At 47.9% G+C, this 71273-nt stretch overlaps 2 protein-coding genes across 2 annotated transcripts in view; both read left to right on the top strand.

The window, feature by feature from the left end:
• Nucleotides 1-2450: 2450 nt before the first annotated feature.
• FAM3B (FAM3 metabolism regulating signaling molecule B) lies at nucleotides 2451-56435 on the top strand. The gene is made up of 8 exons (XM_079923323.1): nucleotides 2451-2627; nucleotides 27578-27721; nucleotides 41612-41735; nucleotides 51690-51748; nucleotides 52646-52696; nucleotides 53751-53838; nucleotides 54990-55122; nucleotides 56319-56435. Exons 1-8 carry the CDS (start codon nucleotides 2537-2539, stop codon nucleotides 56406-56408), a joined length of 780 nt encoding a protein of 259 aa, XP_079779449.1. The 5' UTR covers nucleotides 2451-2536; the 3' UTR covers nucleotides 56409-56435.
• Nucleotides 56436-68483: 12048 nt separating this feature from the next.
• Nucleotides 68484-71273, top strand: part of MX2 (MX dynamin like GTPase 2) — a gene marked incomplete at both ends in the record, with an annotated part of 15939 nt that continues 13149 nt past the window's right edge. The window contains 5 exon segments of the mRNA XM_079921466.1: nucleotides 68484-68596; nucleotides 68859-69069; nucleotides 69670-69834; nucleotides 69838-69862; nucleotides 71213-71273. The exon segment at nucleotides 71213-71273 is cut by the window's right edge and continues 45 nt beyond it. Coding sequence (XP_079777592.1) covers nucleotides 68484-68596; nucleotides 68859-69069; nucleotides 69670-69834; nucleotides 69838-69862; nucleotides 71213-71273 — 575 coding nt within the window.

Below are 71273 nucleotides of genomic sequence, written 5' to 3' on the forward strand. Positions count from 1 at the left end.
AAGAACAAACTGTGAGAATGATTTTTATGTTTTTATTTCTCTCAGAAAACCTCTCTTCTCCAGCCAGATCCTGTGTTGATCAAACAGCTTATCTGTCAACACTGATGATGGTGATCACTGGAGATGCACTCCTCTCCCTGATCCGGTGGCCTGAACTCCAATTACAGTTACTGCTAGGAGCCAAAAGCATTGTTTTATGGAATAAATGTCCATAAGTACAAGCTTATTATCACTCCCAGCTGAATCCAGTTCGAGGCCCTTGAAGATCAGGCCTTCAAAGAGATAAGATTTGTACGTAACACATAGGTATGGAGACATGGCCATGGGCAAGCCACTGAACCCATGAGTATCAATTTCCTTATCGGCAAGAGAAGGGTTTGGAGAAGACTCCCCATAAGAGGTCTCCTTCCAGCTCCTGGAAGGCCATGTAACCCCAGGTTTGGATTATCACTGCTTTGTCCCCCCACCCCCTGTTCATATGTGGAAGCCCTAACCTACAGCATGATGGTATTTGGACATGAGATCCCTGGGGGTAATTGGGTCTAGATGAGGTCATGAGGGTGAAGCCTCCTGATGGGATCAGTGTTCTGATAAGAAGAGGAAGAGACACCACAGGGCTCTCTCTCTCTCAGACACACACACACACACACTCTCGGTCATGTGAGAGGTCAGCTGTCTGCAAGCCTAGAAGAGAGAACTCACCAGGAACCTCATCTGCAGGAACCTTGATCTTGGGCTTTCAGCCTTCAGACCTGAAGAAAATAAATTTCTGTGACTGAAGCCCCCCAGCCTGTGCTATTTTGTTACAGCCGCCCCAGATGACTAACACAACTGCACTGGGATTAAAATGCTCGGAGGGAGTTGAACTAAGCAAAGCCCGGACTTTTCACCTGCTCTGCATTTTCGGAGGCATCCATCCGTTCAACACATATTTTATTCCTGAGCGTTTGCTGGGTGCCCCACCTGTGCTGGGCGCTGGGGACGTATAGAATAAACACAGTCCCAGCCTGCCAGGGCCCTACAGGCCAGCAGGTGCGACAGCCATGGAAAGGAGCCATTAACCCGGCTTTATAACAAATAGAGAACTGTGAGGGGCACGGGTCAGGCGAACGAAGGGGAGGTGGGGAGCATTTTCACAGAAACATTTTAATATGGAAGTTAATTCTACAGCACTTCATCCGGGGCTTCTCATACTTTTTTTTTTTTAAATGAAGCATGATTATAAAAGGACAGAGGACTTTGGCAGTGGGGAAGCCAAGCCCTGACCTGAAGAAGTGGCGAGGATTGTGCTGGTGGACAGAGCACTGAATGGGGGCTTCCTGGCTGAGGGAGCTCATACACTGCACCTGAAGTGGGCCATTTCCAACATCCAGCCCTTTTTTTTTTATTGAAGTGTAGTTGACTCAGTGTGGTGGCAGTCTCTGCTGTACAGCAGTGACTCAGTTATGCACATATAGACATTCTTTTTTTAATATTCTTTTCCATTATGTTTATCACAGGATATTGAGTATAGTTCCCTGTCCTATAGATTAGGACCTTGTTTATCCACGCTCAATGTAATAGTCTGCATCTACCAACCCCAGACCCCCAGTCCATCCATCTCCCTCCCCCCTTCCCCCTTGGCAACCACAAGTTCATAGCAACACGGCCTTCATCAAAAAACAAGAAAAATCTCAACTAAACAACCTAACCTAGCACCTCAAAGAATTAGAAAAAGAAGAACAAACAAAATGTAGAGTCAGCAGAAGAAGGAAGTAATAACGATCAGGGAGGAAATAAATAAAATAGATATTAAAAAAACAACAGAAAAAAATCAACAAAACCAAGAGCTGGTTCTTTGAAAAGGTAAACAAAATTGACAAACCTCTGGCTAGGCTCACCAAGAAGAGAGAGAACCCAAATAAACAAAATAAGAAATGAAAAAAGGAGAAATCTCAACTGATACTGCAGAAATACAAAAAAAAACATAAAAGAATACTATGAACAATTACATGCCAACAAATTTGACAACCTAGAAGAAATGCACAACTTTCTAGAAACACACAGCCCACCCTTTTTGAATGCACTCCCCTTAGCCTCGGGAACTTGGCTGTGGGCATCGCACAGAGCAGCCTCATACAGGGAGAAGGCTCATTTGGTCGAGCAATTTCAGTAAACACAGCCCCAGGCAAGGCTAAGGGAGTGCAGGGGCCACCAGGCAGGGCCGCCTTAGGAAGGTCGCTGCGGGCTCCTGCTTCTCCCGGGGGTCCACCCGGCAGGGAAAATGGTGTGGGCCCAAGGGAGCACGTGGAGGGGAGAGGAAAGGCGGTGACGGAACCCGGGGAACACGTGGGGAGGTGCGTGGGGGCAGGAAAGGCGGTGATGGACGCAAAGGCCACACCCACACCCGGCATCTGCGACGCGGGAGAGGCTGTAGAGATGAGTTGCTTCACCTGCCGTCCGGCGGGAGGGGAAGCCCGTGCGGATTCGACGTGCGGTCCCAGAGCGGCGGGAGAGCCTGTGTAGACCCGGCCAGGCGTACGCGGCGGTGGCGGGGATGGCGTGGACGGCGTGGGCGCGGCGCCGACTGCTCCCAGCGCGCGGAGACCAGAAGTGGCCAAGCGGCGAGACAGGAGGCGCAGCTCCGGGTCTGAAGGGGCCGGGGGCGGGGTGGGACGGAGGCGGGGGCGGGGTCAGGGCCGAAAGGAGACCCGGGCGGGATGCTGGGCGGGAAGGGACCGCGGGCCCCGGGCCGGGGTCGGCTGGGAAGCTGGCCGCCGAGCAGGCCGCCGAGGGTGGGAGCGGCACGCCAGGGGCTCTCAGGGACGAGCCCGAGGGTAGCGGCGCGGCTGATTTCCGGGGACGGAGAGCCTCACGTCGGGGATGCCCTGCAGGGGTCGGACTCCAGTCCCCCGTCCTCCTCAGCGCGTGGGACACCTGCGCCCGCCTCCGTCCTCGTCCCCCGAGGGGGCCTGAGGACGAACACCACTTGACCCAGGACCTCCCGGCTGGCTGCCATCTGCGCCCCCGACCCCACCTGAGCGGCCAGCGACCGCGCCCCCCGCAGTGACTTCCAGAAGCTGCAGCGGGGGAGGGCGAGCCTCTGCTGTTCCCCGAAAGCATCGGCAGGCATGGCGATTCCCGGGGGCGGGGGGGCGTGGCAAAGAGGAAAGGAGGGGTGGCAGCAGGTAGGGGGACCAGTGAGGGCTGTCAGAGTGACGTCATGAGAACCGCGTGGCTCGGGGACCCCAGGGGATTCTGCGCTCGTGACTTCTGCAAGGTCTCGTCCCTCCCTTTTTTCACTCCGTAATCTTCAGTTCTCCAACACCTCCCCGAGGAAAAGTGTTCAAAACGTTGCGATTCCAAGCTTCAACCGCCTCATTCTGAGGCGACTCCTGGAAGCGCCCCGGGCCGGGTGGATGTCTGGAGGGCTGCGATCTTCACAGGAAGAAGGAAGAGAATAGGGGGTGCTGTGATCCATGCGGGGGTCCAGGCAGTATGCTCTTGGCCTGATAAGGGGTGCTTTGCGTTCAGGAAAGGAGAAAGGCGGTCCTACACAGCTGAGAGCTGTGAACATGTTGCAGCTCAGTCCATCTCACCAATCTCTGAGTTTCAGAAATGTTTTCCGTGTCGTTCCATTTAGCGGTTTTGGACTATTTCGTACCTATGCTGTTGAGATTTTTTGTTTAGTTTTCTTTCCCGAAGGATTTACATTTTTTCTCTTTGGAATATCCTAGGACAGGTGTCATACAGTGTTTCTTTGGTAGTCCCTTACGTTACTTTTTTCTAAATCAAAACTGAAATGCAGCTAGATTTTCTCTTGATCGCTTATGATAGTGAGAGACGAAATGACCCATGAAGATGATAATATCAACCATTTGTGGGGTGCCTCTCCTGCATCCGGCATCGTTCTAGGTTCCCTCTCTATTCTGTCCTCTGAGGTGTTGTGCCCCTCCCCCCACCCCCGCCATTGGCTCACACCCCAGACCACACAGCTGCTAAGGGAAAGAACTAGGAGAACCGAGTCAGTCTGATCCAGTTTCCATGCTCTTCCTCCTAAAGATTTCAGCCACTGAAGCCAACAAAAATAGTTTCATAAAGAGTGGAAACCAGCAACAAAGGAAAGGAACTTGGGCGTTGGGTTTTTGTTATTGTTTCTCGCGCGGCTTGTGCTCCAGGTGGGGTGTGTATAAGCAGAGAACTGATGCTCAGGTGACAGAAGGTCGAGGAGGGAGAGGCATGGCGTGTGGTCCCCACGGCCTCTGTGTGGTCAGTGTGTATTTCCCCTCGACCCTCGAGGACCTGGTGACCTCGGTATAGATACATCTTTATGAAAGGGGGCGCGACGCTCCGGGAAGGCAGGAGCCCCGACTGCAGGGTCCCAGGTTCTAGCTGAGTGGCTCTGGACGACTATCGTCCGCCTTGCGCACTCCAACTGCCTCACCCTACAAGGGGGGTGGCCGGGCACCTGGCGTCGAGCATAGGGTTTCACACTGCTCAGGGGGGCTTACAACACCACCCACGCCAAGCACTAGACAGTTAGATGCCCCTGTAAATTATAGTACTGGTTTATATTACACTTTCGGCCAAAACTTCTTTTCCAGTCTCCAAATGGACCCTCCCTTCAGCAAATGGGCAACAGTCACTCCAGCCTCCCCTAGGAGCTCGTCACTCACTTCTGTATCTATCACTCGAGCTCATGAAAATCGGGTGCCTTTTCTCCCCACAAATGAGTCACCTGTGAAGCCTAACTTCCGCTTCAGTTTCTCACCGTCTCGCTGTGTCAACCACGGCAGCGTGATGGTGCCGGAAATATATAGGAAACATTTTAAACCGTGGGATAAAAACACCCCCAGTCACAATTACAGGGATCAAAACAGTCGAAAAATTTGGACTTTTCCCAATACCTTACGTGTTTCAAAGTGGATTTCTGCAGCGAAGGGCGGGACCCAGCTCTTGGTTTCTGCAGGCAAAATCTTTCCCAATGAAAACCCCAAGGTCACCACGGATTATCTGCACAAACACACTGGGGCCTTTAGGAGACTGTCAGAGAAACAGTCTGCAAGTAACAACTTGACAACAAAAACAAACAAGACCTGTTCCAAGTGTCCAGATGCACTGCTCTGGACACACCCACCAGTCCTTCCCAGGAGCAGCGGCTGTTCATAAGGAAACCCCGGGTACAGTCAGCGTGGGACCTTCAAGTGTGCGTTACCGTCTGGCCCATCCAGGTTGCAACCCAGAACACGGAAGCAGCCCAGAATGGTGACGGAAAGGAGGTCAGAGAGGTGTCTTTACACTCTCAGCTCACTGGTCCCGGCTTCGTGTGGCCCCATTCAGACTCAGAGGTCTACACCTTCTGCCAAGCCAGAGTCCACAGACCCTGGATGGCTCTCTTCCTCCCTACCCATTGCAGACCAGGAAGCTGCTGACGGAGTTGTGATTAGGAAAAGCGTTGAAAGTTTTCACCCAAGAGGTGCCTTCCCCAGTCTCGGGCTTCTTCCCTCTCCCTCCCTCATCTTGCTCCAGGGCAGCCCGATGTCCCACTTGTCATCACCCCCAGCATCCCTGGCTCCAGCGTCCCGACATCACCAGTGCCTCCCCACAGTGCACTGCATGACCCCTGCGCGAGAGGCTTTACGGGTCACTGTACACATACTCGGCCCCTCTCCCTTGCCGAGAGTTTTCCTTTCTGCAGGTGGGTCCTCCCTAGGACCCTGTGTTGCTGCTTCACTTTTCATAACTTTGCACTAAAAGGTGAGCTGCCTAAGACCCAGGTCTTTGTCAGTTTTGTCCCCTGATGCATTTGGGGGGCTTAAATAGTGCCTGCCGTCTAGTAGATGCTTCATAAACATTTGGCGAATTGAATTGGATTGAACTGCGACCTCTAACTCCGCAGAGCTGCTCTGTCTGGGTTTCTGGCCCCTCAACGCAAGGTTGGAAGAGCTCTGAAGGGTCAGCCCTTCCACCCTCCTATGGCCTTACAGGATGTGTTCCAGGACATGAAGAGCCTTTGCTTTTCTCGTAGTTGATCAGCTTGCCAGGGTCCTGAACTTCGCTCCCAACTCAGCCGAGTTTCTGGCTGCCTCAAAGCCTTATAGGACCAAGTGCAACATGCATAAATAATGAAATGTCCGGGTGCCTACTAGCTGCAGGTGGTCTGCGCTGGTACAGTCCATGCCTTAGCTCACTTAATCTCAGCAGCTCTGAAAATGGTGTTATTCTTACCATTTCACAGATTAAAAATAAAACCCCGAGGGACTTTCCTGGTGGTCCAATGGTTAAGACTCCACACTCTCAATGCAGGGGGCCTGGGTTTGATCCCTGGTCAGGGACCTAGATCCCGCATGCCACAACTGAAGATCCCGCGTGCTGCAACTAAGACCTGGTGCAAACAAATTAATTAATTAATTTAAAAAACCCAAACCCTGAGGTTTAAGGATATTAAATTAGTTGCTCCAAATCCATTAGTACCGTGTGGGACACTGGTGGAAACCCAGGTCTGTCTGACTCCAGATCCAGTATCTCTGGCCCTTTCATTTCTAAAGGGTCTGCTCAGTATTTTAGTCAGACAGCCTAAAGCAGCCATCCTCAAACTTTTTCATCTCAGGGCCCCTCTGCACACTTAAAAGTGACTGAAGACCCAGAAAAGTTTTTGTTTCTGTAGGTTACTCATTTGAAACTAAAAGTGAGGACATTTAAAAATATTTGTTAACTGATTTAAAAATAACACTAGAGTATTGCATGTTAACATAAATGTTTTTATGAAAAATAATTTTACTTTCCCAAACAAAATATCTAGTGAAAAGAGTGGCATTGTTTTACACTTTTGCAAATCTCTTTAATGTCCTTAGCAGAAGACAGCTGGGTTCCCACAGCGCCTTTTGTATTCAGTCTGTTGCAATATGTTGTTTTGGTTGAAGGATTAGCAAAACTCTGGCCTCACATAGATGTGTAGTCGGAACAGTGTGGAGTATCTTAATATCCTTCTCACATAATTGTGGACATCCTTCTTTGATACTATGCCAAAATCCAACAAATGGTAGTTTCTTAAAGATGAATTGCAACGTAGAATCTAAAAATGAATGTTTCTTACTCTGTTACGTGAAAATGTACTGGTCTGTTTGGCGCTTGGAACGGGTCCTTTGTCCTTGCATGATTTTGTATCATTCTGCATCCATCATTTGGAAAATGCTGGTTCACTGAGTCATGTAGACCTTCTCAGTATACGGTGGAAAGCTCTACCATACACTCCTGGGAGGATGAGAGTGGGAAAGGCAATTAATGTTATAGTGTATAAGTTTCGACCTTGCAAATTCCCTGAATGGTCTCATGGACCCTCCAGAGGTCCTCTGACCATACTTTGAGAACTGCTGGTCTGTAGTATAAACTGAATGGTCATTGACCACAAAGCCCTGTGAGAGGACACAAAAGAAATAAAAAATTAAATCCAGTGATCCTAACACTTAAAAAGAAAAGTATGTTTAATTCAGTATGTGAAATTAAGGAAAGGCAAAAAAAAAAAAAAAAAAAGCAGTGAGCACTTAATTTTACAAAGCAGTAAGAAAACCCAAAACACTTTGGGTCTCATCCTCTGTTTGTGTACATATGCATGAGTGATGATGTCCAATCTGTGCAGCTACTCGTGACCCCAAGTCACATCCATGCCATGGCTCCTAGACCAGCCTCCTGTGAGCGGAGGGTAGCTGGAGAGTCTGGGATGATGAGAAGCATGTGGGGAAGAGAGGCAGCAGCGAGAAAGAGAGGCTTGGTGGAAGCCTTGAAGGAAGAGCAGGATACAGTGTAGTGGGGGAGTGTGTCCAGGTTGAGACAGGACCACAGACTGTTCCCTCCAATCTCCCTGAAGAAGGGTGAACACAGCTTGCAGTGTGGGCAGCCAGTCAGAGCCCAGGGAGGGCTTCAAAGGGGCCACTCCAGGTCTGAAATGGCACTTGACCAGGGTGGCTTGTGTGCTGCGTTGGCCAGACTGAGCTGTAAATGTGCTTCTGTGGCACCGTCCAGCTCTGTCATCTGTCCCCTACAATAAACCTACTTCAGTGAAGTATACTTTATATGCGTAAAATACACATATAGCCCTATAACTTCCACCCAAATAAAGAACTTCTCCATCGCACCAGTAAGTTTTCCCCGTGCCCTTTCCCATTGAATATCTTTCCAACCCTGTGCTCAGAGGAAACCACTATTCTATCTTTTTTCACCACAGATTCGTTTTATCCACTCTTGAACTTCATCTAAATGTGATCAGTCATTCAGTAGGTATGCATATTGTTTTTGAGAGTTATCCATGTTGTTGCACTTATCAGCAGTGCATTCTTTTTTTTTTTTTAAATCAGTGAGTATTTTACCCTAAGTATACCACAATTTGTTTATCTGTTTTCCTGTTGATGGACTTTTGGGTTATATCTGGGTTTTGACTATAATCTTCTGTGGATACTATGAACATAAATGCATGCAGTTTGTTTTCTAGGGGATAGCCTTGGGGTGGGGTTGCTGCATTGTATGCTAAGTGTATGTTTAACCTTATTGGAAACAACAGCAGAATACACATTCTTCTCAAGCTCACATGGAATGATCACCAAGATAGAGCACATTCTGGACCATAAAACACACTTTAACAACTATAAAGTAATAGAAATTATACAACATCTGTTGTCAGACTATGATGGAATTAAACTAAAATTCAATAACAGAAATATATCTGGAAAATCCAAAAATACATGGAGATTAAACAACACACTTCTAAATAACACATGGGTCAAAGAAGAATTCTCAAGAGAAATTTTAGAATATTTTGGACCAAATGAAAATGAAAACACAACTTATCAAAATTTGTGGAATGCGGCCAAAGCAGTACTTAGACAACATTTATAGCATTGAATGCATGTATTAGAAAAGAAGAAAGATCTAAAGTTAGTAACCTAAGTTTCTACCTTAGGAAACTAGAAAATGAAAAGCAAATCAAATCCAAAGTAAGTACAAGAAAACAAATAATAAGAATTAGGGCAGTAAAATAGAAAATAGGAAATCAATTAAACCAAACACTAGTTCTTTGAAAAGATCAATAAAATTGATAAGCCTCTAATCAGACTAACCAAGATAAAACAAGAGGGAACATAAATTACCAATATCAGAAATTAAATTGAAACCATCAGTACAGATCCTATGGACATTAAAAGGATAATAAAGGAATACTGTGAACAACTTCTATGCCCACAAATTTCATACTCTAGATGAAATGGGCGAATTCCTTAAAAGACACAATTTGCCAAAACTCACACCAGAAGAAATAGCCAATTTGAATCAGCCTATATTCATTAAAGAAATTGAATCAATAATTAATAACATTCCAAAACAGAAAGTACCAGGCCCAAATGGGTTCACTGGTGAATTCTGACAAACATTCAAGGAATAAATTGTAATAATTCTCTACACTCTCTTTCAGAAGATAGAGGGAATGCTTCCAACTCATTCTGGGAGGCTATCATTACCCTATTATCAAAACCAGATAAAGACATTACAAGAAAAGAAAACTATAGACCAGTATCTCTCGTGAACATAAAGGCAAAATTTCTCAACAAAATATTAGCAAATAAAATCCAACAATGTATAAACAGAATTTTACACCACAACCAAGCAGGCTTTATCTTAGCTCTGCAGGAGTGAATCAATATTCAAAAATCAATTCGTGTAATCCATCACATGAACAGGCTGAAAAAGACAGATCACATGATCGTATTAATAGATGCAGAAAAAGCATTTGACAAAATCCACCACACCCACAACACAGAGTTCATGATTAAAACTCCCAGGCAACTAGAAACACAGAGGAGCTGCCTCAACTTGATAAAGAATATCTACAAAATAATCTACAGCTAACATCGTATTTAATGGTGAGAAACTCGAGGCTTTCCCACGGAGATCAGGTACAAGGCAAGGACGTCCCCTCTCACTACTCCAGTACTGGACATTCTATCTATTCATTAAGACTAATAAGAAAAAGAAAGAAAAGGTATACACATTGGGGAGGAAGAACTAAAACTGTCTTTGTTCACAGATGACATGATCATCTATGTAGAAATTCCAAAGAATCAACAAAAAAACTTTGGGAACTAAGTGATTATAGCAAGGTTGCAGGATACAAAGTTTATCAATTTGACATAAAAGTCCATCTTTTTCTATATATCAACAATGAACAAGTGGAATTTGAAATTAAGAACACAATACCTTTGAATTAGCACCCCCCAAAATGAAATACTTAGGTATAAATCTAACAAAAGGTGTACAAAATCTATATGAGGAAAACTACAGAACTCTGATGGACAAAATCAAAGAAAAACTGAATAAATGGAGAGATATTCTATGTTTGCAGACAGACTCAATATTTTGAAGATGTCAGTTCTTCCCAACTTGATCTATAGATTCAGTGCCATCCCAATCAAAGCCCTTATTTTGTGCATGTTGGCAAACTGATTCTAAAGTTTATTTGTAGAGGCAAAAGACCCAGAATAGCCAACACAAAATTGAAGGAAAAGAACAAAGTCAGAAGATTGTCACTACCCGACTCCAATACTTACTGTAAAGCTACGATAATCAAGGCAGTGTGATATGGGTGAAAGAAAAGGCAAATAGATCAAGGGAACAGAATAGAGAGCTCAGAAATAGACCTGCATTAAGTATAATTAACTGATCTTTGACAAAGGAGCAAAGGCAATACAGTGGAAAAAAGATAATCTCTTTAACAAATGGTGCTGAAACAACTGGACATTCACGTGCAAAAAATGAATCTAGACACAAATCTTATACCCTTTACAAAAATTAATTCAAAACTATAAAATTCCTAGAAGTTAGCTTGGGAGAAAACCTACATGGTCTTGGGTATGGTGATCAGCCTTTTTAGATGCAATGCCAAAGGTACCTTCCATGAAAGAAATCATTGATAAGCTGGACTTATTAAAATTGGATCCTACTACCCTGAAAAAGACAATGTCTAGAGAATTGTAAGACAAACTGCAGACCTTTAACAATCTGATGAAGGACTGTTATCCAAAAGATACAAAGAACTCAAAACTCAACAACAAGAATACAGACAACCTGTTAAAGTGGGCCAAAGACCTTACCAGACACCTCACCAAAGAAGATACACAGATGGCAAATAAGCATAGGAAAAGATGCTCCACATCATATGTCATCAGGGAAATGCAAATTAGAACAAAAATAAGTTACCAAAACACACCTATCTGAATGGCCAAAATCTTGAACACTGACAACACCAAATGCTGACAGGGATGTGGAGCAACAGGAACTCTCGTGCATTGTTGGTGGGAATGCAAAATGGTCCAGTCACTTTGGAAAATAGTTTGGCAGGTTCTTACAAAACTAAACATATGCTAACCATACGATCTAGCATTTGTACTCCTTTGTACTCACCCAAAGGGCTTGAAAATTTATGTTCATAGGAAGACCTGCACCCAGAGGTTTATAGCAGCTTTATTAATAATTGCCCATCCTTGGAAGTAACCAAGATTTCCTTTAGTACGTGAGTGGATAAAGAAACTGGTATGTTTAGACAATGGAATATTTCAGTGCTGAAAGGAAGTGAGCTATTAAGTCATAAAAAGATACGGAGGAACCTTAAATGTATAGTACTAAGTGACAAAAGCCAATCTGAGAAGACTATGCACTGTATGGTTCCAACTACATGACATTCTGGAAAAGACAAAATTACGGAGACAATAAAATAATCAGTGATTGGCAGGGAGTGGGTTGGAAGGATGACTAGGCAGGGCAGAGGGGTTTTAAGGCAGGGAAATCACTCTGTATGAGTCCATAATGATGAATATATGTCATTATACATTTGTGCAAACGTGTGCAAAACCGAGAGTGAGGTCTAATGTAAACTAGACTTTTGGTGTTCATGATGTGTCAGTTCATTATAATGATGTGTAGGTTCATCAATTCTTACAAATATACACTCTGGTGGGGATGTTGATAATGCAGGACAGGAGATATATAGGAAATTCTGTATCTTCCCCTCAATTTTGCTGTGAACCTAAAACGGCTCTAAAATTTTTGTGTTAATTAAAAAAAAAAAAGACGTCTAGTATGTTTAGGTCCCAAGACATTAAGGTGTGGTCGAGACCATCCTCTGCTCCGAATGCCTTTCATTTGTAACCCTTGTTGGAAGAAGGAAACCAAGGTTGGTGAGGTTGGTCTTTATTACCTTTAATTGGATGATTCCTTCCCTGTTTCTGATCTTCCCCCTTCCCAGGGTCCTGTAGATCCTCCTGTCTCCTGGGCTCTGCCCCTTGAGCAGCCTTCTGGGTCCTCATCTCAGATCAGCTCCATAACCCCACTCTCTTCGCAGGGTACTGCCGCCTCCTGACTTGCCGTCTCTTACCGCGGAAATCAGTGGTTTGCGCGTTATCCACGTGTTCACCAGAGACCTGTGAAGAAGCCCCTCTGTGTCAGGCTCTGTTCCAGGCCCTGGGGTCCCAGAGATGCTCACAATGAGGCCCTGCCTTTGTGGAGCTTATATCCTGCCGAAGGAGACAGACAGTAAACAGCCCCCCAAACAAGGAAAAAAATTCGGATGGGGATAAGAGCAGTGAAGATGAGCCATGGGGAGTGACGGGTGGGTCCAGGGAAGCCCTCTCGCAGGAGCCCCCTTTGTGTGCAGATGTGACCGTCAGGAAGGAGACATTAATAGCCTCAACCACCGGTCTCAGGGGTAGTCTGAGGGCCTTTTGATGTCCTCTTCTCCGTATCTTTTACATCTCCTGCTTGTTTTCCTCTTTCACTGTAACGTCCTTCTAACACCCCAGCATCCTGGTGCTCTCCACCAGTCTGAGCTCACCATCGCGCTGTGCCCCCAGGGATGCGCCCCCCGGCCCTGTGGAAGCGTACCAGGAAGCCACATTTTACCCAAGGGCACTTGTTAACCCCCCCGAGTTGGAGCTGAGGAGTCTGACAGTAGACTCTGCACACTAAGTAATCGGGAGCCCAAGTCCATTGATGTAGACGTTAACCTCAAGTGAACACCTTGTGTTGAATTATATCCTATTTTGAATTGACTGGGTTGTCCAGGGATTTTCAAGCCTTGAATATATACAATTTTAAAAGATGGTCCTGGTGTGGTAATGACTCAGACCCCTAGCAAAAGCAAACACATATCTTTTCTGGAGAAAATTACTTTCACTAGCCTCAAGACATTCTTCTATATAGTTCTTTAAATGCACCTCCAGGAAAACAGCTTCCAAGTATTTCAGACAAATCAGGATCATCAGATGTAGGCTGTTTATTAGGTAGGCTGATTATGACTAATGAACTAAAAGCAGCCTTTGAGATGCCTTCAGGAAACAGAATTTTATAAAAAGTCATTAACAGTTTTGAAAAAGAACCCAATAGAATTTCTAGAAATAAAAAAATGCACAGTAACAAACTCAAGGAACAGGTTTAGCAGCAGATTCCATAGAGCTGAACACGTAATTAGTGAACTGGAGGGAAAGTCAGAAAAAGCTACACACAGAGCAAATAAAGACAAAGGGTGAGTGATGTTAGGGAGACCCAGTGATAAGGTCTCACAGCTGCAGAAGGAGAAGAGGGGAAGTTCGTTTCCAGAAATTTCTGGACATTTCAATGCATTTAATCTCCAGCTGTATGATAAATAAGAAAAAACAGAATTGACTTAATTGTAAAGAAGTTAAATCTAATTCTGTAAAAAAAATATTTTTAAGCCTTAATATTTTATGTGCTACAGCTTTCTGAGATGGAGAATTAAACTTAGGAAGCGAGGTTATTCACAGATACAAGTAGGTGGAACTTAAGGGTCATGACTATTAAAACACTATTACTAGAGGCCCTGGAGTTGTCCTGTTGCTGTGATTTAAGCAAGTAGATAAACTCACAGAGGGAATAAATGTGGAGTCACTTGGAATCCTGGAGAATCCTCGCTCACTCACTGATGAACTTTGTGACGTTTGATGTTTCACTTTGCCATTTGCAAAATGGTTCAGATGTCTTCCATTTGGCCTATTGTGCGGTTGAAAAAGATTTCTCAGTGAAACGTCCAGAACAGAGCATGTCCCGTGGTGGGGCGCTCCATGGCTGAAGGGTGGTAACTGTCATGATCAGTCAGCTGAGTTCAAAGTGCATGTGGAAAGTAAACATGAACTTCTTTACAAAACAGAAACAGACTCACAGACTTAGAGACCAGACTTACGGTTACCAGGGGGAAGGGCGTGGGGGAGGGATAGAATAGATTGAGAGTTTGGGACTGACATGTACACACTGCTATATTTAAAATAGATAACCAACAAGGACCTACTGTATAGCACAGGGGACTCTGCTCAGTACTCTGTAATAACCTAAATGGGGGAAAAAAATTGAAAAAGAATAGATACATGTATATGGATAACTGAATCACTTTGCTGTACACCTGAAACTAACACAACATTGCTAATTATACTAATTACTAATTACTAATATATACTAATTACTAATTACTAATATACTAATTACTAATTACTAATATATACTAATTACTAATTACTAATATACTCCAATATAAACTAAAAAATTTTTTTAAATATTAATAAAAACATTCATGTGGGAAGTAAACATGCAAGAATTGCTAGGAAATACCTAAGCAGAAGGAAATAAGGCAGAAAGAACAGAATATAAAGTCAGACATGGACATGATTACACATGGCACTTAGTATGAGGAAGGGGCATTTCAGACCAATGGAGGGAGATTTTCATTCAACAAACAGTGAACAACTGGCTGGCCAGCTGGAGGAAAAGAAGTTTGGATTTCCATCCAAATTTAATCTAGAGGGATCAAATATTTTAGTTAAAAAATAAGAAAATATGGGGAAAGGGAGGGAGAAAAAGGCCTCTCTAAGCAAAACGAAGCTCAACAAATTGTAAAAAGAAAAATAAAAAATGTTTTAACTGCCTAGGGGGAAGAATTTCATACTCAACAAACAGGGAAGAAGATTTTTTATTACCTACAATAAGGAAATAATAAATATAGGATTGTAAAAGCTATAATACACAGTTTAGTATTATATATCCATACGTACAGGAGATATCTCTTTGTGTAGAAAGCAAGGGCGCTTTACACTGTATTTATATATGCTAAGGTGTTCCTTCCTTTCTCAGCTCCTTGCTATTTTAGTTGTTTCATATCGAAGTGTTTTAAGGAAAGCCTCTTCTTTTCCTTCTTTTTTTTTTTTTAACACTCCACACTTCCAACACAAAGGGCACAGTTTCGATCCCTGGTAGGGGAACTAAGATCCCACATTCCACATGGCATGGCTAAATAAAAAAAATAAATAAAAGAAGAGAAAAAGAAAAAAAAGAAAGAATGCTTAATTGAGACCTTAGAGTACCATCCCCTGACCAGCCGTGCCAACTTGGATTGATTTGTAGTGACTGTGGACACTGTATTGAAAAGGGTTCTATGATTTCATCCAGACTCAGTAGGAAAGACGTTCAGTTTGGGACTTTCCTGGTGGCGCAGTGGATAAGACTCCACTCTCCCAATGCAGGAGGTCCAGGTTCGATACCTGGTCAGGGAACTAGGTCCCACATGCATGCCGCAGCTAAGTTTGCCTGCCACAACTAAGGAGACTGCGAGTCACAACGAAGGAGCCCTGGAGCCATAAGTAAGGAGCCTGCCTGCCACAAATAAGACTCGGCACAACCAAATAAATAACAATCAATCAATCTGTTTTTTTAAAAAGAACAGAGTCACACATTTATTTTTATTCTATTTTTGGCTGTGCTGGGTCTTCATTTCTGTGCGAGGGCTTTCTCTAGTTGTGGCAAGCGGGGGCCACTCTTCATCACGGTGCGCGGGCCTCTCACTATCGCGGCCTCTCTTGTTGCGGAGCACAGGCTCCAGATGCGCCGGCTCAGTAGTTGTGGCTCATGGGCCTAGTTGCTCTGCGGCATGTGGGATCCTCCCAGACCAGGGCTCGAACCCGTGTCCCCTGCATTAGCAGGCAGATTCTCAACCATTGCACCATGAGGGAAGCCCCAGAACGTCTATTTTATTTTATTTCGGAAAGCCTCTTCTTAAACGGCAGTGCTTTCCCAAAGTAAGCAAGTAAGGTGAAAATCAAGCAGTAAAAAATTATCCTTGAAAAGCCTTTTTAAAAAAAAAAAAATTAATATATTTATTTATTTATTCACTGGCTGCTTTGGGTCTTCGTTGCTGCGCGTGGGCTTTCTCTAGCTGTGGCGAGCGGGGGATACTCTGTTGCAGTGCGCGGACTTCTCGTTGCGGTGGCTTCTCTTTGTTGCGGAGCACAGGCTCTAGGTGAGCAGGCTTCAGTAGTTGTGGCACGTGGGCTCAGTAATTATGGCTCACTGGCTCTAGAGTGCAGGCTCAGTAGTTGTGCTGCATGGGATCAGTTGCTCCACGGCATGTGGGATCTCCAGGGACCAGGGCTCAAACCCGTGTGTCCTGCATTAGCAGGCGGACTCTTTTTTTTTTAAATATAAATTTCTTTCTTTCTTTCTTTTTGACTTCGTCGGGTCTTTGTTGTTGCGGGCGGGCCTTCTCTAATTGCATTGAGCGGGGGCTACTCTTCACTGCAGTGCGCGGGCTTCTTATTGTGGTGGGTTCTCTTGTTGTGGAGCACGGGCTCTAGGCACGTGGGCTTCAGTAGTTGTGGCACATGGGCTCAGTAGTTCTGGCACACGGGCTTCAGTAGTTGTGGCGCATGGGCTTAGTTGCTCCGCGGCATGTGGGATCTTCCAGGACCGGGGCTCGAACCTGTGTCCCCTGCATTGGCAGGCAGATTCTTAACCACCGCGCCACCAGGGAAGTCCCCAGGCAGATTCTTAACCACTGATCCACCAGGGAAGTCCCTGAAAAGCCTTTGAAATGAAACATGCACAAACACAGCTGGGGGGCAGGGGAGTGGGGCATGTCAGTGAATACAACATCCATCCGGGTCTGTTTTGGCAAAATCTCAGGATTACCAGTAGACAAGCCCAGCAGTTCTTCTAGGAATTTATTTATTTACTTGTTTCACATAAGTGAAACATTCTGTGTGAGAGGTTTTCATTACAGAGTAGTAGTCCTAACAGTAGTCCTAACAAAAGGTGGAAAAGAAACAGCTGGTAAATTGTGGTCCATCTTTGCTGTAGGATGCTCTGCAGGTGTGGAAAGAATGAGGAAGAGCTCTGTGTACACAAGCAGCTCACTCTCCAAGGTATCTTGAGAAGCAAGATGTGGGTCAGAGTGAGAGGATGTTATGGTTTGTCAAAGTGTGGGGGGAAGATACTCTTATTTGTTGAATATGTACAGAGAACTTCTGGAAGGACACCCGAGAAATGAATAACCTTGGTTCTCTATTGGATAGGGAGGATGCAGGAGTAGGGAGGTGGTCTATCACTACCTACCTTTTCATATACGTTTACAAATTGAACTATGTTTATCTAGTCCACAAATTATTTCTCGAGGCTACTATAATCAGAAAAAAAAAAAGGCTAACAACTTAATAGAAAAATGGGCAACATATGTGACTATATAGTTCCTGGAAAAAGAAACGTGCACAACATAGGGAACTCTACTCAGTGCTCTGTGGTGACCTACACGAGAAGGAAATCCAAAAAATAGGGGATATATGTATACGTATAGCTGATTCACCTTGCGGTACGTATAAACTAGCACAATATTGTAAAGCAACTATACTCCAATAAGAAAACAACAAAAAATTTAAAAAAGAAATACACAAAGATCACAAATGGCTTTTAAACTTATGAAAGCATGCCAAGGCCATCACTTTAATGAGAGAGCCAATTAGAACAATATTAAGATTTTTTTTCAACAATAGATTAGTATAGATCAAAAAGTTGGATAATACGGTGTGTTGGGAAAGGTATGAACAAAGGCATTCTCGTATGCTGATGATGGGCGTGTAAACGGTATAACTTCTCTGTTGAGCTGTGGGAAATTTCTGATAAAATTCAGAATTCACATACCCTTTAATTCAGTAATTCACTTCCAGGAATTTGTTTTAAATCCACCCCAATATTTATGCCAAGACGGATACACAAAGGTGTTCATTGCGGCATTATTAATAGCAGAAAAGACTGAAGATAACCAAAAATGCCCTTCTGCAGCCTACTTAAAGAATAGGTTCATGCAACAATAGAATATGTGGTTAAAAGATCCATAATCTAACAGTAAAAGATGGTTCATCAAACAATAAAAGAATAGAATAATAAAAGAATAGAACAATAAAACAGCAAAAGAATCCAGTGGTGGAATAGAATACAGGAGTCAAGAAGAGCAGGCCAAGTGTGTGTGTGCTTATGTACTATGCTCTCCAAGACATTATAAATAACGTAAAAGGTAAGTTGTGAAATACCATGTACAACATGATACCTCGTGTGTAAAAAGGATGAGGGAAATATATATGGGGTGCGTAAGCAGAGAATAGCTCTGAAGACTACAGGGACAGTGGCGGTCTCTGAGGACGGATCTCTGGACCTGGGGGTGGGGGGCACATACCTGTGGAGGGGATCAGGCTTGCTGTGGGGCGAGGGGCTATTAGAGAGAGAAGAGCTTTGAAGATGAGCCGGTGGCCCAGGGAAACATGAGGTTGGGAGGGGGAGCGAAGCAGAGGGTGTATTATTTTTCAGTGCACGTTTATTTTCAAAATTTTAAAAGTAAAGTGGCTTTATAGTATGCTCAGGGAAGTCAACCGCTTTTTCATTTTTATGTGTTTCCATTTTATATGCATCAATGTCCCCTGGTTGTTCCTGCTTTTTCACTTACATGCATTTCATGTACATTTTTCATGTGTATTACAAGTAATGTTTGCCTCTGATACCTATCATTTTATACACTGAGATATCACCCACATCCTTCAGGATGACTACTAAAAGTTTTAAAGAACAGAAAATAATGTGTCAGTGAGGATGTGGAAAAATTGGAACACTTGTGCACTGTTATTAGGAGTGTACAATGGTGCAGCCACTGTGGACAACAGTATGGCGGTTCCTCAGAAAAATTAAAATAGAATTACCATAGGATCTGGCATTCCCACTTCAGGTATATACCCAAAAGAACTGAAAAGATATTTACACCCCCATGTTCACAGCGGCATTCTTCACACTAGTTAAGTGGTGGGAACAACCCAAGTGTTCATCAAGGGATGAATGGAGAAACAAGATGTGGTCTATCTATACATGTCATGGAATATTATTTGGCCTTCAAGAGGGTTGAGATCCCGTCACATGCTACAACATGGATGAACCTTGAGGACATTACACTAAGGGAAATAAGCCAGTTATAACAAGACAAACACTGCGTGATTCCACTTATACGAGGCGTCTGAAGTAGTCAGAGTCTGCAAAGAGAAAATAGAACGGTGGTTTACCCGGTGCAGGGGGGGAAGGAGATGCGTAGTTGGTGATTAATAGTAGCAGAGCTTTAGTTTTGCAAGATGAAAAAGTTCTGGGGTTCTGTTGGGCAATAATGTGAACATCCTTAAGACTACTGAACTGTACACTTAAAAGTGTATGTTTTTTAATTTGGTGAAAGGTGATGAATTTTATGTTATGCACTTTTTGACCATGTTTAAAAAAAAAAAACTGAAAGCAAACCCAGAGACAAAGCTCCGTCTCTGAAGTGAAGTGAGCTCAAGACGAAGGTGAGATTCTCAGCAGATGAAACCAACACTCCCTTTAATGAGCTGATCGATGTGTTTCATGTAATTGTTAGGCATAGTTGGAGAATGACTCCTGAGTATTGCTGTAGAGCAGCTCAGAAAGGCATCCACACTGAAACGAGCCATGCTCGGGCCAGGTACTGTTCTGAAGTCCTCGGGCAGGATTCCTAATTGAGACCCCTGTCTTCTGTTCCCTCTGATTTAGAAGACAGCAGGCAGAGGGTGACCTAGAAAAATAAGGCCACACTGTCCACAGGGCATGTGTCCCCAGGCCCCCTGGATGGCACTGGATGGATGGGAGCTTCTCAGGAGGCAAAGACGGTGGTAGAGGGCGGGTCACAGCCAAGCCCCCCGTGACACCCCAGGGTACTTTGCGTCACTGTGGAAGCCTCCGGGCTTTCTCGGGGAAGCAGAACTGCAGGAGCCAGTGGACCCCGAGGGTGGCGACCCTGCCTCTCTGGAACTCTTTTTCCACAAAAGTGACCAACTGCCCTTGGAGGCTTAACTTACCCTTGGGAGCCTGAGGCCCCTGTGACTACAGTGGTTTCAGAAGCTCTGTAAAACCTGATGGATGTCTGGAATGCAAGCCCACATGTGGCGCGGAGAAGCGGCTGTCCCTTCTTGGAAGTGGGCCGTCTTCTGGGAAGCCTAACTCCCACCAGAGCCTGGCCTCCTGTAAACCCAAGGATCTGCAGGCCTGCCGCCCTGACCGTGGGGCCTGGGACATCGTGCTCACCCTATTTTCCCTGATCGACCAGGAGCAAAGGAGGAAGCCTGCTGGGCTGTGCAAACAGCAGCGGGCAGGAAGTTAAACAGCCTTAGAACAGGGACCTGCACTTCGAACCTGGATTTCCCTGGGACTTGGCTTTGACGTCTCAAAGACTCAGAGTATGCCTAATATGCCTATCTTGGCGGTCACTTGGCTTTGTGAGACATTCGATTGGGGTCTGGGGCCGCCAACCGTAAAGGGACGGGGTCCTCCCTTAAGAGCATAACCCGCCCGTTCTCGCTGGTCCCCAGTCAGCCTGGGCCGCCGAGCCGGAGATCGAGGGCACCACCAGCGCACCTGCCCCGCGCACCTGCCCGCCCTCCCTGCCGCCGGCCGGCCCCCGGGGCGTGTCGCCCAGGGGTCCGCCCAGTCCTTGCGAGGCTCCCTCGGTCACCCTGAGCTGCGGCCCAGGCTCCGGAGGGTCCGGAGCCGCAGCTGGAAGATGCGCCCCGCGGCTGCCGGTGAGTGCGGGCGGAGGGAAGGGGGACCCGGCATGGGAGACTCGCCCCCTCGCCCTACCTGGCACCCGGCACGCTGAGCCAGAGGTGGAGGCGGCACGTGCCGGGAGGGAGGGGCTTCTCTTGGACCGGAGCTCAGGAAGGCGCCCAGCGAATCCAGCAGGGGCAAATGGGCTGGGGTCTCCCGCCGCCTTCCTGCCGGTCGCCACTGCCCCAGCTGCGTGCAGGGCCGGGGTGCGGGCAGATCAGTGACTGTGACGTTTTGCCTGGAAAGTAGGCGTTGGCTGAGCGCAGCTAGAGCAGGACCCAGTGAGGCCAGGGGGAGAGGGCTCCCTCCAGCCGAGCGCAGGTGCCGGTAGGGGCGGGCCCCGGCCCCATCTCCGACCTCCTGGGCCGGGAGGGGGGCTGCCGCGCGCCGATTAGAGGCACTTGCGGACTCCACCTGGGGCTCCTCGGGCTGCCGTCAGAGGTCATTATAGCCGCAGGTCCACCTGACCAGCCAAGGAAATGATGAAAAGTGCGGAGACAGGGAGACAACCCCTTTTCAGTCAGCAGCCTGTGGGTGGGTGAGAAGTGGGGACTCATTAGTATGGACTGTCCCATTGTCCCTTATTATAACAGTTCCGGTAGCATCTTTTTATAAGGCTTCCCCCCACACACCATTCTATCAAAGTACTTGAGCCTGAGAAGATTTGGGGGAAAAAACAGGAAGGAGGAAAGAAAACCTCCGACTCTTTCCGAGCCGTTCCATCGCCCACTGCTCGCCTTCCTGACGGTGGCCTCCGTGCGCCTCTCCCACCCGCCTGCCTGCCCTGCGTATGCAAGGCGCTCTGGGGTCCCGGAACCGACGGCCTCTGGCACACATTCCCTTTCTAAGTGGTTTTGCTGTTTCTTCCTATAATCTGAGGAATCTGGAGTCCTTCCAGAGCAAGGCAGCGTATTATGCAAAATTAAAAGTTCAACACTGGAAAGTTCTCTTGGCATCTCTAGGGACCAGCGCCCACCTCTCAGTGGCAGGTCATTGCCTCCAGGTGTTTGCCTCTGTGGCCTCCTTCCTTCCTAAGTGGCGTTCTGGTTGTGTGGTCTCACTGCAGAAGGTTCTGAGGACCCCCTTTCTGCTCCATCCCCAATGGGTAGGAAAGCCAAATTTTAAGGCTTTTTATTTGTGTAAAATATGCAAGTTTTCTACAAAACCGTTTATTTGTGAACAGCACTGTCTCTGGTAACTTGTGTGCATTGTAGGATAAATGCAAGGAGATACATATCTCTTTTCTTGGGAGAAAAGATCTCCCTGGGGGCACTGACTTTCATTACAGCTATTTTGGAAGAATTTTTTTCCTCGTGCCTGTGTTATATACTTACTGTCCAATTTTGCTGCTCACTTAGTGGAAAATGCTGGATATGATCAGATTGCTTTCCCTCCACTCACAGCTTTTTCGCGTGCAGCCCTTGTGATTCATTTGTGAGCTACGTGGTCCTTTCACATCAAGGTTTGAGGTCACAGCAGGTTGTCATATATCCAGGGGTGTGGCTGTCAGTGAAATTACTCACAGAAGCTCAGGGCCACATCACTTTTGATTTTGTGAGCTAAAGATTAGGTAACGTTCGTGGAAGCAGCATTTCCCTGGATGCTTCAGTCAAGCCCCAGGTCTGTCCCATGTAGGGACACAGCTCACAAGAAGGACATTCAGACTAAAGGGATGAAGTAAACTAAGCCACCACCACCCTTCACAAGCTGGAGGAAGCTTCCCGGAGCAGTCATCCTAATTCCTCAAAATTAAGGGCGTTGGCATGTGAACTTTGGAAGGTGGGTTACCTTGCCAACCTGCTGAGGTGTTCAGCTGTGACACTTCCCAGCCCTACTGCCAACAAGCCTCCGTCAGCAGGACAGCGATAACAGTGGACACTGGGGCCAGCAGAGCCTGGAGCCACAAAGCAGCTGCACCCCGAGTCTGGCGTATCCACCCCTCAGGGACAAGAGGTGCAGGTGTGGCTGCCTCAAGGCGAGGGAATGTGGGTTCCTGTGGGGAGGTGGCCAGTGACAGACCTCATCCTTATCCACTTCATGTGGAAGGAAATCCCTCCGAAGTGTCTCCTTCTGGGTTCAGAATGGCCCTCTGCAGCGCCCCTGGATTGGATGGGAGGGGGATCCCCCCCCTTACCTGTAGCCTGCCTTCGTGTACACTGGCTTCAGGACTGCTTTGTCCTCCAGCCTAAGTGAAGTGTCAGGGCCAGCCTGAGACCCCCAAGAAGCTGAGGGTGGAGTGAGGGTAGGACACACACACATGCGCCCTAAAAGAGAGCCTCTGAGGAGGAAGTTCCGCCTTCCTACCTGTGCTCGGCATGGGCCTTTGATCTAATACTCACGGGCGCCTGCTGTGTGGACGTGCTTAGGATGTGTCCGTGGGCTGATGTCGACTTCATTACCTTATGAGAAAAGGCCGGATCCTGGTCACAGAGCCACAGAAGGTTCGCGGACTCTGTGTACTTCCTCTGCCTGCCCCCCAGCTCTGAAGCTGCTGGACCCCTCCTTCCAGGGCAGGCCCTTCCCCCACCCCACCCCACCCCCCCGAGCTGTCTTAGCTGAGTCCCTGAGCCCTCGCCTTTCCCAGGACAAATCCTCGCCTGTGCCTGCCCCATCCCGGGTGCAGGGTCCACCGCCAGCCCGTGCCCCATCTTCTCACGATGAACTGGTCCCAGTGCATGCTGCTGGGTCTGCCTCCCTCCCCGAGCTGGTTCTGGCTCCAGTCATGGCTTCCGCAGCCACGGCAGGAAACCTGGCCTGGGGGTCCACCGCTGCGCCCCTTACCCAGACCACAGATGCTTTGTAGCCTTCCCAGGAGCCCTGGAAAATGTCCAGGAAGGGGTGCCTGTGGTCCCACAAGCCCGGGGCTCACAGCGCGCCTAGTGAGGACACGTGGGCTTTTATTCTCTCCTCATTGCCTTCCCTGTCACTTCCACCCATGTTTCCTTGTCCACCTGGGGACCAAACCGTGCCTCCCTTCCATGCGGGGAGGAAGGTATCTGAGAGGTGACAGCATGCTCCCTTTCAGTCATCTCCGAATCAAAAGCAACTCTTCACTCAAAGATCTCACGTGTGACGCTCAGAAGATCTGAATAATCTCTGCTTTGCCAATTTTCTTCAAATACGACACTTGGATAAAATAATCTGGCAGTGATTCGACACACAGGACACTGAACTATTGTTTTTGAACCTGAGACTCTTATCGATGCTGAATCCACGTTTCCAGCAGTCAGATCACACTGTTCACTCAGGGTGCCTCCAGTGGCGTTTTCCGGAACATCCTGTGACCCTCGCACCGTCCTAGTTATGCGGGCACAGACCTGGAGGGGAGAGCCATGGTGGGCAGCCCCGACAAGGCATGTGAAGGGCTGACCTGAGGGTGCCTGTGCAGGCTTCACCCAGGAGGCCACAGAGCCACACTGGAGTCCTTGAAGGAGTGGACAGGTGGCCAGGGGTCTGGAGGAGAGTGCCCTGGGGGCAGAGGGACAAACTCGTACCCAGGCTACAGCAGGAAAGGGCAGCCACTGCAGTGGGTCAGCACGGCTGGAGCACAGAGCAAACAAAGGACAGCGCGCCAGCTTCACCTGTTGTTCTCACTGTGTTTCTGCGGCTGGTTTTTCCGGCTCGGAGATGTCCCTCCATCCTAGGAACTGCAGCGGCCACGCTGTCTCAGGCATTTCCCAGCAGGAAGCCATCTCTGCATTACGTTCTAACCATCTTAGGGACTGCGTGGTTTGGAAAAGAGAAAGAAATAACTGATGTTGAAATATGCACTTGGAAAAAGACCAAATGGTCCAGGTGAGACAGAGGCATCCCATTTCACCAGGATGACTACCTAAGCTAGGCAGCCGCCTGGCAAACACCAGCAAATACTGACCCGATATAACCTAACCGTTGGGGGAAACCTCGAGGTGCTAGGCATGAAGAGGGAGCCTAGATCCAGAGCTCAACACAGCCGGACTGACAGACAGAGGTTTGCGTTTCATCACCACCCGGAGAGAGAGGCCCCCCCCCCCCCCGGGCTTGGTGCTGGAGGGCTGCGGCTGCACGTTTGGAAAGGGGGCCGGGGAACACCCACTGGTCTCTGCTCAGGGCTCTGGGCGGGGAGACACCAGCCCTCTGACACCAACTGTGTGTCCAGCCATTCAGCTCAGCTCCGACACAACACCCACAATAAGCTCCAGAGCCCAGGGGTTAAGGGCAGTGCCCTCCACGAGCTGCCCTGTCTTCAAACGCCAGCCACAGGCTTCGGGCGCCGCCCGCACTTCTAACCAGCTGGCTACAAATCTGGGGGTTCCCACAATTCCTGGGGGGTTCAATAATTTGCTAGAACAACCCACAGAAACACTGAAAGCATCACTCTGCTTAAGATTACAGTTTTAGGGCTTCCCTGGTGGCGCAGTGGTTGCGAGTCCGCCTGCCGATGCAGGGGACACAGGTTCGTGCCCCGCTCCGGGAAGATCCCACATGCCGCAGAGAGGCTGGGCCCGTGAGCCATGGTCGCTGAGCCTGCGCGTCCGGAGCCTGTGCTCCGCAACGGGAGAGGTCACAGCAGTGAGAGGCCCGCGTACCGCAAAAAAAAAAAAAAAAAAAAAAAAAAAAAAAAAAAAGATTACAGTTTTATTGTATAGGATACAAGTCAGGACCAGCCAAATGCAGGGACATGCAGGGTGAAGAGGAGTTCCGTGCCCACAGCCCTGGAGTCAGGGTGCATCCCCCACCTGGCACATCAGTGTGTTCCCCACTAGGAAGCCCCCCAAGCTTCTGAGTCCCGAGTTTCATTGGGGTCTTACTCTGTCATTGGTCACAGGACAGCTTGCCTGCCCTCTCCCCTCCTGGAGGTCCGGGGGCGGGGCTGAGGTGTGGGCAGGGTCTTTCCGGGCTGGCTGGCCCCTCCCCGGAAGCTATCCTAGGATCCACCCCGAGTCACCTCATTAGCATAAGCTGAGGCGTGGCTGAAAGGGGCCCCTTATGAACAGCAGCAGAGGCTCATATCAGGAAATTCCGAGGGTTTCAGGAGTTCTGTGTCAGAAACTGGGATAAAGATGAGATATATTCTTTATTCTACCCCTTTGGTAGATAAGCACCCAACACGGGGAGCACGTAGGTTCTCTAGCAGCGAGAGAGAAGAGCTAAGATGCTGCGGGCCTGGGGAGACCGAGGCCGTAGACATGTAGCAAAGTCTATGGAGGTCACCCCAGTAAGACTGGCCGGTGGATCCCACTGAGGGCTGGCAGGGGGACGTATGGAGTCAGGAAGAGGCCCAGACATCTGACCCTGTCCTGGGCAAGATGTGGGGCAGGAGCAGACTCGAGCCGGGGAGAATCAAGGGTTTCATGTGGGACGTGCTACGTGTCAGGCCCTGCGAGACGTCCCGGGTGCCCAGAGGGATCAGCAGGTGGACACGCTTGTCGGGAGCTCAGAGGATGGTCTGGGGGTCAGTTTATCTGGGATTCTGCAGAGAGAGCCAGGCTGCACCGTGTGAGGGAAAAGCCAGCAGAGACAGCGTGGGAGACACCCCCAGCCCGCCCCAGGAGTGTGGGCGCTGCCCAGGGGGTTCATGGATGGGTCAGGACCGTCATTGGGGGCCTGGGGCTGGCAGCCTGGAGGCTTTGGAGGCCTAGACCAGCACAGCTGCCCTGAGCCGTGGGTGGAAGGTGAGGCCTGGAGGCTGATCCAGAGGACGGTTATTTCCAGATGCTTGGCCTGAGAGGGGACAGAAATGAGGCAGCCAAGGAGGGTGTGTGGTCAGGTGGGCGGGCTCTTCCTCTCGCCTCCCCTCCCGTCCTCTTGTTTTACTTCCTTCCTTCCATCCATCCAACCATCCGTCCTCTTCTTATTTCTCAGGACTGGACATATCAGTACATAAACACCGATGGGACCATCCCTGAGGTCCCTTTACGCAGGGCCTCGGGCCATCCCTGCATCTTGGCAGTTTTGGTAATCCTGCACAGTCCTGACCTGCGAGCTATTTAAGGAGTAAAGTCTGTAAGACCCGGGGGCAGATTGTCTGTGAAGGGACAGAGCTGTCCCTTAGGCCTCCTGTAACCCAGGAGCGGGGCAGTGCCTTTTCCTGCAGAATTGAGAGGAAGGTTCTGGAGTTGACAAACTCTCTGCAGGGACTTTCTGCCACCAGGGTGTCCCCGCAGCCTTGTTTCTGAGGATACTGACAGTCTGGGGACCTTTTCCAGTGTCACGGGGCGGTTGTGTGCTCACGGGCACCAGGTACCATCCTCAGCACTGCTGACACAGCAGTAAACAAAACAGAGCTGCCCCCGCCGCCCCCGAGAGCTTCCAGGAGCTTCCAGCGGCTCATGAGGGAAGGGCCGCTTCTGTCCTTAGGCCCCTGGCAGGGCCGCCTGATGAGTCCTTGAGCTAATCCTCTGAGGACGCTCTGAGACCCAACACAGCAGCAAATAGGGAACCTCGGCCCCGACCGCTCTCACATCCTGTGCTTGGTACCCGCTCTTGTGGCTCCACTGAGCGGCCCCGGGCCCTCTCCAGCCCAGCGCCTCCCGGGGTGATTCCCCTCAGGGCATTCTGCTGACACTGGTTCAGGGATGCCATCCAGGGAAGGCCGAGGAGGAGAGGGTCAGTGGGGGAGGCAGCCAACGTGTCTTGTCTTGTCTGTGTGCAGGCACCCTAAAGGCAGTGTTCTTCATCTTCGCCTCCCTGTGCGCCTGGTATTCTGGGTACCTGCTGGCAGAGCTCATTCCAGATGTGCCCCTGTCCAGAGCTGCCTACAGCATCCGGAGCATCGGTGAGAGGCCTGTCCTCAAAGGTGGGTACCACAGTGGGGTCCAAGCAAGGACTCGCAACCCAGCTGCTGTGCTGAGACTGGCCCCTGACCTCAGCACTGCCCCTACTGGCCATTTATGTTGATGATCATGGCAAGGGGGAGGGGAGGGGGAGGGGGAGGGGAGGGGGAGGGGAGGGAAGGGGGAGGAAGGGAAAAAAGCCTCTCTGGTAGTTCCCATACTATTCCAAGGTAGGTACCCCTCCTCATGCCTCATGAGACCCCAAGGCAAACCATGATGTTAAAAAAACAAACTTTATGGGCAAGATGCGTTAAATAAAAATATGTGTTGGAATTAGGAATGAAGTAAATGATAAGATATCCACTAAAAATTACATTGGAAAACGTGTGGGACCCTAAATAGTCATATGCACCCTTTTTCACAATCTCATGGTAAATAGGTGTGCTAGTGTATTTTTAACACAGAAATAAACTCTACAAAATGAATTTGCACAAATATAAAGAACTGGGTAATGATTTTAAAAATTTCTTAAAAAAAAATTCCTTTTCAGATTTAATTACCTTTTGTGTCCAAGAAAAAAAAAAAAACTCTCCAGAAATCGACTATGACTGGTGTTTTTATTTTAGATAAGGTTTTCACAGTGAATTTGCTTGTAATCAGATAGATTATTGCATATGGATTGTGGACGAGGCCCAGTGAGGCGGGGGAGACCCCCATGTGTGGAGGGCGTGGGAACTGCCCTCAAAGGGCTTGCTTTCTCATTTTCTCCATTTTTACACAAAAGGTGGACTTGGTCCTGGTTACGGGCTTGCGTCTAGGAGCTGCCTCTGACCCGGTGTTTCTAGAAGGGCTCGTTTACATGGTTTCCGATTCCCGCCAACGGGGGCCGGGGAGGAACTGTCACCCTCCCCCGTGACTGAAGCACAGCAGGTTTTGGGAACCCAAGGGTGGTAGTGAGAGCCGGCTGTGACACCGCATCCTGACACCTGCTGGCTCGGGACCTCCGCTCTGGGGGGACACATGACTGCTTGGGGGCTGGACTCAGAGTTTGGAGGGAGTCTTTGATTCATAGCCCAGTGCTCACATGAACGAGAGGTTCAAAGGGGACAGCATGGTGCATGCGACCAGGCTAGCTTTGCGGCCAGGCTTACTCCGTGCTGTCATGAGCAGTGTGGCCGGGGAGATGCTCCTCAGGGACATGTGCCCCTTATCCAGGCGCTGCCCCCCCTCCTGTGCCTGCCAGAGAGGCAGGAAGAGGGTGCTTTCCCCACCTTGGGACCAGGCTCCAGGATGAGCTCAGCTTCTGTAGGCTGCAGGGCTCTGGAGCCCCTCCGTTACCCCGGCCCTGCACATTGTCCCACGTTCCGCAGTCCCCCGGGCCACGTGCGGGGGACACATCCACTCAGAATCGGAAGCAAAGGAAGGATCACGTTGAGATGTGAGATCAGTGTTGGGCTCTGAGCGAAATGAGCCTCGAATACCGAGGCTCTGAGCACTGAACCCCCGTGGCCAAGGCCCCCCCGAGTGAGACGACCCACTCCCACCTCCTTGGGCTGGCCCCCCTTTATCCAGGTTTAGCTTTCTCCACTTCCTTATCTTTTCTCTTAAAAAGGCCCATTTCTTGACTCAGCTGTGGAGGCCCTTGATCTTGGCTTCAGATTTCCGTGAAGTTAACTCTTACCCTGCAAGCCCAGCTCTCCTGGGTTCACACCGTCTGTCCATAGGTTGGATGTTGCCTCCTTTCCGTTTCCATGCGATTTCGCACTCATGGGCAAGTCCCACTGGCTCGCGCTCATTTCTAGACATGGCCCAACTCTTCCCGGTCAGGATCCTTGGGAGCTGCTGGAATCTGCGTGGGCACCAGCTCTCCCTGCTCTGGCCTCCCTGCCTCTCCCTATTCCTCGTGTTTCATTGGGGGCGATTAGGCCTCACATTCAGTCCCTCGACTTTGTGGAAGGTTCTGTGCTCGCCGCTGGGAAAGGACAGACGCACAGTCTCCCTCCCCGGCAGGACTCAGCTTCCCAAGTCTCCCCTCCTCGGACTACCTCTCCCCCTTTTCTCCCCATTGGGCTGCCCCCCGCAGGCCTACAAGCCCTGCACTTGCCCAGCTTCAAGACCCAAGAAAGTGCCCAGGGTCAGCAACACAGGCATCGTTGGTCTAACGGATGGGGGAGCTTACACGTCTGGAACAAGGTCCTGGAGCCACACCCCACCGTGGTGGGCAGGACCTGGCCTCAGACCTTGCTCCTCGGGGCGGCGGGGGGGTTGGCAGTTACAGGGGAATTGGCCTCAGGTTGGCTCATCGGTTACCAGGGAAACCAGCAGAGGACCAGGCCCCTCACCGCCCCCTTGATAAGAACAGTCACTAGCTGAGCCCGGGGCAAGCACGTAGGAAGGTCAGTCATGTGAGTGGGGTGTCGGTGCAGCAGGCCCTGGTCAAGCAGAGGAGGGACAGAGAGCAAGAGGACAGCCACGTCGAGTGGTCTGGCCACAATCCCCGATTCTCACCTCTGTACCGGGGTGGAGGTAACCTGCCTGCCACGCCATCACTGCCACGGCCCAAGCCTGCCTCATTTTGTTGATTTCTCCCTTTATCCCCACTTCCCTCTCTGACTTCTCTCCCAGCGCTCAGAGGCATCTAATGACACCTTTCTGCTTGAACAGCTAATTGCAGACCAGGCTGTCCTGTTTTACCAGCCTGCATTCCGGTGCTCTTACAGACCTGGCTCTTGGTGTCACTCAGCGCCATGCCCAAGGCCCCGTCGTGCTGTGGGCGTTCCTCCTCCGAAGCTGCTCGCAGCTGCATCACGCCGGGGCACGAGTCCTCGCCTTTTCCTCCTCTTTCCCTCGTGGGGACTTGGAGATGGCTCCGCATTGCCTCTAGCCTAGCACCACACAGAGGCTGTGCGGGGAGCACCCTCACAGCTCTCTCTGTGGACCTGGCTGAAATTTTCTTCGGGATTTACATACGCAGGAGTGGAGCCATAGCGTGCGTGTCAGCTTCAGGTGACTCAGTCGAGCCCGACGCCTTTCCAGAATGGGCCTGCCTGCCAGGCTCCCGTCTCACACCATCCTCACCAACACTCGCGTGTCCCAGCGTTCTGAGTTTGCCAGTCGGACAGGCATAACGTGGCAGCTCACTGCTGTGACGAGCATTTCTCAGGTTTCCCGTGAGTTTTGGAACACCAAGCCGGGTTGTGACTACTACAGTCACCCCCCGCGTCCATGGGGGATCGATTCCAGGACCCCCGCGGATACCAAAATGCACGGCTGCTCAAGTGCCTTATATAAAGCGGTGCAATATTTGCATATAACCTACCCACATCCTCCCGTATACTTTATTTTTTTCTCTTCTTTTTTTCTTCCAATTTTATTGAGATATAATTGACGTACAACGCTGTATAAGTTTAAGGCATACAGCATAATGATTTGACTTACAAACATCAGGAAATGATTATCGCAAGTTTAGTGAATATCTGTCACCTCATATCGCTAGAAAACTAAAGAAATAGAAAAAAAAATTTGTGATAAGAATTCTGAGGATTTACCCTCTTGACAAACCCTCCTACACACTTTAAGTCATCTCTAGATTACATACAATACCTAAGACAATGTAAATGCTATATAAATCGTTGCCTACAGGATGCAAATTCAAATTCTGCTTTTTGGATCTTTCTGGATTTTTTTTGGAATCTTTTCAGTCTCTGGTTGGTTGAATCCAAGATGCGACCCCTCGGAAAGGAGGGAGGGCCAACCATGTTTCTTTCTGAAGGGCAGGAGGACGGACAAGGGACAGCTGAGGGGAAGAACCCAAACTCCCTGGAACCTCCGTATGGCTTGATCCCGTTCCCTCTGTCTCCTCCCACCACGCTTCCCCACCCCACCCCAGTTTGGAACCTGCTGCCCTGCCTTAGGCCCCTGTCCTGGAGGTGCACTTAGAGATCGTACTCAGGGCTCACAAGGCTTGTTGGTCCCGGTGCCAATGAAAGAAGGGCAAGTAGTGAATGCCTTCAAGTTCAGCTTCACAGCTTATTTCTAGGCGAAATAAACTTTATCTTGATATGTGTGTGTGTGTGTGTGTGTGTGTGTGTGTGTGTGTGTGTGTGTGTGTATCACTGAATCACTTTGCTGTACACCTGAAATAAACGTTACCTAGAAACCGTATATCCGGGACTTCCCTGGTGGCGCAGTGGTTAAGAATCTGCCTGCCGATGCAGGGGACACGGGTTCGAGCCCTGGTCTGGGAAGAACCCACATGCTGCGGAGCAACTAAGCTTGTGCGCCACAACTACTGAGCCTGCGCTCTAGAACCTGTGCTCTGCAACAAGAGAAGCCACCGCAGAGAGAAGGCCACCCACCGAAACGAAGAGCGGCCCCTGCTTGCCACAGCTAGTGAAAGCCCACGTGCAGCAACAAAGACGCAGCACAGCCAAAAATAAATAAATTAATTAAATAAATGTATAAAAAAAGAAGCCATATATCTGTACATATATGTGTGTATATATATATATATATATATATATATATATATATATATAAAACTGAATCACTTTGCTGTACACCTGAAACTCACACAACATTTTTTTTTCTTTTTTTCTTTTTTTTTTTGTGGTACGCGGGCCTCTCACTGTTGTGGCCTCTCCCGCTGCGGAGCACAGGCTCCGGACGCGCAGGCTCAGCAGCCATGGCCCACGGGCCCAGCCACTCCACAGTATGTGGGATCTTCCCGGACCGGGACACGAACCCGCGTCCCTTGCATGGGCAGGCGGACTCTCAACCACTGCGCCACCAGGGAAGCCTCACACAACATTTTCAATCAGCTATCAACTATACTTCAATAAAAAAGAAACCATTCACTTGCTATTTTTACAATATAGCAATATATTTTAATATTATTTACATTATATTAAATATATAAAGCTCTTATTTGATACGTTTGCAGGCACAGCCCTTAGCTAAATCATAAAAATGCAGATTGTTTTCTAAAGCTTCCCAACATTTTTGTGAAGAAGCGCTCTTTCCCCTTTTGGTCCTCTCCTTTCCTGTTACTCAGAGGTTTAATTTCTCACCCAAGTTTAACTTCTCTCTGCTCTCTGAGCTGCGTCGTGCACTTACTGATCAGACCATGTGGCTGGCACAGGAGAGAGTCAGCACACAGGGTTAGTGGCTGGGAAGATGGGTAGTTACACCTGTGTAGTCGTTCTTAACTGTTCAGCCTCAAAAGCAGCGTGGGTGACGCTTAGCCGTGGCTCCGGAAGATACGCTGTCTCTTTCACCCCATGGGAATCTTTCTCCCACTCATTGGCAATGTTATCAGACCCTGTTTGCTTCTGTTTTTTCAGCTGGCTTAAAAATAAAGTAAAATACCCTTTCTGGTTTCCCTCCCTACCTCCCATACGAATCTGCTATCATCCTGTCTCCAAACTACCGTGACCCGTGGGGGTCAGGTGGTGCGCGGCGTCCTCGTGACCTTATCTTTTAAGCTCTCCTGGGACTGGGGCTGTGTTAGACCATCCACCTCTGTGGGTCACAGCACACCTGTCTGCACGCCCAGCGCTCGGTGAGGATGGAGGTCAAAAGGATCATGTAGTCAGGGTACTCCGACAGCATCGTGATGACGGCATAGGGCCTGGAAATATTGTCCTTCTCCAAGAGCAGGGAGCTGGTTCAGTGAATCTTGAAGGAGTCCTGCCAAGAACAGCAGGGGCCAGTGAGCAAGTTTGTGTGTGCTTGTTAGGGAAGGCTCGCCTACATTAAGCGAAATGCAGGTGGCAGGCAGAATGAGTGTGGATCTCACTTTAAGAGGGTTCTCTCCAGACTGAGTACAGAGCTTCCTCCACTTATGATGGGGTTGCATCCCAATACGCCTATAATGAGTTGAAAATATCATAAGTTCAAAATGCATTTAACACACCCAACATACTGAACATCCTTGCTTAGCCTAGCCTACCTTAACCATACTCTGAACACGTACACTAGCCTACGGTTGGGCCACCTCATCTATCACAAAGCCTATTTTCTAATTGTGTTGACTATATCCTGTAATTTACTGAATACTGTACTGAAAATGAAAAACAAAAGTGCTGTCTGGGTCCAGCATGGTTGTCAGGGTATCGGTTGTTCACCCTCCTGGTCCTGTAGCTGACGGGGAGCTGCAGCTCTCACTGCCCAGCATCACAAAGACATTGGACCACACATCACTAGCTTGGGAAAGGATAAAAATTCACAATTCGAAGCACGTTTTTTGCTGAAAGCATGTCCCTTGTGCACCATCATAAAGTAGAACCATCGTAAATCAAGGACCATCTGTATACATACTCAGGACATCTACAGACTCAGGAAACAGGGCACACCTAACTTTTAAGCAGTATGTTAGTTACATTTTCAAGTACCATGCTCGGTGTGTTTTTAGGTAAATTACTTCTAAATTCAAAGTAATGAGCATTATCATTAAATTTTTAAAAAACTGAAATAAATACACTTCAGTGTTCAAAACCAGGAAAGATTGAGCAAATACCGTATTTTTGGCGCATTTTCATGTTAATGGTCAGGCCCCTTGCTTTGAATTTAGGTAACTGGAGATTAAGAAAAAACGTATTGAGTATATTATATGAAAATGTAAGTGAGGTAACATACTATTTGTATATGTCTAATCCATGTTTTCCAACATTGCAGATGCCCTCTGCGGGCATAGAAAAGTCTGGAAGGAAATATACCAAAAGGTAAAACAGTGAAGATTCTGTAGGGTGAATATGCATAGGATTTTTTCCTTCCTTTTGCCTGTCTATTACTTTCAGTGTTTTTCTTCAGAAACTAGATAAGAAAAGATAAAATCCCAAGGTCCTTCGATATTTAAAAAATTAGAATCCACAGGAGGAAAAATTGGTAAAAGTAGACCAGAGCTGCAGTAGCACGTGTGCAGAAAGCCCTGACTCAACGTCCCTCTTCCCTTTTGCAGGAGGGAGCAGGGTTCAGTGTCTCTGAGTTTTCTGCCAAAGTAGCTGCAGATTTCTGCCCCACGAGGGACCAGATGTCCGTATTCATTCGTTACCGAACTAAGCTTGGGTCTGCTCACCCACTTGCAGTAAAGCCAGTCTACTGACACCTGGTTGTGGTGAAAGAAAGTGCAGCGTTTATTGTAGATGCCAAGCGAGGAGTCCAGGCAGCTAGTGCTCAAAAGACCAGAACTTCCCGATGGGTTTCAGGGAAGCATTTTTAAAGGCAAGGTGAGGGAGAGAGTCTTGGAGTACGTGATCAGCTTGGGCAGAGTTCTCTGACTGGTTGATGGTGAGGTAAGGGGCAGGGTCACATTTTACCAATCCTCAGGCAGCAGTAGTTCTAGAGGCTACGTGCTCATGGTCATCGAGTAGTTAACTTCTTCCATTTGGTGATGGTTTTAACACCTGAAAAACAACTCAGGAATATTTTTCAGATACTGTTATCCATGTCCTTCAGGGAGGAAGTAAAGATTCTGTGATTGCCATATGGCTGATTTACTATTTAAATTGTTACCAGTTCTACTAACCCAACTGCTATTTTGGTCACTACATGTTCACATCCTTTCAATCATTAATTCTTTTTAACTTTTTTTAATTTTTATTTTTTTTAAATGAAGTATAGTTTATTTACAATGTTGTGTCAGTTTCTGCTGTACAGCGCAGTGATTCAGTTATATATATATATTCTTTTTCAGATTTTTTTCCATTATAGCTTATTATAAGATATTGAGTGTATTTCCCCATGCTATACAGTAAATCCTTCTTGTTTATTTTATATATAGTAGAATGTATATGTTAATCCCAAACTCTAATTTACCCACACACACCCCACCCCCCCACCATAGGGTAGCTTTATTTTTTTTCTTTTTTAAACATCTTTATTGGAGTATAATTGCTTTACAATGGTGTGCTAGTTTCTGCTTTATAACAAAGTGAATCAGCTATACGTATACATATATCCCCATATCTCCTCCCTCTTTCATCTCCCTCCCACCCTCCCTATCCCACCCCTCTAGGTGGTCACAAAGCACTGAGCTGATCTCCCTGTGCTACGCGGCTGCTTCCCACTAGCTATCTGTTTTACAGTTGGTAGTGTATATATGTCCATGCCACTCTCTCACTTCGTTCCAGCTTACCCTCCCCCCTTCCCGTGTCCTCAAATCCATTCTCTACATCTGCATCTTTATTCCTGTCCTGCCCCTAGGTTCTTCAGAACCATTTATTTTTTTAGATTCCATATATATGTGTTAGCATATGGTATTTGTTTTTCCCTTTCTGACTTACTTCACTCTGTATGACAGACTCTAGGTTCATCCACCTCACTACAAATAACTCAGTTTTATTTCTTTTATGGATGAGTAATATTCCATTGTATATATGTGCCACATCTTCTTTATCCAGTCATCTATCAATGGACACTTATGTTGCTTCCATGTCCTGGCTATTTTAAATAGAGCTGCAATGAACATTGTGGTACATGACTCTTTTTGAATTATGGTTTTCTCAGGGTATATGCCCAGTAGTGGGATTGCTGGGTCATATGGTACTTCTATTTTTAGTTTTTTAAGGAACCTCCATACTGTTCTCCATAATGGCTGTATCAATTTACATTCCCACCAACAGTGCAAGAGTGTTCCCTTTTCTCCACACCCTCTCCAGCATTTATTTTTTGTAGATTTTTTGATGATGGCCATTCTGACGGGTGTGAGGTGATACCTCATTGTAGTACTGATTTGCATTTCTCCAATGATTAGTGATGTTGAGCATCCTTTCATGTGTTTGTTGGCAATCTCTATATCTTCTTTGGAGAAATGTCTATTTAGGTCTTCTGCCAATTTTTGGATTGGGTTGTTTGTTTTTTTGATATTGAACTGCATGAGCTGCTTGTAAATTTTGGAGATTAATCATTTGTCAGTTGCTTCATTTGCAAATATTATCTCCCATTCTGAGGGTTGTCTTTTTGTCTTATTTATGGTTTCCTTTGCTGTGCAAAAGCTTTTAAGTTTCATTAGGTCCCATTTGTTTATTTTTGTTTTTATTTCCATTTCTCTAGGAGGTGGGTCCAAAAGGATCTTGCACTGACGTATGTCATAAGTGTTCTGCCTATGTTTTCCTCTAAGAGTTTGATAGTGTCTGGCTTTACATTTAGGTCTTTAATGCATTTTGAGTTTATTTTTGTGTATGGTGTTAGGGAATGTTCTAATTTCATTCTTTTACATGTAGCTGTCCAGTTTTCCCAGCACCACTTACTGAAGAGTCAGTCTTTTCTGCATTATATATTCTTGGCTCCTTTATCAAAAATAAGGTGACCATATGTGCATGGGTTTATCTCTGGGCTTTCTATCCTGTTTCATTGATCTATATTTCTATTTCTGTGCCAGTATCATACTGTCTTGATTACTGTAGCTTTGTAGTATAGTCTGAAGTCAGGGAGTCTGATTCCTCCAGCTCCATTTCTTTCCCTCAAGACTGATTTGGTTATATGGGGTCTTTCGTGTCTCCATACAAATTTTAAGATTTTTTTGTTCTAGTTCTGTAAAAAATGCCACTCGTAATTTGATAGGGATTGCATTGAATCTGTAGATTGTTTTGGGTAGTATAGCCATTTTCACAATGTTGATTCTTCCAATCCAAGGACATGGTGTATCTTAACACCTGTTTGTATCATCTTTAATTTCTTTCATCAGTGTCTTACAATTTTCTGTATACAGGTCTTTTGCCTCCTTAGGTAGATTTATTCCTAGGTATTTTATTCTTTTTGTTGCAGAGGTAAATGAGAGTGTTTCCTTAATTTCACTTTCAGATTTTTCATCATTAGTGTATAGGAATGCAAGAGATTTCTGTGCATTAGTTTTGTATCCTGCTGCTTTACCAAATTCATTGATTAGCTCTAGTAGTTTTCTGGTAGGATCTTTAGGATTCTCTATGTATAGTACCATCTCATCCGCAAACAGTGACAGCTTTACTTCTTCTTTTCCAATTTGGATTCCTTTTACTTCTTTTACTTCTCTGATTGCTGTGACTAAAACTTCCAAAACTGTGTTGAATAATAGTGGTGAGAGTGGGTAACCTTGTCTTTTCCCTGATCTTAGAGGAAATGGTTTCAGTTTTTCACCACTGAGAACAATGTTGGCTGTGGGTTTGTCATATATGGCTTTTATTATGTTGAGGTAAGTTCCTGCTATGCCTACTTTCTGCAGGGATTTTTTTTTTATCATAAATGAGTGTTGGATTTTGTCAAAAGCTTTTTCTGCATCTATTGAGATTATTATATGTTTTTTATCCTTCAGTTCGTTAATATGGTTTATCACATTGATTGATTTGCGTATATTGAAGAATCCTTGCATTCCTGGGATAAAACCCACTTGATCATAGTGTATGATCCTTTTAATGTGCTGTTGGGTTCTGTTTGCTAGTATTTTGTTGAGGATTTTTGCATCTATGTTCATCAGTGTTATTGGCCTGTAGTTTTCTTTATTGGTGACATCTTTTTCTGGTTTTGGTATCGGGGTGATGATGGCCTTGTGGAATGAGTTTGGGAGTGTTCCTGCCTCTGCTATATTTTGGAAGAATTTGAGAAGGATAGGTGTTAGCTCTTCTCTAAATGTTTGATAGAATTCGCCTGTAAAGCCATCTGGTCCTGGGCTTTTGTTTGTTGGAAGATTTTTAATCACAGTCTCAATTTCAGTGCTTGTGATTGGTCTGTTTATATTTTCTATTGCTTCCTTGTTCAGCCTCGGAAGGTTGTGCTTTTCTAAGCATTTGTCCATTTCTTCCAGGTTGTCCATTTTATTGGCATAGAGTTGCTTGTAGTAATCTCTCATGATCATTTGTATTTGTGCAGTGTCACTTGTTACTGCTCCTTTTTCATTTCTAATTCTATTTATCTGAGTCATCTCCCTTTTTTTCTTGATGAGTCTGGCTAATGGTTTATCAATTTTGTTTATCTTCTCAAAGAACCAGCTTTTAGTTTTATTGATCTTTGCTATTGTTTTCTTCATTTCTTTTTCATTTATTTCTGATCTGATCTTTATGGTTTCTTTCCTTCTGTTAACTTTTGGAGTTTTTTGTTCTTCTTTCTCTAATTGCTTTGGGTGTAATGTTAGGATTTTTAGTTGAGATGTTTTTTGAAGTAGGATTGTATTGCTCTAAACTTCCCTCTTAGAACAGCTTCTGCTCCATCCCATAGATTTTGGGTCATCGTGTTCTCATTGTCATTTGTTTCTAGGTATTTTTTGCTTTCCTCTTTGATTTCTTCAGTGATCTCTTGGTTATTTAGTAGTATATTGCTTAGTCTCCATGTGTTTGTATTTTTTGCAGATTTTTTTCCTGTAATTGATATCCAGTCTCATAGTGTTGTTGTTGGAGAAGATACTTGATACAATTTCAGTTTTCTTAAATTTACCAAGGCTTGATTTGTGACCCAAGATATGCTCTATCCTGGAGAATGTTCCATGAGCGCTTGAGAAGAAAGTGTTTTCTGTTGTTTTTGGATGGAATGTCCTATAAATATCAATTAAGTCCATCTTGTTTAATGTATCATTTAAAGCTTGTGTTTCCTTATTTATTTTCATTTTCGATGATCTGTCCATTGGTGAAAGTGGGGTGTTAAAGTCCCCTACTATGTTTGTGTTACTGTTGATTTCCCCTTTTATAGCTGTTAGCATTTGCCTTATGTATTGAGGTGCTCCTTTGTTGGGTGCATAAATATTTACAATTGTTATATCTTCTTCTTGGACTGATCCCTCAACCATTATGTAGTGTCCTTCTTTGTCTCTTGTAATAGTCTTTATTTTAAAGTGTATTTTGTCTGATATGAGAATTGCTACTCCAGCTTTCTTTTGATTTCCATTTGCATGGAATACCTTTTTCCATCCCCTCACTTTCAGCCTGTATGTGTCCCTAGGCCTGAAGAGGGTCTCTTGTAGACAGCATATATATGGGTCTTGTTTTTGTATCCATTCAGCCAGTCTGTGTCTTTTGGTTGGAGCATTTAATCCATTTACATTTAAGGTAGTTATCGATATGTATGTTCCTATTACCATTTTCTTAATTTTGGGGGGTTTGTTATTGGAGGTCTTTTCCTTCTCTTGTGTTTCCTGCCTGGAGAAGTTCCTTTAACATTTGTTGTAAAGCTGGTTTGGTGGTGCTGAATTCTCTTAGCTTTTGCTTGTCTGTAAAGGTTTTAATGTCTCTGTCGAATCTGAATGAGATCCTTGCTGGGTAGAGTAATCTTGGTTGTAGGTTCTGCCTTTTCATCACTTTAAATATGTCCTGTGACTCGCTTCTGGCTTGCAGAGTTTCTGCTGAAAGATCAGCTGTTAACCTTATGGTTAACCTTATGATTCCCTTGTATGTTATTTGTTGTTTTTCCCTTGTTGCTTTTAATATTTTTTCTTTGTATTTAATTTTTGATAGTTTGATTAATATGTCTTGGCGTGTTTCTCCTTGGATTTTTCCTGTATGGGACTCTCTGCACTTCCTGGACTTGTCAATCATTAATTCTTGAACCAGGCTTTTGTGGCTCAGGGTAGCCCTAGGAGACTACAGCTTTTCTACAAACAAGAGGCAGGCAGAGGACTCTGTGGTGGCAGTGGGGCGTCTCTCTCAGGAAGGCCCCATAGGGTCCTGCTCGGTTACACTTTCGTTCAACAACACTGATGGAGCAGCTGCTTGCGCTGCACACAGAATTGGTGCTGCGGTTATAAAGTGAAAATAAATAGACAACATCCCTGTCCTTATGGAGAAGCTTTTAAAAAGGAAATTGCAGGATATTAGGCAGTGATGAGGGCTAAGAAAAAGAAAATAAATCAGGGCAAGCTGGGCAGCGCAGGGTGGGTTGGGGCTTTGTTTAGTGATGGGGATGAAGTAGGTAAAGGGGAGGAAGGTGTGAAGGGCTGAGTAAGCACGATGTTGGGGTGCACAGGCCCCAGAACTCTGTGTCCTCCTGGGCACCAGGACTGGGTGCGCAGCTGCATCCCTGTGTTCACCAAGCAGTTCAGTCCTGGTCCAGCTCAACCCCCAGAGCACTCGGCCATCACAGCACTGCCTGTGTCCTGGTTTCCCCCAACAGGGCCTTGCAGCCACTCTGCTGGCTGTGCTTCTAGCCAGATGTGCTAAAACAGAGGAGACGCGGCGATCCGTAAAACAGCACGTCCCCAGTCAAGCTGGGGGAGTGAGAGCACTTTCTGATTTTTTTTTTTTTTCTGGAGACTCGGGATTTAAATTGAACCCAGCACAGGACAGTGGGTTCTGTGGGTGACAGTGGACAGCCACACCTGTGAAAGGGGAGAGACATGAGTGGTAGTGATGGCAACGAGGCACCCAGCAGTGGGAGATACAGAGGGTACCCAGCACCAGCTGACCTCAGTCCTCCCCAAGTGCTGACCCCTGTCACTGGGCATGACATCTCCAGGGCCTGCCAGCACTGACATAGCAGCCCAGGCAGAAAATCTCAGCATCTCAAGCTCGAGGGAAAGGAGAGGGGTCAGCCATGGCTAGAGTGGTGGTCAAGGGTGTGTGTGTGTTTCAGGAGTGTAAATGCAGAAGCTGGATAGATGCTCCATAGGCTACTTCTTGATTCACCAGCACTCTTAGACCCAACTAATCTTTCTTTAATTGGAATACAAAAGGCTATGCCTTGCAATCCCAGAATGGCAGTCATGACGATCAAGAGTGATTCCCAACCCTTCTGAAATTGTTCCGCCTACTCAACATCCCCTCCCTTTGGCATGTTTGCTATTTGAAGACAAAAGCAGGTTAAATTAATTTTTTGTCTTCCCAGTTTCCCCCCACTGTTACTGGGACTTGCTAGTGTGAAGTCTTGGGACAGAACAGCTGCCGTTCACAGTCAAGCAATGGGTTCACCTGATCAATACTGCATGATGCTAACTGTTATATTCCTTTTTGTTACAGCCCCAGCCCCAAAAAGGCAAAAATGTGACCACTGGACCCCGTGTCCCCCAAACACCTACGCCTACCGGTTGCTCAGTGGGGGTGGCAGGGACAAGTATGCCAAGATCTGCTTTGAGGATGAGGTGTAAGTACTACAGCAGGAAAAGAAAACCTAGCTCTCCCACTTGGTTCTTCCCCTTCTCTGAGGCTGACCAAGCAGCAAGTCTGCCCCAGGAGAGAAAGGCATCTTCTTGACCTCAGGCAGAGGCTGGGGGGCATCCGAGGGGAAATGAGAATGCATGCTGTGCCGAGGGTGGGGAGGTGGGACCTGTAGATTGCTTTTATGTGTCCCGAGTTGGACTTTCATTTGACAGCAGTTAGCAAAAACCTCAGTACATATTTTGTACTCTAGCCCTTCAAAGTCAGGGAGACGTCAAAACTCAGCGGATACAGCTATCCTTGCATTTGGGTTTTGATCCTCACCCTCATGGGTTAAAGCCAGTGTCATCTCTCCCTGCAGCCCCTACCCCCCACGTAGCTCGGTTCAGCTTCTGTGCCACTGCCTTACCCTTGACAGCCCAATAAACCCTGGCACTTGGAAGTGTCCTAGCCCAGTGTATTCCATGGCTAGGGCTGCCATAACAAAGTACACAGACAGGGCTGTTTAAACAACAGACATTCATTCTCTCTCAGTTCTGGAGGCCAGACGTCAAGATCAAGGTGTGGGCAGGGCTGGTTCCTTCTGAGGCTGCAAGGGAGAGTCTGTCCCATTCTCCCTCCTTGGCTTGTAGATGCCGACTTTGCCCTGTGTCTTCACAGCGCCATCCCTCTGTGTGTGTGTCTCGATCCAATTTTCCCCTTTTAAAAGGGACACCAGTCATTTTGGGTTAGGGTCACCCTAAAGACCTCATTTTAACTCAGTCATCTCTTTAAAGGTCTATATCCAAATAAGGTCACATTCTGAGGTTCTAGGGGTTAGGACTTCACCATTTGAACTTTGAGGGAACACAGTGCAACCCACAACACCAAGCTTAAGGATGGTTTGGGCGATTAAGTAATTATTACAAATGAGAGAAAATGTGGTCTGTTCCTAACCCTGAGTAGGAAGTCATTCCCAATTATCCCACCATTTCCCCCAAACCAGGCACACTTTCCCTTTTTTTGTTGGTTAGCTGTTGCCCACAGCACTCGGCACTTGCTGCATTTCCACCCCTCCACTCTCAGTCCCTTGGTCTCTGCACGTACCTTGTTCTCCCAAGGAGCAGGCAGTGCATTCAGAGAGGGGGTCGGATTCAGCTTCGTACACCTTACACAGTCCTGGCATATCCCCTCATTCAATATTTGGGAGTTGGGTAGAAATAGCCCCTTCGCTCTGCAGGTCCATCGTGTCTCTAAGGTCCCCTTTGCTCTGCTGGACAGTTGGTTGATAAACATTCATCCACCGATGAACTCCAGAGGGTGAGGCACTCAGCAGAGGGACCGTGACATGGAACACGTGGCTCCTGCCCAAGAAGCTGACGTCACAGTTCAGGGTTCTCTGCCTCAACCCCATGGACACCCTGCATGGTAGGGGCTGCCCTGAGCATTTCAGGGTTAGCAGCACCCCTGGCCTCCACCCACTAGATGCCAGAGAATACCCATCCTCCCCACCGGCTGTGGCAACCACACACGACCCAGACATTGTCACACGTCCCCTAGGTGGCAAAATCCTACCCCCCACCCCATTAAGAACCAGTGGTATAGTTGGAGAGAACAAACAGAGTTTGCAAATGTCCATGGTAAATGCTGTATGGTAATTGTGTGTGTGTGTGTGTGTGTGTGTGTGTGTGTGTGTGTGTGTGTAATTTCAGAGGTGATGCCCTGATGAATGGGATTGTCATTGAGGTAGATTGAAAACTGAGCAGGAACCCTTGGCAAGGAAGAGGCGGGAAGACCTGGGAAGGGTGGGGACAGTGGGAGGGGGTCACTCATCCAGAATCACATCGCCAGAAGGGGATTTTTCAAGCTCAGATCCCAGAGCCCGGGATTTGCCCTGCTCCACAGTGCCTGACACCTTCTCCTGACCATGCATAGGAGCTACTGCATCTCACCTGGTACAAACCAACTCACGTATACTTTAACTTCATAGGACTCTGTCTGAGGTAGGTACCATTATTATTCCCATGATACAGACAAGGCAACTGAGTCACAGAGAGGTTCAGTCACTTGCCCCTCATCACACAGCTGTTAGTGACAGAGCCAGGATTCCACCCGGGCAAACGTAGGGTCTGCTGCGTGGACCAGCTTGAATCCAGTAGTCTAAAGGAACAGCTAACCCTCTCTATGAATGTGTAGAACCAAAGGTAGCTTGCCTGCTTCAAACAGTATTCTAGATGTTTTTCAGAATTCAGTGCAGAATAAAGCAGGATAAGCACAAGCAAAAGCAAATTAAAAGGAACAGGAATCAATGAGGCCAGATGCCAAGACACTTGCTGTGTCTCCAGTGTTGTGTTTTCTTGTAACAAGTCCCTGGAACAGAAAGGATGGGTTGCAGATAGCTCGTTGTTTTACAAATAAAATATACAGGTTTGGGAATTCCCTGGCGGTCCAGTGGTCAGGACTCCGTGCTTTCACTGCCGAGGGCCTGGGTTTGAGCCCTGGTCGGGGAACTGATATCCCACAGGCCACATTGTATGGCCTTAATATATATATATATATATATATATATATATATATATATAGAGAGAGAGAGAGAGAGAGAGAGAGAGAGAGAGAGAGAGAGAGTTATATATTTATAGAGTTATATATTTATATATATATCAGGTTTATGTAGAAAGACAAGAGGTTTTCTGCCATTTGCTTCATCCCTACAACCAGCATGCCCTGGGCACCTGCAAACATACCTCCCCCAGGGACAGCCCCCTCCATCTGTCAGTAGAGTCCCCCTACTCACTCACACCCATACCTCTAAACAGCGGGTTTACATTACAACTTCCTTGCTTCCGGTTTTCAGCATTATCAGCTGCCCTGCCCCTCGGGAGGTCAGCTCTTTTCCACCATCACCCAATTCCTGTCCTCTTCCCTTACCGTTGTCCTGATTAAGTTACTATACTGTCATCATGGTTTGAGCAAACTTCATCCTTTACATGATTATGACTGTGAAAATAAAATTCAGAGAGTTTACTTGATAGGAATATTTTACCAAGGGAGAACCCAACTCCTGGCAAACAAGATTTCCAAATGGAAGGCGGTTAGGTGGCGTGGCGCTCCATGGCCACGGCTCGGCTTATAAAGTTTGAATGAGTAAGTGCAGTGTTTTCTAGTGTGGTTTGTTACTAGAAACTTATGTGCCGTTGCATTGCATGAGCTGACTTGTTCATAACTGCAAGGTCATGCTGACATAAAGAAAGCTTAGGTTTTGTTTAAGGTCAGAGTCAGCATTTGGGGGACGTCAGGGCAGTTTTAAGTTTGGGTTTGTGACTGTGAGGGTCCATCTAGGGATATATTCAAACTGTGGCCTCCAGTTTGGTTTTTTTTACTACTTAATTAATTAATTTGGTTGCACCGGGTCTTAGCTGTGGGCTCCTTAGTTTGTGGCATGCGAACTCTTAGCTTCGGCATGCATGTGGGATCTAGTTCCCTGACCACGGATCGAACCCGGGCCCCTGCATTGGGAGCACGGAGTCTTAACCACTGCGCCACCAGGGAAGTCCCTCCAGTTTGTTTTTTTTCTAACGGGACTAAACAGAGGTTCTACATGACTGAAGCATGTACAATAATTACGTTTCGTTTACTGTTGGCTCGCTTGGTTTTCCATGAAGTTACATCAGTTTAATCCCTAAACTTTCCTCTGGTTAAAATAAATCTCTCACATCAGATATTTACCAGCTTCACCCGTGAAGCTTCTGTCCCTCTCCAATCAGCCAGGTTACCCTGCAGCTACCGTGCGGCTGACATTCGGGGACCCCTCCCCACCACCATCCTGGGGATGACCTTTGCCTCCCTCTCTGTAGCTGGAGTCCCTGTTTCCTGGATACAGTACCTTCCACTTTCTTAGTTTCCACCCTTGTTTTGCTGGAGCACATCTTCCAATAACATCCTGAGAAAAGGGTATAAGGGGAGGTAATATTTTTAAAGATTCTTCATGTTTAAAATGTATTCATTCCCACCAACGATTAACTGAGAGTTTGGCCGAGGATAGATTTCTCAATTATAAATAGCTCCCACTTTGAATTTGGAAGTCTTTGCCTGGAATTAAGTGACTCTCACTCCGGCAATGTTTGAGTGTGGTGACCGTGAGGATGCACTTCTCAGGTTTCTAGGGGCAGGTAGTTCATTGGCCAAGAGTTCCAGTTACTGCATTCTAAAATCCATAGTAGGTTTGCTGGAGGCCCGGCTTCCCCTGGCTGCTCCTAGCCAGTGACTGAGACCTGTTACAGAAAAAGTTATTCATGACACTTCGTGCAAATGGTCAGGCCGACTTTACTCAAGGGGGTGATGGCAGTAAGCATAGGGACCACTCTTGTGGGGTCTTGTAGGGGAGAGAGATTGGATTCAACTCCAGACACATCACGGGCAAGCATTTACAGCCAAGGAGCAGGGTGGAGATTGTGGATAGAAAATTACTAAGAGGAAACATCAGGGTTGAGGGGATTCTGGCTAAACAGGTTAACAAGATTCTTGCTGAAGGCGGGACCTGGAGGGTGGAGGAGGATTAAGAAACTGATTTAATATGGATGGCCATCACATATCAAAGGTGGGGCTTTCTGGTTAAACCGACTTAGCAGAATTCTTGCTAAAATTGGACAATGCAGAGATGAGCGGAAGTCCAAAAGTCAGGCCTAGTTTAAAAAGAGCTCGGGGGGCCTGAGTAGAGTTTGGTCAAGGAGAGAATCCTTATCAGAACCTTGAGATACCAGGCAGCCCCATTCCTGGGCCACACAGGCTCAGCTGAAGCCCAGCTTGCGTTCCAAGATGCCCATTGGCCTTGCCGAAGTCTCCTGAGACTGCCTGGCCGCCTAGGACATGCCCACCCCAGCTTTTTCCCTTTCCTCCCCTTAGGGTCAGGCTTGAGTTGGGGTCTGACAACTCGCCCTGCTTAACCCCACCCCTCTCACCTTCTCTCGTAGGTATTTCCCCTAATAAAAATTCTAGCTCATTTAACCCTGTTTTGGTATCTGCTTTTCAGAGGACTCAGATTCACACAATGAGAATGACTGTTCCCTCACAGTCTGTCCAGCAAGGCATGTTGACTAATATTTTGAGTTTTGCCATTCTGAGAGAAGAAAGTTAGTCTCAGATCAGTGTTTTATTGCTCTTGCTGTGAGTGAATCCAGGGTCTTTTCATGCTAAGAATGGCTGTACAGTCAGCCCTCCCTCCCCATGGGCTCCACATCTGCGGATTCAACCAACCATGGATCACATAGTATGTTTATGATCCATGGTAGGTTGAATCCACTCATGCAGATCTCACAGATACAGAGGGCCGGCTATGGAACTTGGGCACCCGTGGATTTTGGTATCCATGGCAGGTCCTGCAGCCAATGTCCTGCAGATACGGAGGGATGGCTGTATGTATTTTCTGTGAACTGTTTATATCTCCTGCCCATTTTTATTCCTATCCCTGGGCTTTTTTAATTGATTTATAAGATTCTTTATGTATTAAGGTAGTTAGCCCTTTTGCGTTAAAAACTGCTCTCCATATTTTGTCTTTTCATTTTTTAGATGGCATGTTAAAATATGCTTATGCTGTCGTTAATACCTGACCTTTAACAAAGCAAAGAAAATACACACCATATAGTGAAAGCAAAAATTAAAATATTTGACAAGCAGCAAAAACAGAAAACAACCCAATTATGAAGTTTTCATAAAGAACAAATATATCTCACATATATTAAGTGGCCTGTAAAAATGCCAATTCAAAGGAGGCAATTCTTAGATTGAATCACAGCACATAAACCCCAAATTATGCTGTATATTAAAAATGCATACATACAAGAGAATTGAGGTCACAGGGAAAACCACCGCCCTGAAAACTGGAGAGACAGGCAGATTCATCAAATCACAGATTACCTGGAGCAGGGAGCTCAGCTGGATCTAGCATCCGGTAGGAACCCTTAAAGGGTAAGTGACTAATTGCTGGAGACTGAGCTTGGATGAGCTTGAGAGATTAACTCCTGGAGGCCAAGCCTTGGAGGAGCTCCTACACCTTCCTGAGTTTCTCCTCCAGGAGCCCTACCAGGCTTTCAGAGGGAAGACTGAAGAAAAAATCCCCTCATGCTTCTGGCGGTGGGAATGGGAAAGTAGCCATTTTGAAATATGTCCCCAATGCTCTGTTCTTCTTAGCAGCCTTGTCTTCGAGGGAAACTGTTTTACCAGAGTCTAACCAATGAAGGTTTTACCAAAGACTAGCCAACCTGGGGGAGGGAAATACCCAACTCCAGGCCCCTCTGGCCTTCCTGTCTCCCCTAAGGAGTGAAAGGAAAAAAAAAGCCACTTGTGAAGGCCACAGCTCAGGGGCACAGGCTCACTAAAAGACTGAGACCTGATCACAGGCCTATGGAACACTCCCTCATTCCTGACGTCTTACTACCACATAATAGGGCTCCTGTAAAATAACAAGGGATTACAGCTGAAAAAAACTGCAAGTCTCAAACCCAATGTAAAAGAGTCTATAGGGATACCCAAGAAAGAGAGGAGAAATGTTAGCCTCTGACACCTACGGCTACAGCAAATAGTAAACAGAGCCTAACTCCCTGCCAGATGAACATAACATTCACACTAAAGACCTATTTACCAAGTATACCATGTCTGGCTTTCAACAAAAAATAACAAGACGCACGAAAAGTAAAAAACCACAGTTTGAAGAGACAGGGAAAGCATCAGTACCTTGCCCAAATATGGCAGAAATTTTGGAATTAGCATACCAGGAATATAAAACAGCTATGATTCATATGCTAAGAGCTGCAATAGAAAAAGTGGACAGAATACAAGAACAAATGAGTAATGTAAGCAGACAGATGGACACCCTAAGGAAGAATGAAAAAGAAATGGTGGAAATTAAAAACACCATGACAGAAATGAAGAACTCCTTTCATGGGCTCATCAGTAGACTGGACACAACCGAGGAAAGAATCATTGACCTTCAGGCTATGGCAAAAATACCTCCCAAACTGAGAAAAGAGGAAGAAAAAAAATAATTAAAAACCTGAAAAATAAAAAAGAACAGAATATCCAAGAACTGTGGGACAACTACGAAAGGTACAATACATGTAATAAGAATACCAGAAAAAAGAAGCGAGAAAGAAACAGAAATATTTGAAGTAATACTGCTGAGAACTTTTCAAAATTATCCACAGACACCAAACCACAGATCCAGGAAGCTCAGAGAAAACCAAGCAGGATAAATACCCCCACATGTACACCTAAGTAAATTGTATTCAAACTAGAGAAGATTAAAGACAAAGAGGAAATCTGGAAAGTAGCCAGAGGCAAAACCAACAACAACCACAAAATAAAATGAAACCAAAAAAAAACACTTTACTTATAAAAGAACAGGGTAGGAATTACATCAGGCTTTTCTTCAGAAACCACGCAAGCAAGAAGAAAGTGGGGTAAAATATCTGAAGCAAAGTGGCTGTACCATTTTACATTCCTATCAGTGTATGAGAGTTTCAGTTAATCTGCCACTATATTCACCAGCACTTGGTATGGTCAGTCTTTCTAACTGTAGACATTCTAATAGGTATGCAGCAGTATCTGACTGTGATCTTAATCTGCATTTCTCTAATAGCTAATGATGTTGCGCCTCTTTTCATGTGTTTATTTGCTGTGTGTATATCTTACTTTGCTAAGTGTCTATTCAATTCTGTTCATTTTTAATGGGGTTGTTTTCTTATTATGAATTCTGAGGTTTGTTTATGTGTTTTGTATTCAAGTTCTTTATTAAATATATGATTTTCCTATAGATTCTCCCAGCTTGTTTCTTGTGTTCTTCTTCTCTTAACAGTATTTATCAAAGAGCAGAAATTCTTAATTTTAATGAAGTCTAATTTATCCATGTTTTCCTTTTATGGAGCATGTTTTTCATGTCATCTCTAAGAACCTTTTGTCTAGCCCACAAAATTTTTCTTCAAAGCTCTCCAAAGTTTCTTCCAAACTTCTAGAAGTTGGATAATTTTAGGTTTTCCACTTTATATAATATGATATACCCATGTTGAATTAATTTTTGCAAATGGTGTGAAATATGAATTGTAGTCATTTAAAAACATGGCTACTTAATTGTTCTAGCACCATTTTTCATAATACTGTCTTTCTCTACTGAATTCTTTTTGCGCCACTGGCAAAAATCAAGTGACCATATACGTGTATATCTAATTCTGAACCCTCTATTCTCCTCCATTTATCTGTTTGTCTGTCTTTTCACTATATGCAGTAATTTTGATAACTATAACTTTACAGTAAATCTTGAAGTTCAATATTATAATTTCTTCAATTTTGTTCTTTTTTTTCAAAATTATTTTGACTATTCTAGATTCTATTTCCATATGAATTTTTGAATCAGCTTATAAATGCCTACGCAAAAGCCTACTGGCTTTTTTCTTTTTTTTCTTTTTGAGATTGCATTAGATCTCTAGATAATTTGGGGAGAATTGACATCTTAGCAATATTGAGTCTTTTACTTACCTCAATTTATTTAAATCTAATTTGTCTCAGTAATGGTTTGTAGTATTCAGTGTATGCATCTGCAGATACTTTCGCCATATTTATCGCTAAATATCTCATACTTTTATGCTATTGTATATATTTTTTAATTTAAAATTTAAAAGTTAAAAAAATTAAGTTTAAAATTTCAATTTCCCATCATTAGTTGCTAGTATGTAGAAATACAATTGACTCTTATGTAATGATCTTGTATCCTGCAACCTTCCTAACCTCACTTATTAGTTCTAGTAGCTTTGTTGTAGACTCCACTGGATTTTCTACATAGGTGATCATGTCATCTACAAAAAAAAAAAAAAGGCAGTCATAACACTTCTTTTCTAATCTGCATGCCTTTGACTTCTTATGAAGGTAATGTATCATTGATTTTAAAACTTGACAGAGGATGCATGCACTCATACAGATGCACACACACACACACACACACACACACACATGCTCACACACACACACAAACAAAGATCTTCAGTAATATTTCACATTTCCAGGAAGGTCAATCTTCTTCCTGGTTTTAGGACACAATCCCCTTGAAACTGGCATTTCATATTCTCCAATTTAAAAGTAAAAATTAAGTGAAGTAGTGTAAGGGATTTATTTAAGGGGATAATCAGGGTTACATTTTGTGATTGGATAGAAGCATCTCCAGGTGTCCGCAAAACCTCCGTCAGAGCACTGATGGGGAGAGGACGCATGGAAGCTGATACCAGAGTTGGGTCAGACCCATCTCTTATTCATCCACCTCTTGTACCTCATTTTTTTTCCAGCCAGCCAGTTTGAATGTGTCCTTCATGTTTGTCAGCCCTTCGCTTGTGTTCCTCGCATCCCATCAACTGTCGAAACCCAGCAAGTATACATCTTCAGTATCTCTTTACCTTGCCATCTCCTTTCTCATCCCACTTCTCATCTCCTTGTTCATGGTCTAGTAAGCTTCATCATACTATGAAAGTAACCAGGTGTTGTGTGTGTGTGTTTGTCTCCAGACTTTCTGGCTCCTAATCCCTTCTACTGGTTGTTGTACTCCATATTTATAAAGTGGGAAAATGAACGCCCGCCCATGAGGAGGTTGAGGACTCAGTGAGAGAATGTTTGCAAAGAGCCCGTGCTAGACAAACACTGGTGTTTCTCTCCCTGGCCATTTGTATAAATTATAGGACTAAATGCAGTTTCCAGGTTCCCTGAGGGACTCAGACTGTAGAGATGTGTGGGGATGGATGTGTGGAGCGAGTGTAGGGGTGACTTTCAAGGGAGCTGGGTCAAGGCCGGTGCGTATCTACAAGGAAATGGTAAGTGACAAAGGATGGACAGTAATTTTGCCAAGAGAGGATCTTACAGAGCAGGGAGGGCTACTCACTGCTTGGTGAGAAAGGGGTTCTTTGACCGATGCTTATCTACGTTTCAGGCTCATAGGAGAAAAGACTGGGAATGTGGCAAGAGGAATAAATATTGCCATTGTCAACTGTAAGTTATTAAATGTTTTCTTTAAACCTCCTCTGAAAGCTCTGTGATTGGATAGTCAGTGGCACCTTGGGTTTCTTTATGATTTCTGCACACGATCTAGTCTAGGTTTATATTTTAATGCATTTTAAGAGTATATATTTAACTATTTTTTACGGTGCCTCACTTTAGAGATTTCTGGTTCTACCGAAAAACTGAAATCAAATATAAACTGATTTTAAAAAAAACAAAGAAGGACCTGCTGAATTCAGAGCTAAAACCAGATCAGCAGACCTGGGGGTACAGACACCCTGGAGTTGGGCTTCACCTTTGCTCTGATTCCTGGTGGCCCAGCAGAAGGTGACACCAGTTCCTACCTTTGTCTGATAAAAGGGCCTCAGGGGAAGCACAGCCTGCCCTCCTCTTAGGCCTGGAAAGAGAAAAAACACATCTGTCACTATTGCCATCGGGGCCCCTGATAGTAAGAACTGTAGCAGGTTTGGGGAAAGGGTTTCCCTTGGCGTCTGTCCCTATGAGCAAGGTGTGCACATAGTCCAGTGACAGAGGGCTGCAGGAACCTGAGGAAAATGTGCCTGATCTGCAGGAAAAGCTACAGGGGGCAGCAGAAAGGGCTGAGTGGGGGCCCTGGTGTTTGTGGGAAGAGGCAGGTGCACTGGGAAAGAATGTGGGCGTAAATCTAACTGGAAGCAGGTGGGAGGGATGCTCTGGGCAGCCGTTGTGAGCCCTAGCCTTCCTGACCCGAATCACTGGGGCCCCCTTCAGGGAAGGCAGTCCTTTCCTTCAGGTGGGACCACGGCAGTCATGCTTCCCGGAAAGAGACAGAGAAGGAACACGCTGTTTTCAGAATGTGCCCTGAGTCCCCATGTACCTTCTTTTAAAAGCTGTTTCTCTCATTTCCAGATGTGACTGGGAAAGTATTAGCAACACAGTATTTTGATATGTACGAAGGAGGTAAGGAAACTCTTTTCCTCTTAAAATCAAAATGAATTATACACACAAATTAGGATAAAAAAAAACACAACCCAAAACATCAAACGTTCTTATTTTGTCTCCCAAAAAATTTGCCGGAAGCAAATTTTTTCTAGAACTGTCTTACATAAACCCTCGTGGTCTCCGAGTTCACGTATTAAAATTTGAAGCCATCATCTAGAAAATGTCTTTTCTTCGATCACACTTGTCCTGGATCTTTTCCTTCTGCCCCTTCCTCGGATAAGGGGAAAGAGAAAATATCTCTTTCTTTTTTGAAACCAAACATGTAGAATAATGTGATCAGCCTCCAGCCCTGAATGTCGTCATCATTACTGCCGTGTTCACGGCACTGGGCGTGGTGCACGCATTCCTGGAGCCCAGGGTGTCCATCCTCCTCCAACTGTCCCTCCATTCTGGACTCTGGATCTTGACTGAAGTTGTTTTTGTTTAACACTGAGAATTACCTAAAACAAATCTTTATAAAGATAATGGAGAGGAACAATTAGAAGTGCCCGGATGCACTCGGGAACGATGCCGTTAATCATAACTACAAATACAAGCCCCAGTGGTAAATAACAGGGTTTGAGCTGAGCCTTTGTTTCCTCTCTGTAAGAAACAGAGGGGTCTCTTAGCAAGGACTTACCCATCCCGGTGTGGTCTGTCATGTCTCGTATTTCTCCTCAGTGTCCTGGAGCCACTCGGCTCTTAGAGGGTCATGCCCAGGTTCGGTGTTTTCTTATTAATTGCAAAGAAGAGCCCACCTGTGTTGCCAAAGTCGTTGCCGGTTGGTTTCAGAGCTGATCACTAGAATCTTTATGATCCGATCATGCTGCTTGCCTCACATCGCCCCACCGTGGAAGCCACAGGCCATTTACTATGAAAGCGCGAAAGCATCATTTGCGTGGTGGAGAGACAGTTCTAGATTCAGAGGATTCAGAGCCCGGGGCACAGAAGCTGAGAGCAGAAGCACAGCCTCTAGGGCCAGAGTCTCAGCTGACAGAGAAGGTCCTAAGACTGATTTGCATTGACCCGGCAGATAACTCTGGACCGATGACGAATTTTATTCAGAGCGCTCCCTCGAACTCCCTGCTCTTCATGGTGACCCACGATGACGGTAGCAGCAGGTGAGTGCAGACTTGTCACAGCAGGGGCGAGAGTCAGGGAAGCCAGCCGGGGGGGGGGAAGGGGGGGGTGGCGGAGCATCAGGGTTGTCAGTGTTCCTCAGTACATCATTTAGGAGACGACAGAGGTCCAAGGAGAAGGATGCTTCTTCTGGGAAAAGGAATGGGAAACCATGAGGAACAGACTGCATTTCTAGAGAAACAACAAGCTGGTGGGGCACATAAATCCTAGAAACTAAGGAATATTTCCAGGTAGCAAGACAAAGCCACCACTGACCATAAATAAAATAGCAAAGCTAACCCTTGGTCAAAGAGCTAAACCCAGGGTGGGACTTATACGCACGCACGCACACACGCACGCACACATACACGATGCTTTCACTAGGGAGAAGATGACCTGGTCAGTGTTTCTCCAAGCGTGCTCTCCTGCGCAAACGTGTGCGTCTTCACTGCCTAACTTCCGAGAACCCCAGAGCGCTTCTAGGCATCGTGAATTTCCGAGATGGGGCTACTGAACGTGGCATCTCCCAAATTTGTTTGAATTCAGATCTTATTCTTAAAAGAGCATCTTCCCAGATGGAAGTTCTTGGACATGTGCTTTGAAAGACTCAGATGTAACCCATTTAGGAAAATCTGAACTTATTTTTTCTTTTCCTTTCTGCCCACCTCCCTTTACTTTGCCCTGAATCGCACCTTTCTACAACGGTAGGATTCTTTAGGTTTTGTTTTTGTTTTTTTTTTTTTTTTCATTTTTGATCCTGACTTTTCTGAATACGAAAGGAACAGTTTTGACACTTGTTTTCATCTTTCAGCAACTTCTGTCCTCTTTATTGGTGGTCAGTAAACAGGAGGGCAGCAAGGACCAAAAACTATGCTGGCTGGGATGAGGATGACTGAACCCCAAGACCCAGGGCTTTTCCTAATTGAGAATTAAAACTCTGGGCCCCAAACTGAGTCTAAAAGAGTCCTGGATGTGGCCTTATGTGTAACTAGAGATGTGACACACTCAGCCAGCATGTGTGTTTCCCTCCTGCCCTGCATCCCAGGAGGGCAGGCGCTGCTTTAGAAACCTGTCCTAGGACAGACTGTGTCCTAGCACCACATACCCGTGTCTGCAGGTGAGACATTCACATGCTTCCCCCTTTGCCCCGCAGACTGAAGGAGGACGCTAAGAAGGCCATAGAAGCCCTGGGAAGTAAAGAGATCAGGAACATTCGGTTCAGGTCGAGCTGGGTATTTCTTGGAGCAAAAGGCTTTGAACTTCCTGCAGGAATTCAGAGAGAAAAGGTGAGTGGTTGCTAAACATCCCTTCCTGAAAACCAGTTACCATATGTCCTAGCAATTCCACTCATAGATACATAGCTAAGAGAATGAAAAACATACGGTCACACAAAAACTTGTACAAGAATGTGCTATTATTCACAACAGCAAAAAAGCAGAAACAACCCAAGTGCCTGATGAATAGATTTTAAAATGTATAAATAAAATACGGTATAGCCACACACTGGAATATCATTAAGGCACATACGGAAATGGAGTACTGATATAGGCTATGACATGGACGAACCTTGAAAACACACTAAGTGAGGAAAACCAAACACAAAAGGACACATACTGTATGATTCCATTTATATAAAATTTCTAGATTTCTGTCCAGGGACAGAAACTAGATTAGGGGCTGTCTAAAGGCTGTGGAGGATGGTGAGTAGATTCGAATGGGTTTGTGCATTCTTGTTCCTGGGATGAAAATGTTCTAAAATTGAGTGATGATGGCTGCATGCCTTTGTGAATATACTAAAAGCCATTGAATTGTACACTTTAAATGGGTGGATTTTATAGGATGTGAATTCTGTCTCAGCAAAGGTGTTATATTAAAAAGAGACATAAAACTAGAATTCCAAAGTTTAGAATGCGTATTCTTATTCTTTTTAAGCATGAGTTTAAGGTGCTCCATTGTCTGTGAAAGAATTGAAGATGGAAAGCCTTAAAGTCAAATCAATCGGAACAAGTGTTCCTTCTGAGTAAGGAACACTCCGATTACCCTGAAAAAAATATATAGTCCTTCTCCCAGAGAACTGAAAACCAGACTTGAGAGTTGTGCCGTCCCATATGGGACAGCAGCTACGCACCAGATTTGCAGGTTACATTTAAACTGATGCAAGTTAAAGAGAACTTAAAATTCAGTTCATCAGTCACGCTAGCCACATTTCAAGTATTCAGTAGCAAAATGTGGCTAGTGGCTACTGTACTGGGCACGTGGATTAAAGGACACTCACACCATAGCAGAAAGTTTTCCACCTGTTGAATCAAGTTGCTTCAAATATGGAGTCACATTGAGAGGAAATCACGTACCCTGAGTAGGTTGTAACAAATCCCATCCTAGGAAGTGATTCTCTTTTTATGACTTTGCTCACAGCTGGCTCGCTGACCATTTGTTGATTAGATGAATGGATAAATTAACGCCTTTTCTTTCCTTTGCACAGGTCAACCACTCAGATAATGCGAAGAACAGGTATCTGGGCTGGCCCGCAGAGATCCAGGTAGAAGGCTGCATACCAAAAGGACCAAGCTAACATGGCCCGGCCTCAATAAAGGTGCCTTTTATAGACAAATGCATCCCGAATGGACCACACCTCTTAGCCAACAGTCAATATTTGATGAGTATTTTGGGTTTGTCGTCAACCCACTGACCAAAGTATTTTCCAGTTGTCTAAAATCTTGTCGCACAGACTTCTTATGCCAGTGTGTATAGAGTGAAGGTAGTGAGCAGGACAGCTGAAATGCATGGGAATTGTTGAAGGGGAGGCAGTGACTTCCCCTTGAAAGGAGAGGACTGGGGGGCGGGGCGGGGAAGCAGCCACTGCTTGTCCAGATGTGGAGCCACTTTATGATTGGATCTATGTTTGATCCCTGTGGTCCAGACAGCTCTGCAGAGAGAAAACCTTTATTCCCCGATCACCGAGCACACCCTCCTTTCGGACATCCTGCCTCTCAGGATGAACAGCAGTCAGAGGGCTTAGCAACCTTCCTGGGTCAACCCCAGTTGAGCTCTTGAACTCCCCCTGCAGGTCCCTGAATTTACTCATTCCACTAATCTGGGTGCGCCTAACTCAGGCATCAGCGGTGCGGTGCGGTAGTGAGGAAATTCCGTGTCCGCCTCCATGCTGGGGTGTCACTCCAGTGGCCGGTGGGACCTTGTCTAACAGGGTGGGGGAGAAGGATCTCTGACAGGTGAGCAGGGTCTGCTCTCAGGAGAGCCACTGTATACCCCAGGTTTCCTAGGGGACACACCATAGATCTACGGACCAAGATACCCAGGGACTTGGGGTTAAGAAACCCAAGTCATTGCCAAGTGCCCATTCTAACCTCCCTCCCAAGCCTGGCTACCAGAAATGGTAGGAGACTTTGATACCAGCTTAAGAGTGCTTCTCTGAGCGTCCGGTTTCTCATCTATAAATAGAGGGATTGGGATAGACAAATGATTGTCAAGCACTTTTATCGGCAGGCCTCTTTTGAAAACCATGGCAACACGCGGCACCCTGAATTTCAGCACCCTTGCAGGATCAAGCCACCCAGATCTCAGTGGCTGACAACAGTGCTGAGGTCTCCTTCGTGTAGCAGGCGCCTCGTGGGGCAGCCGAGGCTCAGCTCTGGGTGCCCGGAGCCAGGATGAAGGAGCGTCCATCTCAGGCATGGAAGCCAGAGAGAGCAGAAGTCCAGAGGTCCCCCAAAGCTCCTGCCAGGACACATGTGAGCCCTCATCCTTGCACCCCTTTGCCAACCAGGGGGGACATCAACCTCGTGGCAGTGGGGGGTGACTGTCGGCCCCTCAGGGAGCCTGGGCCTCTCTCTGCAGAGGAGTCTGCAAACCACTGGATACGATCTTGGCTGGGGCCCTGTTATGGGCTAGATTCTCTTCCCCCCAAATTCATGAGTTGAGTCCTAACCGCCAGTACCGCAAAATGTGACCTCATGTGGAAACAGGGTCATCGTAGGTGTAGTAAGTTAAAGCAGGGTGACCCTCATTCAATGTGACTGGTGTCCTAACAAAAAGGAGATGTTTGGACACAAGCAATCAGAGAGAATCCCTTTCTGGGCTCTGGATCACTTTGGAGGAGGCCTGGAAGCGGCGTCTGGAGAGCATTAGGGCATCGCTGAAAAGGCAGCAGCATGGGGACCCCTGAGGGCTGCAGGGGCTGGAGCAGGGAGGGGCGATCAGGAGGACCGCAGGCCCCTCTATAGGGGACTGTCACAGTGGGCGCATGTCCAAACCCATTGCATGTATAACCCCAAGAGCGACCCCAGGGTAAACCGTGGACTCCCGGTGACAGTGGGTGGTCATGGATCGTGACAAATGTGCCCCTCGGGTAGGGGGTAGTCACCAGTGGGGTAGTCTGTGCAGGGGCAGGGCAGGGCGTCTGGGGGAGCTCTCTGTACCGTCCCCTCAATTCTACCGGGAACCTAAAACTGCTCTAGAAAATAAAGTCTATTACCAGAAAACAAAACAAGCCAAAGGTTGCCGAGGAAACCGAGCCTTACGTGGGCAGCCACCCCGAACATCTGTCCTAATTACACAGACCCCCGGGAAGTGACCCTAAGCCCTCCCCACACCCGTGAGCTCTCCCAGGTGTGCAGACCTGCCCCTCCCTGCGGCGGGTTGGGGGGGTGGGGCTGGAAGGGCTGCCCCTCCCACAGAGAGGGGCGGGGCTCTCGCCTCTGCCCTGGAAAAGGCAGGTGCTTCTTGAGCTCTCAGCGTCCCCATTTCCTAGATGCTTGGACTTCTGACACCATAAAATCAGGAACATGGCTTGTTCCTGACAGGAAAGTGTGTCACCAGCTAGGACCCTCCATCGCGCTGCCCACCCCAGGCCTGTCCTCCTAGCATCTGCCCTGAGGTGGGTCACCATCGTCACCCCGATTGGAGAAGTTGGGGCCCAGACAGTGAAGAGTCAGGGGGTTTCTACCCCCCCCCAAGCGGCCTCTGCTACTTCGCCCCACTGGCACAAACACACACTTAGGACTCAGACTCCTGGGTCCCTCCATCTCCTTAATCCATTAATCAGGGAGACATTGCGTGGTCTCCTCTGTACGACTGAGAAAGCACGCTCAGAAGGAGAGGTCTGGCTGAGGGTGGGTGCATTCTGGCTCCAGATGGCTCGGGGCTGCATGAACGCTCAGGCCAGCCCTTCCTCAGAGGGTCAGGGGCTCGTCATCAAGTTCCCCACAGCTTGAGAACCAGCCCAGTACTTTGATGCTGTCAGGATGAGGGACGTGCCAAGGGGATGCTCTTCTGAGCGGGGATGCAGGGTCCTCCAGCTGCCTCCACGGAGGTGCGGTGCCTTCACTTGCAACTTTCCTGGAACACAGACGCACCCGCCCTGTGACGCAAGACATTGGCGGTGAAGTCGGCTGCCCAGTTCCTCCCTCCATCCTTCACCTCTGCCCACGGCCTCTGGATGATCCGGGCAAAAGATCCCGCGGGACACAGACCCCGAGACTCTCCCTGTAGCTTCCTAATGCCAGGGTTTGAAAACCATTCTTTTAGCCTCTAAATTTCTTCTTCAAAGGGAAATTTGCCCACAAGTCAAGTGAATGAGCAAAGAACTGCTCAGGATTTATTTTCTAATTTACAATCTTATTTTTTGTTTTGGAAAGGATCGCCGGTGTGAAGCCGAACCTGAGGCCGGCTTCCCCCATCCCGTGCCAACCCCTCATCCCGGGGCCTCGCCGTGGTTCCCCACACTCTGGTGATGGCAATGCCTGATTCACCCACCCCCCTTTAGTCACAGCGCCGCCGCGGGAGACCTTTGGGGCCCCCTGGGATGCAAGTAACCAAGCCAGGACCAGAAAGTGGGGCTGGCTCAGGGCTGGGTTCCCAGCAAGAACTCTCCGAGAGCACAGGGACCAACCCGAGTATGAGGCCATGCACTGCACAAGTGGGGTACTGCGGGGAGCTGTGGACGTCCCTTTTTGGCGTGTTCAGAGCTTAATATGGGGAGAGAGTGACAGCACAGAGCATCTCAGATAGTGTCCTGCTGGACAGCGCTGTGCTAAGTGACCGCATCTCTAAGGGTGGTCCGACCCCAACCTCTCTGAGAACATGATAACAAAGCAGAATCTCGGGCATCTGATCCTGGGGTGGGTGGCAGGGCAGACCCCCGTGTGTTCACAAGCCCACCAGGAAACTCAGATGCACACTCTCACCAGGCGTCTGAGGACAACTGTGTAAGTCACCAGGAAGTGTATTGATTCTTCAGTGTCTTTTCTGTGGCAGGCCATTAGTTTCATTTCTCTTGCTGCTGGAAAAGAGAGCAGCAAGGGGAGAAGCCATTTCTATAAAAGGGAAGCGGAGGGCTTCCCTGGTGGCACAGTGGTTGAGAGTCCGCCTGCCGATGCAGGGGACACGGGTTCGTGCCCCGGTCCGGGAAGATCCCACATACCGCGGAGCGGCTGGGCCCGTGAGTCATGGCCGCTGAGCCTGCGCGTCCGGAGCCTGTGCTCCGCAACGGGAAAGGCCACAACAGTGAGAGGCCCGCGTACCGGAAAAAAAATAAATAAATAAAGGGAAGCGGAGGAAGGGAGAGAGATGATTTGCCGGGTCTCCACTCTGCAGGTGCACAGGTAAGAGCTGGGCAGGGAGGGCTGCTTCACCACATCGTCATGCAGCAGACATGCTTTCCTTTTGAAAGGATTTTCTGGTAAACATAGCTTGGGCCGGAAGGCTGGAGACAGAAAGATACGTGTCTGAAGCTGCCTGTGTTGGTGCTGGCCTCCAGCCATCCCTGCAGGCAGAGAGCACGTTCTAGAAAGGAAGTGGCTGGACTGGGAACGCAAGGGGACCCGTCTCCCCAGATCTGGCCAAAGGCCTTAGGGACACAGAGAAGTGGCTTTGGGAACTTCCGTGGAAGGTACACACCTCAGGGTGGGGAGAGAGCTTTGTGCTCTGTGATGTTGTGATTTTTAATAAGAAATATAGTAACTATAGTCACCGTGCTGTACGTTACATCTCAGAGCTGATGATACTGGATCACATTTTTGACAGTTGCTAAGAATGTAGATCTTAAAAGTCCTCATCACAAGAAAGAAATGTTAAGTATGAGGACAGATGTTAACTCATCATGGTGACTATCTCACAATACCTACAAATGTAGGAAAAAAGAGAAATATATTAGTTGGTCTGTGTCAGTTCCTGACAAGGGGCTCCTAAAACCCTTGGGAGTGAAAAGAGCATCGTCTTCTGTTATGTTAATGAAGGGACTTCAGGTCGTAGTGTTTTGTTAATGAGATGGGAACCCTTTGCCTGGGGAAGCGATCCTGTGACCAGAGGGCTGAAATTTTCAGTCCCACCCCCAGCCTCCCAGAGGGAAGAGGGGCAGGAAGTTGAGTTGAGTCACTGATGGCCAATGATTTCATCAATCATGTCTATGGAATGAAGCCTCCTTAAAACCCAAGCGGGTTTGGAGAGCTTCTGGGGAGCATGTGATTTGGGAGAGTGGCGCTCACGGGGAGTGTGTAAGCTCCCCACGCGTCCCACGCCGGCCCTCTGGGTCTTCCCATCCGGCTCTTCTTGAGTTAAATCCTTTTATAATAAGCCTGTGATCTAGTAAGTAAAACGTTTCCCTGTGAGCCGCTCTAGCAAATTATTCAGCTCCAAGGAGGGGGTCATTGGAACCTCCGATTGAGCTATAGCCGGTTGCTCAGAAGCACAGGTGACAACCTGTACCTGCTAGCCATTGGCATCTGAAGTGGGCAGTGTCGACTGGGGAAAAAAAATGCACAACGTGAGAGTTGTGAGTTAAGTTTTGTTGGGGGCAGAATGAGGACTACGGCCTGGGAGACAGCATCTCAGATAACTCTGGGAAACTGCTCCAAAGAGGTAGGAGGGAAGGTCAGTGTCACATATGATCTTAGTGAAGGGGGTACGTGCAGTCAAGTGCACATTCTGACAGAGGCTGACTGCTAGTCAGGGAGAGCAGAGGTCACCGTTAATGATTGTAGTGCTTTTCTAGATACGAGGAGATGCAAGCATTGGGCTCATACAATCTTCTCCTGCAAATTTCTAACTATCTGAAGATCTGTTCTGTCAGTTTTTCCCAGCGCACAGAGGGCCTCCTTCCTGATCTCCACCCTGAGCTCCTTGCAGGGGGTGTTGACCTTCAGCGACTGCAGCGGAGGGTGACCTCATCTGTGCGGAGGCAGGTGGCAAGTGACAATTTGTAGCTGACAGCAGGATGGGGTGGGAGCTGTTGAGTAGGGCTGAGCCCCTTCTGATAGCCCTGTGACACCTGATACCATGTCCTGGTAAATAGTGTCAGAATTGAGTTAACTGCTTGGTGATGTAGAAAAACACACGCCCTGGAACCGGCATCAGAATTGAAGCCCCAGAGCCTGGCCTCAGAGCGTCAGGAGCCGTCTTGCGCATGGCAGTGGTGGCCACCCTCAGTGGTGTCCTGGAACGCTGGCTCTTCTGAAGGGCAAGGACACCTGATTTCTAGCGTTTGCTGATTCCCCTTGTAGCAGGTACTGGTACATGGTTATGCCTTCAAAGTTTTACTTGGAGAGAGACAGGTATTGATGTCAAGTCTGCCCAGCTAAGAAAGGTATGTGAGTGTCCTAGGGCTGCCGTGGCAAAGTACCCCAGACTGGAGGGCTTAAATAAGAGAAGTGTATTCTCTCCCAGGTCTGGAGGCTGGAAGCCTGAGATCAAGGCCTCAGCAGTGTTGGTTCCTCCCTGAGACCCTGAACAGAACCCTCCCTTGCCTATTCCAGCTTCTGGTCCTTGTCAGCACTCCTTGGCACTATCTGAGGAAAATATCTCAGGATGCTGAGGTCACACAGCCAGCAGGAAGAAATAATCCAGGCCACATGGTCAGCCGTGACCCATGACCCATTCTGCATGTCTGATTGTCTGACTTTGCAGGACAATCAGACACGGAGCTCTTTCCTGCCTGCTCACACGGAGCCAGGGACTAAGCCAGGGAAGGTTTAGACTTGGATCCGAGCGTAACGACATCTTTCTTCCTCTTTCCTGGAAACTGTGGCAAAATCTCAGTGAACCAGCTTTTTGTTGCTGTATTCTGCTTTTAGGAGAAATTAATTTCTATTTACTAGGAAGGGAGATGAGATATCCCCACGGGTCCATGTGAGGGGTCATACAGATTCAGCACAAATCTGTCAAAGGAGAAAGTTTTAAATGAATCGCAGGGTTCCCCACGATGCGCGCGTGAGCCTGCCCAGCCGTGGAACTTTCCCAGCAGAATCCAGGGCCAGTGCAGGTCCTGGAGGCCAGACCCAGGGGCGGCGGTTGGTCACAGGGAGCTGGGATCCAGGCCCCTGGGAGCAGCGACTCCTCTGGGACTGACTGAAGCATGTAGAAAGCTGGAAACACAGGAGAAGCAAAAACAGTCCAAAGGAAGAGGGCCAGGGAGGAGGGGCTGGTCTTCAAGATCGCATTTCTGAACTCTACCCACGACTAACGGTAACGCTCTGCCTTGAGGTTTCAAAATCGGAATGGCGTTACTCTTTCCTCATTATCGAAGTAACACACTATTCGTGAGAATCCTGAGTCTGTGGGTTTCTAGCCATGGGACGGTGTCTAGGTGCTTAACTTGTCTGAACCTCACTTCCCATCTTCTAGAAAAATAGGGAAAACGGAAATGAAATCCGACAGCACGTGAGACTCCACACACACGTGAAAAGCGCAAAGGAGACACCCGTGTGGTCGCCGAGCCCCTGAGAACTTCACCTGAGCCTGCGCCTGGCCTCTCTCCCTGCCCAGCCCTGCCCAGCCCGCCTGTCCATGTGTCTGGCCAGCTGTCCCGTCACCCCGTCGCCATCCCTGACTCCTCCCTCAGGCAGTTTCCACCCACACCCACCCTCACAATGCTTCAGAATCTCCCCTTCGCTCTCACAGCAGATGTTCCCAAGTTTTCTCCGTCCCGGGCACCCTGACTGTCTCAGTAATAGGTTCATGGTGCCCCGACCAAAAGACACGCCGAATAGTTCTGTTGATTCATGAGTTAGGTCCAAAGAACTCAGTAATCGTAGGTAACGTGGTGGCCAACAGACATCCCTGTGTATCCTGGGAAGTTCTGATGACCCCAAGTGTACCTGCCAGTTTGCTGAGGTTCCCCAAGATGCCTGGGCCCCCAGTTTGGGAACACAGTTTTGCAGCCCGGCTAAGTCCCTTTTTTCACCTGTTCATCCCTCATGGGTCTTATCTGTGATGTTAGTCGTCTCAGCACAATTTGGGGGCGTCTTCAACAGAGGGGGCACCGTCCCCATGGTCCCAGCTGTCCATGTTGGGATGAATTCGCTCTCCCAGCTATTCCAGGGCTGGGTGGACCGGAAGATGGTCAGAAACGAGGCGACAGTCCAGTCTGGGGGGAGGTGGGAGACTGAGCGCGGGCTGCACGGCTGTGCTGGTGTGTGCGGCCAGGCCGGCGGACGGCTCTGGGCTTCCTGACTTGTCCTCAGGTTGAGCCACAACCCCAGCTCTGCCCGTGAGCACCTTCCCTCTGGCGGGACTGAGTTACATCCTTTTGTAATAAACTGTCCTCTGCCGGGACGGAGATCAGCACAGCCTCCATCCTTGCAGGTGATGGAAGACACACAAAGGGGCCACAGATGACTCACAACGATTCTCTCCTGCCCCTTCAGTGCTCCCTCCGTCCACCTCCTCCTTTGCCCACTCCTGGGCTGCTTCTTCCCCTGGGCTGCTGGTCACGCTCTCGTAAGTGGACACAGCCCATTGCCCCTGCACGGATCTAGGTGGGAAGTAGGGACAGGCAGGGTTCCTCTAGAGTGCTTTGGGTCCTGCCCCGTGAGAGGGAAGGCAGGAGACCGCCTCTCTGCAGGTGATCTCAGTGACACTCGTGTGGCACGGGCCATCTCTCTCCTGCCCACAGCTGCTCTTATGCCTTCAGCCTCTTTTTTTTTTTTTCGGTACGCGGGCCTCTTACTGTTGTGGCCTCTCCCGTTGCGGAGCACAGGCTCCGGACGCGCAGGCTCAGCGGCCATGGCTCATGGGCCCAGCCGCTCCGCGGCATGCGGGATCTTCCCGGACCGGGCACGAACCCGTGTCCCCTGTGTCGGCAGGTGGACTCTCAACCACTGTGCCACCGGGGAAGCCCAGCCTCTTATCTTTATATCATTAAAGCGAGCTTGGGGCCCCTCACTTGATATGATCCTGCCGCCCCATCCTGCCACACAGAAGCCCTGACACCGATGCTCCTTCATGCCACACCTCCCAGCCGCTCTGCGGAACCACTGCCTCTTCCGCTGCAGCCTCTTCCCCCCACCACCCTGGATGCTCCAACTCCCACCCCTCCCCCCAGAAAGGCAGAGGACGTACAGGCTCCCCGAGACTAGCTCTTTCATGCCCCGCTCTGAAGTGCCACAGTCAAACCATAACACGAGAATAATCTTTGTTAAGGCCTTGGGGACAGGAGCCGAGGCGCAAAGCCAAGCCTGCGGCAGCTGGGACCGCCCACAGCTCGGCCTGAGCCTCCACACTCCCAAGGCCAGGGCTGCGTGGGGCAGAGGGTCTCTTTCCCTCTTTGACAAAAAGAAGCACTCGATCCACCAGGAGCGCAAATTCCTCCAGCTGGGCCCTCTGCAAAGTAATCTCCTGAGTTTTTATATTAAGCAAGTTAATATAATTTTACTATAAGTTCCTTATATTAAGGAGATTAAATAAATCCCTGGATATGGGTTTTTTTGGGGGGAGAGGGTGGGCCGCACCACTCATCTCTGTTCCCCGACTGGGGATTGAACCTGGGACACAGCAGTGAAAGCACTGAATCCTAACTACTAGACCACCAGGGAACTCCACTGGATACGTCCTTTAGGGCAATTTTATTAATGAAAAAAAAAAAGCAGAGATGTTTTGCATGAGATCATATTTTCTCTTGATACTTGCTGGAAGGCTAGGTGTTTTGTAAAACGAAGAATTTCACTGGGGGGTATGGTAGCGTGGGAGACTGTGAGATGCGGAACACATCAAAGGCTAAACCACGGGGACTGAGAGAAATTCAGAAGAACAGGAAGATACAGAACAGCTGGAAAAAATCCAGATTTATTTTTGGTCCCCAACCAGAGGGAGGGGCTGTCTGAGAGCCCTTTCCTCTAAAGCTAGCTTACGCCACGGGGCGCTCCGAGGGCTAGGCGCCAGCGGTTCCTGGCCAGGTAGTGTCTGCATCGTTCCCACGCAGCCCCAAACATTGGGATCGGCCGACAGGTTGGCTGTGAGGCTGGTCTTCCAACCAATTCACTCGTGAGTTTGTGCAGAGCGATCTCACTGCCCTTCATCCACAAGAGGGAACAGAAGTGCTGGCTTAGGATTTGAACACAGAGGTAAGGGCGCTCCTTCCACTTGACAGCCTCCGCAGGGCTCCCCAGGGAGCAGGGCCAAACCTGGGGATCCCCCTTCGCTTACAGTCTCTGGGTCAGTGGGGCTGCCCACTCAGAAGAGTGCCTTCTTCCAGCCCACACCCAAGTGTCAGGTCCAGCCCTAACAATGCCCTAACAATGCCAGGAAAGGCCAGGGCACAGCCCAGACAGGACGAGGCAGAGAGGCCAGCCCCCTCCCAAGAAAGGAGGTGCCCCTGGGCTGGGCTTTCTGAGCCCCCCAGGAGAAAGTGGTGCTTCTCCCAGTTCCCTGAGCTCATACTGACCTCAGGACATTTGCACTTATGTTTCCTCTGCCAGGCTCCTCCCAGGTCCTCAAATGTTTGCTCCTCTGCTCCTTCATTTCCTGTACACGGACACACCCTCAAACAGACTCCCTACCCCCTGACAGCTGACCCCTGGCTCTATAGGCCACTACCTTTCTTCCAGACACTTCATGGTCACCTGGGGTTATATCATTGTCGGTTGTCTTATTTGTTTGTGGGGTGTCCCTGACAGAATGTATATACTAGAAGCAGGGACTTTATCTGTCTTGATCACCACTGTACCCCCATGGCAGGAACTACCTGGCACATAGTAGGTCCTTGTATTAGATTGCTCAGGACACCATAACAAAGTGTCACAGGCTGGGTGACTTAAACAGCAGAAATTTATTTTCTCACAGTCTGGAGGCCAAGAGTCCAAGATCAATGGGTCATTAGGGTTGGTTTCTCCTGAGGCCTCTCTCCTGGGTGTGTAGACGGCCGTCTTCTCCCCGTGTCTTCACGAGCTCTTTCCTCTGTGCACCTCTGGGTCCTAATCCCCTCTTTTCATAAAGACAGTCAGATTGGATTAGGACCCACCCTAGTGGCTTCTTTTTACCTCAATCTCCCCTTTAAAGGCCATATCTCCAGTACAGACACACTCAGGTCCTGGGGGATAGGACTCCAACACAGGAACTTGGGGACGTGATTCAGCCCATATCGGTCCTCAAAGCATACTTGTTGAATGAATGAACAAATCACCCTCATTTTTAAAAACAGGTCAGTGGCACACACAAGGTTGTGAATGTGCGTATGTGCAGACTGAGGAAGACAAACTGTTCGGCCCGGCATTCAGAGGTGCTATGAAATATGAAAAGTAGGTTACGACCAAATGTTTTAGGAGCTCTGTTCTGAAAGAAAACATGACAGAGGTTTTTAGAAAGGGCAGTGACACGATGAGACCAGGAGTTTAGAAGGAAAAGGGCCACAGTGTGTGCACAGGGGCCGCTGTCGAGGAGAGGGGACGGACGGAGGGCTGGACTGCAGGACCACAGCTGGGCACGGGGTACCAGTGGACGCCCCAAAGGCCAGCTACGGGGGAGGGGCCACCTCAAGACTCCAATCCTCCCCACTGGTTAGTGCCCTGGGGCTGGCATAAAAAATTCCCCAAACTCGGACGCAAAAAACAAGACATTTATTCTCTCCTGGTTCCGGAGGCCGGAAGTTCCAGGTCGAGGCGTCGGCAGAATTAGTTCCTCCTGGAAGTGTGAGGGAGGATCCCTTCCAGGCCTCTATCCCAGCTTCTGGGGTTCCTGCCCCCCTTGGGGTTCCTCGGCTTGGGGTAGCCTCCCTCCAATCTCTGTCTCTGTCGCCCTCTGGCCGTGGGTCTCTGGGTCTCAAATCCTCTCTGCCTGTCTCTTCCTGGATTTCGGGCCCACCCTCATCTCCAAATTCTTATCAGTTACATCTGCAAGTGACCTTTTTCCAAATAAGGTCACATCCACATGTCCAGGTGGACATGCATTTGGTGGGGCGGGGGGGAACCATTCCACTCGCTGTATCCACTCTGCTCCCGGTGGAGGTCACAGCAGGAAAGGGTTCATGACCCAGAGCCGCTGGCTGGCCTCTGGGCCCTGACTTAGGCCAGTAACTGGACCTCGGCGCTTCAGCTTCTTGACCTGGAGAAATGAAGATTGGCAGCTAACACGTAGGGTTGTTGTGAAAATGAAATGAGCATCTTAGAGCAGCGCTAGGTGAGGCCGGCACTCAATACCGCCAGCTCTTTCTAGGGTGCAGACGACCTGATTACAGGCCCCGTGGAGAAGCAAGAGACCCAATCAACCATTTCTCCCAGGCCCCCCAGCAGCCTGACCTAGTCTGTGTGAGAAACAATGATGGCAGGGCAGAGATTGGCTTCAGACGGACCCAGGACGGGCTGCCTGTCATCTCTCTGCACCTTACGGTCAGTCTCCTGTCCAGTCCTGAACCTCAGGTGACATGGAGCCCATCAGAAGTAACAGCGGGACATTCAAACTCTCCTGTGGAAGCGTGGAGTTCACTCGTCCCCAGGCCCTGGGGGCCCATGGAGACCCCTCTTGTGCTCTGCGCCTGTGGGTTGCCATCTGCCCCTCTTGCAGACGGGGCCTCTGCTGGGCTCCTGGCCTCCCCTGTGTGCAGAGGGTGGGTTGTACGGGGCTGGGCGAGGCAGAGCCGGAAAAAATGCAGCCCTGGGGAGGTCTGCTGGGGGACGTTTGGCCACGTTCCCAACTTGTGTCTTTGTAGAGCTTGCCAGGAATATCGGAGGTGCTGAGCAGTGGTGACCGCACCCACCAGCTTCCCAGGAGACAGCTGGTGCCTAAGCCCTACGTGCAGCTCAGTTTCCTCCCAACACTGTCCCAAAGAAGAAATGAATTCCCTCCAGCAGCAGCCACTACTGCCACCGAGCGCAGCACCTGGACAGATGATGTACCCCCCAAACTGGCAGGGGAGAGGAAAGGACCCGGTTTTCCTCACCAAGGGCTTCAATCTGCTGAATTTGAACCACCAGCAGCCAGGAGGAAACAGGGACGGGCAGACGTCAAAGGTAAGTCGGTTGCAGGTATGGCCAGGAAGGGTGCATCCCAGCAGCCCCTGGGGGTTGTGGGGCGGGTAAAGGCGGGAAATAAAACCTGCGAGTCTGGTCCAGCCCCAGGCGCACAACTAGTGTCCGCCTCTCTCCTGGGCACTTCCAACAAGCACCAGGGACAGATACAGTCTCTGGGGGCAGCAATGGCCTTCCTGGACATGAATCTGGGGGCTCCGTTCCCTGTGCTGGGGTCTCCTTCCTGGGAGCTTTGCCTCTAGCTATGACTAGCGCTGTCATCACTGCCAGACCGCCTTCCCCACCCCACCCCAGCTCAGCAGCCGTGGGCCCACTCCTCTCCCCCCTCCAGCTGGGAACGCCTGCCCCCTGGCGCCAGATGGCCTGTCTCCGCCTGTCTCCATCTCCATCTCCAACCCCAGCCAAATATTCCCCCCAGCAGCAGAAGCAAATCCTCCACAGGACGAGAGCACAGGGGCCTCCCTACAGGCACATCCCGATCCACCTCTCATCCCTCCTGTTTCTAATTCGGCCACAAATTCCCGAAGGTGGGGGGAGCCCCATCGGAGGCCAAGACCGGGAAGTCTGTTGTGTCTCTTCCAGGGGCTTGAGAACAACCTGTACAACCAGTACGAGGAGAAGGTGCGGCCCTGCATTGACCTCATCGACTCCCTGCGGGCTCTGGGCATGGAGCAGGGCCTGGCCCTGCCCGCCATCGCTGTCACTGGGGACCAGAGCTCGGGCAAGAGCTCCGTGCTGGAGGCGCTATAGGGGGTCGCCCTTCCCAGAGGCAGCGGTAAGCTCTGCCGGGCCAGCCTCCTGCAAGCCACAAGGCATCCCGGGGACCAGTGGGCTCAGGAGAGGTCGCTGGGAAGGCCCCCGGGAGGGCAGCTCCCACAGGCCCTGGACGGCTGCGTCTGGAGTGCGTGGTGTGGGCCGGGGGGCCGGGGGGCAGGGCCCTGGGTGTTCCTGCTGCCCCTAGTTTCTGAGTCCTCTTTCACCTGTCAGTAGTCATCGCTGAGCCTGTATCAGTCGGTTTCTTTCTAGTCATCTTTCTAACCTTGTAGAAGCATTTCTTCTTTGATCTTGTTAATTTGTGAGTTTCAGGTAACATGTGAAGTCTTTTTGAAGAATTTTCTCAACGCTTTGAGAAGCTATTAGCCAGGATCATGGTGTGATAAGACACAATGTTTCCTTTAAAAACATCTGTTTGTTTGGCCATGCTGTGCAGCATGCAGGATCTAGTTCCCCAACCGGGGATTGAACCCACACTCCCTGCGATGGAAGTGCAGAGTCTTAACCACTGGACCGCCAGGGAAGTCCCTGTTTCCTTTAAACATTTTTAAAGTGTGTGTAGAGTTAAAAAGCTGTTGTACATTTCTGATTTAATAAAATAATTATAAAGGAAAAAAACAAGGAAAGAGATGGCATCCTGTAGTGGGTAGAGGTTCCCCTGTCCTGGTTCCCTCCCTCATTCCCATCTCCTGCCAGCACTGCCCATCGGCCAAACCCAACCAGAACCCAGGGGGCCAGGGCTGCCCCCTGGGCACAGCGGAGGGAGTGGGGATGCCGGAGGGCTGCCAGGACCCTGCACAGCCCCCAGGAAGAGCGCCCCGGCCTGTGCCTCGTCCTGACTACAGGCAGCTGGTCCTTTACTCCAGAGTCTCCTGTGAGTTTCCCACCAGCCCCAGTGCCTGACATGTGATGGAGTCAGAGTGGGGACAGGGCTCCTCCCCTCCGCCCTGGGTTCAGCATTTTGGGGAGAGAAACAACAGAGCAGAGAGTCTGGAGGCCAGTGTGGCCATGGCAGTCTTGTGAGGCAGGCAGGTAGCCCTGGACATACCTGCCTTGTGGGACAGTGCTGTGTGCTGCCTCTACCCCCGAACGGGAGAGGCTTGGAGGGGCCGGACAGGGTCAGGCGGATCTCACCGCTTCACAGCCTGCTTGTCCGGGCCCTGGGCTTCCACCCGGACCATGCCCCCGGCCTTTCTAGGGCCCGGGGGAAAGTGATGGGGCTTGGAGATTTCTGTACCTAGGCCCTAGAGATTTCAGATGAGGCCTCTGGGGGACACCGGGGAGAATAAGAGCCAAGGGCACGTGTGAACGCTTCTTTTTAAGGGAAACAGGATGTCTGGGAAAGTCTCAGGAATCATAACCAGGTGTCCGCGGGTGCTGAAACTGACAAAGCAGGAGTGCAAGTGGACAGG

The sequence above is a fragment of the Stenella coeruleoalba genome (assembly GCF_951394435.1).
Source record: "Stenella coeruleoalba genome assembly, chromosome: 5".
In the NCBI taxonomy this organism is placed as follows: Eukaryota; Metazoa; Chordata; class Mammalia; order Artiodactyla; family Delphinidae; genus Stenella; species Stenella coeruleoalba.

Excerpts from the sequence above, each read along its gene's own strand:
- FAM3B (XM_079923323.1), top strand. The coding sequence starts at position 2,537 with ATGGCGTGGACGGCGTGGGCGCGGCGCCGACTGCTCCCAGCGCGCGGA. Across the intron at positions 51,749-52,645 it reads AAATATTGCCATTGTCAACT|ATGTGACTGGGAAAGTATTA; the intron begins GTAAGTTATTAA and ends TCTCATTTCCAG. Across the intron at positions 53,839-54,989 it reads CACGATGACGGTAGCAGCAG|ACTGAAGGAGGACGCTAAGA; the intron begins GTGAGTGCAGAC and ends TTTGCCCCGCAG.